The sequence below is a fragment of the Canis lupus genome, chromosome 4, assembly GCF_003254725.2.
Source record: "Canis lupus dingo isolate Sandy chromosome 4, ASM325472v2, whole genome shotgun sequence".
Lineage (NCBI taxonomy): Eukaryota > Metazoa > Chordata > Mammalia > Carnivora > Canidae > Canis > Canis lupus.
Window position 1 is genome coordinate 223391 of NC_064246.1, and position 72089 is coordinate 295479.

The following is a 72089-nucleotide window of genomic DNA, read 5'->3' on the forward strand; positions in this document are numbered from 1 at the left end:
AGACCTTGCTCTTCTAAGAAGACATCTCGGTTCCTCGTGGTCTGAAAGAGGAGCCTGGAGATGTGTAGAGTCTAAAAGGAGGAGCAGGTGGGGAAGAGAGAGGAGGCAGAAATTATGTAGTGTCCCACCACTGAGTGGCACGTCAAGATTCAGTGGAAATAAGGGAAATCAAAATAGCATAAGCCTTCCCCAGAAACACAGAGGTAGAAGGGGTAGGGCAAGCACAGCTACAGCTGCAATTTCCTGCAGGGAGCAGCAAGGTGGTTGAGGGCATGGGTTGGAACTTTCCAGAGGCTATGGCTCTACCTTTTCTTGCCAAGTATAAGGCTGGATATCAAGTGACAGGGCACACTGGGAAAGGGCGGGGGGCAAGTTTCACATAGAGAACCGTGGGCCCAATTCCCAAGACAGGTTCTAGGGAGTTTATCAGGAAACAATTTCCAGGCAGTGGAATGTAAATCACTTAGTCAATTCAGAAAGCCATACCTATGACCCAGTAATTCCTTTTCTGATTTTGCACTTGAGCATTGGTTTTTAAAATCTGGAAGATGACCCATTCACTGGCTGTGGCATCAGTTTGGTGTATGGGGGCAAACATTTCTCTTAACAGAATGTGGTACAATACAAAATAAAACGTCAAAGTGCAGGTAATTAGGGTGCTGTTTCAGAAGCAAAATCATAGGTACGTAAAACTGTTGGTTACACATCTACATGTATCACTCACACATGCACAATGCACTTACCAGATAACCAAATGGCTCCCTCCCACCATTCTATCCTTCCCCATGACGTCATTCCCTCTCTATGCTATGTAGAATCAGACTTTCTGACAACTGTTCCTATCTTTATTTTACTTTACAGCACTTATCCCCATTGTCTTCTCTGTTGCAGACATAATTTCTTGATAGGACTTCTGGCAGCAACAAGGACACAAACTATCTGGTCAGGATGACTTGTGAAAAATATTCTAGGATGGGTTCTCATTAGCCTATTTTGTAACAAATGATGACTCCTGGTTCAATACACATGTGGAGCCAGGAAGAGATGATATCATCTGGGATAAATGTCAACTCTTGTGTTCACAAGGACAGGTTATGCTACTGAAGAATATAGAAAATTTGCCTTGAGTAGATAAAAAGCAACAGCCACTACACATAATATTTAAGTACATGTTAAAAATGCCCTATTGAGCAGACAATGAAAAGGGTAAATTAATCAAACAATGCAGGGACAAATGGCTATTTATTTGGAAGAATACAGAACTGCTTACCTCACAACACATTTAACAAGAAACACCACAGAGGGATATATGAATAATATAATTTAACATAATATCTGCTTCATGCATGTCAACAGACATACCTGCCACAGTGCTCAATTTCAAAAGGAATTTACTTGTGACGATACAAAAGCACAATGAAGTAAAAAGACTTCACTTTCAACTAGCAGAATAAGTTTATTTCTAATACTGAGACTTTACATAGGAATTTACAGAAAACAAACACTGTGCTGCTTATTATCCATCGACTGCACCCAGACCTTCTCTCCACTTTCTGTATCCACCTGGGCTACTCTGGAAATAACATCTGGTTAGATTCTTCAAAGGGAGGCATCAGTAGTTCAGGGCCATGATTCTGGTAGGGAAAAGATCTCCTAGGAGATAGTCTCTCCTCCATGAGAGCAGCTCTTATTGGGCTCTGGTGACACTTGTTTCCATCCTTTGCCCCTTTATAACTTAGAATGCTCATGGCTTCTGGGTAATGCTAGTCTCTAGGTGCTTGAGCATCCCTTGTTTCTGGCCCACATCACTGTAGTAAGTCTACTGTGCACAATCCTCTTAGTTGGGGTAGAATTCTGTTTTTCATTAGAAGCAGGGCTGATACAAATAGTTATCTTTGTATTACCTTGTCAAAAGAAATCATTCTTCCTCCAAATCACTGTATAGAACATAAACACTTAGAACCTAAATACTCATCTATTGGAAGGCCTTCATCTAGAAGTAACAGACAGCCCTAAGTATAAAAAAGCAACCATTATTACCACAGTAATATGAAGTCCTAGCAGAGAACAGGCCCAGATGCAGTTATGTGGCTCAATGACATCCCCTCTGAGCCAGGCTTGTCCCATTTTATCTACTGCTATCTTCAGGCTATTGCCCTTCAAGGTCACCAGCTATAATTTGGTATATAACATACAAATATGAAAAAGTCCAGGGACATCTGGGTGGCTCAGTGGTTGAGAGTCTGCCTTTGGCTCAGGGCATGATCCTGGAGTCCTGGGATAGAGTCCCACGTCGGGCTCCCTGCATGGAGCCTGCTTCTCCTCTCTCTGCCTGTGTCTCTGCCTTTCTCTCTGTGTCTCTCATGAATAAATAAAATCTTAAAAAAAAAAATAAAAAGAATTTAAAAAAAAAAGAAAAAGTCCAGCATAAGAGAGACAATCTCCCCTTGTGTCTTCTCATGTCACAACAATAGTTTATCACTGAGGTCTTTCCCAGAAGAATCACAGAATATTTCCCAAACACTTCAACAGAATCATTAGACTAGTATCTCCACGATTAACTTAGATTAATCTGAATTTACTCCTAAATCATCTGGGGGAAGAATGGAGAGACAAAACAGAGCCCAGCAAGTAAAAAATAAGAGTATGGGTGCTAGGTGGGCAGTGTCTCTTGGAACTGATGATCAGTGTGTTCCAAGGAGGTGCAGGAAACAGTAGGACAAAGGAGGCAGAGACAGTATATGACACCCTATTATTTTAAATACAAATACATAGTTCCTGGGTCACATACAACATATCATGCCTAAATAGATACAATAATGAAATATCAAGAGTAAGAAAGTAGCATTCTAGAAATACCAGAAATTTTATTTGTGCTGTGCAGTGAGTATTCCTGTTCATAAATGATGTTAACCTTTGCAAAACTCACATAAATATCACGGTTATTAACAGCACATAACTATGGACTGACCCAGAGGCAGCTAAAAACCCTCAGTGGCTTCTTTAGGGAAGTAGTGGATTAGTAACAACGGCCATACTAATTCATATATGCTAGCAACATCAGAGGGAAGGTTGGTGATGTGGTTTTAAGAGAACATATACTGGCCAAACTATAAAGAGACTCAAGTAGTATTTACAATTAAGACTGATGCAGAGGTAGTCAAAAAAAAAAAAAAAACTCACAAAAACAAATTTGGGGTTCTTCACTGAAGAGGCAGTTCAGCAATAATGGCCATAACCATTTATTTATGTCAGGAAATGGGAAAGGGGGGTATGTAGTTTGTTCAAATTTTCCAGATATATTTTCATACACACACACACACACACACACACACACACACACACACACACACAGTGGTGTGCTGGTAAGTATTTGACAACAGGTTCTCTGAGGAAATTAAAACCCTGGTTTGTAGAGTTTGCCAATGTCCAGGGCCTAAGTCCTCCCACTAAAGCCGACCTACTCACAGGACAACACTGAGTGCAGAGGTGGGAAGAGATGTACAGTAGCATGTAATATGGTATTTTTACCATGCCATTTGATAATATAGGTGACCCACAGAACAAAGATAAGAGCAAAATGTTTTAAAATAATTAGGAAATGATGAGTGCTGAGTATTTACTACCCTTGGTTTTAATATAACTTAATTTTTAAATAATGACTGTTTAAGAACTGGCTCACAAAATTCCTGAAAATTTAACTTTCAGCAGTTGCAAGCCAGCATGAGCTTATTCCAACACACCACTGCATACGTGGGGGTATGTGTGTATAAATAGATTTACATATACATATATATACATATATAATTATATCAACCTATAAAGACACTGGTGGTGTTTAGTGTGGGAGATATTAATATAGACCATAACACTTATTTAAGTAAGGATGTTTTCTCTTCACAAGTATACAAATCAAGCATACCTCCAATTTCTGCTATATTACTATTACTATATCAGGCCTGCAAACATCAGGACTCTTCACGCTATTGTGATTCAACTTTTTTTAAACTTCAGATCCCACTGTAAATATAGGTATGAATGAACACCATCCACTATATTTACAATAAAATTTGGTATCACATCTGGAATATGACACGACATAAATCCTAGACAAAGATTTCTACAACATTCTTTAAGTGAATAAATTTCCCCTCAATATAAATTTTCTGATGAAAAGTTTCTTTTTTTTTTTTTTTTTGATGAAAAGTTTCAGTTTTTCTTGAGCACTTTCACATATTCAAAATATCAGTAACGTTTTATTCCAGTATTAATTACTTGAAGTACAACAAGACATCACTTTCTAGTAATGTAAGACATTCTTTGGGCTTCATTCATCTTGTTTTTAGAAATGGTGTAAGAATTTGAATGGGTGGGTGAAGGCTTCTGGGCATCAGGATGTGGAAAGAGCCTTCACCCTTGTGTGAATTCTCTGATGTTTTGTGAGTACTGACCTCTGACTGAATGTTTTCCCACATCCATCACACTCATAGGGTTTCTCCCCTGTGTGAGTTCTCTGATGTTTAGTGAGAGCAGATTTTTCACAAAAGGTTTTCCCACACTCGTTACACTTATAGGGTTTCTCCCCTGTGTGAGTTCTTTGATGTACGATGAGGTTTGACTTCACACAGAAGGACTTCCCACATTCATTACACATAAAGGGTTTCTCTCCTGTGTGTGTTCTCTGATGGACAGTTAGGGCTGACCTGTGGCAGAAGGATTTCCTACATGTATTACATTCATACGGTTTCTCCCCTGTATGCGTTCTCTGATGTTCTGTAAGATTTGACTTTACACAGAATGTTTTTCCACACTGCTTACATTCATAGGGTTTTTCTCCTGTATGTGTTCGCTGATGGTTGGTAAGGTGTGGTTTCTGACAAAAGGATTTCCCACATTCAGTACATTCATAGGGTTTCTCTCCTGTGTGTGTTCTTTGATGCTGGGTGAGGTTTGACTTCTCCCAGAATGTTTTCCCACATTCACCACATTCAAAAGTTTTTTCACCTGAGTGAGCTCTTCGAAGTTGGGTGAGATGTGACTTTTTGTTGAAGTTATTTCCATTTTCATTGTGCTCGTAAGGTTTTTTGCCCATGTGTACTATCTGATGTTTAAAGAGGGCTGATTTTTCCCATGTTTTATGATCTACTTTATATTCATGGGGAATCTTTCTTGCATAGGTTTCTTGATGGATAATGAAAGTTGAGTTATCACATAAGGTTTGCCCATATTCATTGTATTCATAAGGAGTCTCCCCTGTAAGAGTTCTCTGATGTCCCAATCTTAAATCTGTATAAAAGGACTTCCCACAAATATTGCATTCATATGGCTCCATCTCTAAATGAGTAGTCTGAGATAAACTGAGTTCTAAACTGTGGATGAGGGTTCTTCCACATGCATTATATTTACAGAGCGTCTCTCCAATCTGTATTTTCTTGTTTGTAAAAAAGGCCGCTTCCTCATGGAAGGCTTGTCCATTTTCATTATATTCAGAAGGCTGGTCAAAAATTGGCTGATTGAGATTGTGGCTATGATTGAGCACATTCCTTTTCTGATTGTATTTATAAGATTTCCCCCCAGGAGAAGTTTTCTCATGCCTAATATCCAGGAGCAATTTCTCATAGACATTAAACTCATCAGGCTTCTTTCCAGAATAGTTCTTCCTACTGATAATTAAGCCTGAAATATTTTTCAAACTCATTTCACACGAGTCACATATCTTATATGGAAAATTTCTTGAAGGAACAGAATCTGTGCCCAGATTGAAAGCTTTCCTGACTCTATCACCACTATCTATATTTACTGTTTTGTTGGCGGTGAAAGCAAGTTGCCAAAAATGTTCGTCTTCATTGTTCTGGCTGCTCTCTATCAGGTCAGCAACTTTCCAGTCTTCTAGAAATGAGAAAAATAACCACATTTTATGAATCCTAGTACACTTTCTAATGGGACTGAACTCACACAAATGACCCTTTCATGTAGTTGATTCTTTTGTTTTAGGCTCAGTTTTCTGGTGTAAACTAAATCCAAGCATACGTTTCCTTTATCCTCCTGGTTCAATGGAAAATAAATACATGCTGCAGTAGAAACAAGGAAAGGAAACTGGTGATGATATGTAACATTTTAAATATAAAACCTTAAAAACTGGACATAAAAGGGTGAAAATTCAAAGTACAGGGAGGTGGGAGTGGCTGATTCAGGGAAACTCAGAATGGGGTAAGCCCAAAAGAGACACTGCACACTGAATAAAGCGATGGTAGAGACTAGTGGACAAGGCTTACAGAGGAAGAACTATGTTTGCGGGAGACAGAACAGTTCAGTCCTTATCCCTTCATGTAAAGATTTCTAGGGAAGGATTCCTGCTGAAGCACATGCTTCTATTCTGTGCACCAAAACATCCTTGGGTTCAATCAAGAAGTCCTATAACCCAGAATCTAGTTTTTCTTTTAACTTATTTTATAAGAAATCACCATTTTAAAAAAGGCTATAAGGGGCAGGCTAGAGAAAATAAAATAAACTCAACACAATGAGTAGGGATCAGAGATTTTCTGAGAGACATCCACTCAGGAAGCAGGAAACTCAGAGAACTAAATAAATTCAAAAAGAGATTTTTTTCAAACAAAAAATAAACTACAAATAGACTGAGAAACACAGCAGAGGAAATATTCAGAGGCAGATCACAGTTCATGTCCTTATCTTCTCACAGCTTGGCTACTATGGTAGGATCCTCCCTAGTATGCATGCTGAGAAGCCATTACTATGTACCATGCACTGTTAAAACACTTTACGTGTATGATATTAATTTAAGTATCTGAAAAGCAAAGTAAACAAGAATGAAAGTTGTAGATAGAAGAGAAAGCATTTATAAGTGAAATTTAAGATACAAGACAGTATGGGGTCTAGTGTAAATTCTGGAGAGCAGACAAAAAAGAAGCAAGACAGATAGAACAAGAGGACCACAATTTAACAGTCAATGAAAGGAGACTTTAATTTTAGTTCTTAATAAGTAGCAACTCTGTCAGGCTAGTGAAAGATAAACTGGTAATATAGGTAACAAAATAAAAATCAGTTAGGAATTAGATCAAGCTAGGGATGAGGGAACATACAGTTCTGGTTTTGAGTGGGATCAGTGAGAAGTGAGAAAACAGAAAGATATGGAAGTTGGTTTTGAAAGGCATGCAACCCCACGAGGATGAGACTAGTAATAGGGAATAACAGGTTTAGCGTGCTGACCCTGGAGGCTGCCATTTAGGGTTAGTCATACGAGGACGGTAGGATGTTCCTTATTGGATGGATTCCTGGGAAACCAGGCTTCAGTTGTCACCTCACTCAGACTATTCCTCTGCAAGCTCCTCTCATGATGAGGTTGAATGGATTTTCACGCCTTGTCAAAGTAGAATTCCAGGACCACTAATCTTACATGCAAACAACCACTCTCTAAAAAGGAGTCTTCAAACTATGACTGCTGAGGAAGGGTCCTTCAACTATGAGTGTTTTTTACATTTTTAGAGGGGAAGATAAAAGACGCAGTGGGAAGGAGTGAGGAAGAAAAAAGAAAGAGGGGAGGAGAGGGAAAAGGAGAACCAGAAGAAGAGCAATAGCAGCAGCCACCACCACCCAGATCACACGTGACCCACCAAACCTAAAATATGGGCTATGGTCTTTACATAAAAGTCCACCAAGAGCAGCCCGGTGGCTCAGAGGTTTAGCGCCACCTTCGGCCCAGGGCGTGATCTCGGAGACCCGGGATCAAGTCTCACGTCAGGCTCCCAGGATGAAGCCTGTTTCTCCCTCTGCCTGTGTCTCTGCCTCTCCCTCTGCCTGTGTCTCTGCCTCTCTCTGTGTGTGTCTCTTATTAAATAAAATCTTAAAAAAAAAAAAAAAAAAAAAAAAAAGGCCACCAACCCCTGCACTAGAAGCTCTCACCTAGCCTGGTGCCTTTTCTACCACCCATAGATGACGCCTCTCACACAGGCACTTCTAGCTCTGGCCTCAGCCATGTGCACCATACTCACAGAGAACCAACATCTTATTCAACACACAGACTGAGTTCTAGTGGTTCTCTCCAGCTTCTTGTGCCCAAGTTTAAGTATGTCCTAATTCCCCTATAATCTCTCTAAATTTCCTCTCTATAAATGGCACCCTGATTTACCCAGTTGCTTGAGACAAATCAGTTGAGTCATGCTGGATTCCTGTCTCCCTTCCACACTATCAATCCTACAGAAAATCTTGCTGGCCTCATCCCCAACATATATGTACAAAACTACCACTCCTACATCGCCTAAGCCACTATCCTCTCTCCTCTGGAGTATAAAATACTCTACTAAATGGTATTCCTTCCTTGCTCATGCCTAAGCACCACCTAACCACCACACTATGTTTACTACAATATGTATGTATGTGTATATATATATGTGTATGTATGTGTGTGTGTGTGTATATATATATATATATCTCAAATCTGATGATTTAATCTGACTTGCATTTACTCAAAAAAACAAGGATTTCTCACATCACTCAAAATAAAATTACCATGATCCATACTACTTTTTATGACATCATCTATTAATCTCACCAACACCTACTCACCAGCTACAATGCCCCCCTTGCCATTCTTCAAACGCTCTAAGAACACAGCTAAGAAGTCTGGCATCTGTCTGGAACCACTCACACTTACACTTTACTAGGGTCTCATCTCTCCTGCAGACCTCATCAAACGGGTTTTCTTTGACTCCCTTGCCCACTGGCAAATGCCATCATTCTCCACTGCTTTAACTCTCTCCACAGTGCTTACCATCAAAACACTGTATATACACACTCACATGTATACACACACACACACAAACATATATGCTGCTTGTTCCTCACTGTAATACATGTTCCATGATAAAAGGAACGTTATTCTTTTTATTACCTAAAACTGGGTCGTAGTGAGTGCCCATCACATGTTTGTTAAATGACTACTGCAAGTATGAATAAATACATACCAGCTAATAAAAGGTGTCTAAGGGAAGGTGAACAATTTTAAGACAAACTAACCAGAAAAACTAAGGTGAAGCTGAGTCTGCGTTATGGGTATTGGTAAATCACCCTATCACAGGACAAAAGAAAGCATTTATGAGGGGAAGTGACACGTGGAGAAGTGTGATTAAGGTAATGGAGGGATCTGGGCCAACTGTCCTTAGTCACTTTCAAAGGTCTAAGACTAAAAAAAGAAATTTCTGGAGGAGGGGGCAAGATGGTGGAAGAGTAGGGTCCCCAAGTCACCTGTCCACATCAAATTACCTAGATAACTTTCAAATCATCCTGAAAACCTACAAATTCTGCCTGAGATTTAAAGAGAGACCAGCTGGAATGCTACAGTGAGAAGAGTTCGTGCTTCTATCAAGGTAGGAAGACGGAAAAAAAAAAAAAAAAAAGAAAAAGAAAAAGCATCCAAGGGGGAGGGGCCCCGCGAAGAGCCAGGCTAAGTCCGAGGGGCGAGTGCCCCCAGGACAGGAAAGGCCCGTCCAGGAGAATCAGGGGCTTCACCAATCTTCCCAGACGGAAAGGCGATTGCAGGGAGTTGGAGCAGGATCCCAGGAGGGACGGGGATGCCCTCAGGCTCCCAGGGGCACTAACAGAGGACCTGCACCTCTGACCCGGGGGGGAGAGCGCGCCACACACCCCGGGGCCGAGCTCCCTAAGGGCAGCAGCGCGCTCCCAGCTGGGCTGGGAGCAGCTTGGAAGCGGCTCCGCGTGGAGGGGGCTGTGCGGCCCGGGGGCAGGATTCCAGCAGCGCAGGCCTTGGAGCCCGAGGCGCCGGGGGACACAGCCCAGGATCTGGCACTCCCCTTGGGACAGGCAGAGGCCAGCAGTGCAGAGGATGGCCGGGACACTCCTGCCGCTGGGCGGCCTGAGCTGAGCAGATCAGGGCCCCGCCCCCGGAGCATCCAGACCCTGCGGACTGGGAGCTGCTGTAGTTACTCCACGAGCTGACTCTAGCGCTGGAGAGCTGGCTACCGCCACTGTTATTGTTCCTCCTGGGTCCTCACAGGATAAACAACTCCCACTGAGCCTCACAGTGGCCTCACAGGATAAACAGGATAAACAAATCCCACTGAGCCATGCACCAGGCAGGGGGCTGAGCAGCTCCCCCAGGGGCTCACATGTGAGAATCAGAACAGCAAGCCCCTCCCCCCAGAAGACCAGCTACACGGACAGGGGAAAAGCAAGTTGTTGACCAAGCAGCACTGGAAAGTTCCAGGGGAAGTCGAGGGATTTACAGTATATAGAATCAGACGATACTCCCCCTTGTTTTTTGTTTTGTTTGCTTCCCCCCATTTTTTTCTTTTCTTTTTTTCTTTCTTTTTTTTCTCTTTTCTTTTTTCTCTTCTCTTTTTCTCCTTTTCCCGGTAAACTTGTTTTTGGCCACTCTGCACTGAGCAAAATGACTAGAAGGAAAAAATAACCTCAAAAGAAAGAATCAGAAACAATCCTCTCTCCCACAGAGTTACAAAATTAGGATTACAATTCAATGTCAGAAAGCCAATTCAGAAGCACTATTTTAAAGCTACTGGTGGCTCTAGAAAAAAGGATTCAAGAGACTTCATGACTGCAGAATTTAGATCAAATCAAATCAGGCCATATTAAAAATCAATTAAATGAGATGCAATCCATATTTTATTTTTTTAGTTTTTATTTATTTATGATAGTCACACACACAGAGAGAGAGAGAGAGAGAGGCAGAGACATAGGCAGAGGGAGAAGCAGGCTCCATGCACCGGGAGCCCAACGTGGGACTCGATCCCGGGTCTCCAGGATCACGCCCTGGGCCAAAGGCAGGCGCTAAACTGCTGCGCCACCCAGGGATCCCAAGATGCAATCCAAACTAGAGGTCCTAACGATGAGGGTTAATGAGGTAGAAGGATGAGTGACATAGAAGACAAGTTGATGGCAAGAAGGGAAACTGAGGAAAAAAGAGAAAAACAATTAAAAGATCTTGAGGATAGGTTAAGGGAAATAAATGACAGCCTCAGAAGGAAAACTCTACGTTTAATTGGGGTTCCCGAGGGCGCCGAAAGGGCCAGAGGGCCAGAATATGTATTTGAACAAATCATAGCTGAGAACTTCCCTAATTTGGGGAGGGAAACAGGCATTCAGATCCAGGAAACAAAGAGATCCCCCCTAAAATCAATAAAAACCGCTCAACACCTCGACATTTAATAGTGAAACTTGCAAATTCCAAAGATAAAGAGAAGATCCTTAAAGCAGCAAGAGACAAGAAATCCCTAAACATTATGGGGAGAAGTATTAGGTTAACAGCAGACCTCTCTCCACAGAGCCCAGGAAGGCCAGAAAAGGCTGGCAGGATATATTCAGTCCTAATGAGAAGAACATGCAGCTAAGAATACTCTATCCAGCAAGGCTCTCATTCAGAATAGGAGGAGAGATAAAAAGCTTCCAAGATAGGGAGAAACTGAAAGAATATGTGACCACGAAGCCAGCTTTGCAAGAAATACTAAGGGGGATTCTGTAATAGAGGAAGTCCAGGGGAACAATCCACAAAAACAGGGACGGAATAGGTATCATGATAACACTAAATACATATCTTTCAATAGTAACTCTGAACATGAATGGGGTTAATGACCCCATCAAAAGGTGCAGGGTTTCAGACTGGATAAAAAAGCAAGACCAATCTATTTGCTGTCTACAAGACTCATTTTAAGCAGAAGGGCACCTACAGCCTGAAAATAAAAGGTTGGAGAACCATTTACCATTCAAATGGTCCTCAAAAGAAAGCAGGGGTAGCCATCCTTATACCAGATAAACAAAAGTTTATCCCAAAGACTGTAGTAAGAGATGAAGACGGACACTATATCATACTTAAAGGATCTATCCAACAAGAGGACTTAGCAATCATCAATATTTATGCCCCGAATGTGGGAGCTGCCAAATATATCAATCAATTAATAACCAAAGTTAAGACATACTTAGATAATAATATACATATACTTGGTGACCTGAATGTAGTGCTTTCTACAATCGACAGGTTTTCTAAGCACAAAATCTCCAAAGAAACAAGGGCTTTAAATGATACACTGGACCAGATGGATTTCACAGATATTTACAGAACTTTATATCCAAACTCAACTGAATACACATTCTTCTCAAGTGCACATGGAACATTCTCCAGAATAGACCACATACTGGGTCACAAATCAGGTCTTAACCAAAAACCAAAGGATTGGGATTGTCCCCTGCATATTTTCAGACCATAATGCTTTGAAATTAGAACTAAATCACAAGAACAACTCTGGAAGGATTTCAAACACATGGAGGTCAAGGACCATCCTGCTGAAAGATGAAAGGGTCAACCAGGAAATTAGAGAAGAATTAAAAAGATTCATGGAAACTAATGAGAATGAAGATACAACCGTTCAAAATCTTTGAGATACAGCAAAAGCAGTCCTGAGAGGGAAATACATTGCAATACAAGCATCCATCCAAAAACTAGAAAGAACTCAAATACAAAAGCTAACCTTGCACCTAAAGGAGCTGGAGAAAAAAACAGCAAATAGATCCTACACCCAGCAGAAGAAAAAAGTTAATAAAGATTCGAGCAGAACTCAATGAAACAGAGACCAGAAGAACTGTGGAACAGATTAACAAAACAAGGAGTTGGTTCTTTGAAAGAATTAATAAGATAGATAAACCATTAGCCACCCTTATTAAAAAGAAGAGAGAAAAGACTCAAATTAATAAAATCATGAATGAGAAAGAAGAGATCACCACCAACACCAAGGAAACACAAACGATTTTAAAAAATATATTATGAGCAGCTATACACCAATAAATTAGGCAATCTAGAAGAAATGGACGCATTCCTGGAAAGCCACAAAGTACCAAAACTGGAACAGGAAGAAATAGAAAACCTGAACAGGCCAATAACCAGGGAGGAAATTGAAGCAGTCATCAAAAACCTCCCAAGACACAGAAGTCCAGGGCCAGATGGCTTCCCAGGGGAATTTTATCAAACGTTTAAAGAAGAAACCATACCTATTCTACTAAAGCTGTTCGGAAAGATAGAAAGAGATGGAATACTTCCAAACTCATTCTATGAGCCAGTATCACCTTAATTCCAAAACCAGAAAAAGACCCCACCAAAAAGGAGAATTATAGACCAATATCCCTGATGAACATGGATGCAAAAATTCTCAACAAGATACTAGCCAATAGGATCTAACAACACATTAAGAAGATTATTCACCATGACCAAGTGGGATTTATCCCCAGGATGCAAGGCTGGTTCAACACTCATAAAGCAATCAATGTGATTCATCATATCAGCAAGAGAAAAAACAAGAACCATATGATCCTCTCAATAGATGCAGAGAAAGCATTTGACAAAATACAGCATACCTAGGAATAAATCTAACCAAAGAGGTAAAGGATCTATACCCTAACATCTACAGAACATTTCTGAAAGAAATTGAGGAAGACACAAAGTGATGGAAAAATATTCCATGCTCATGGATTGGAAGAATGAATATTGTGAAAATGTCAATGCTACCCAGGGCAATTTACACGTTCAATGCAATCCCTATCAAAATACCATGGACTTTCTTCAGAGAGTTGGAACAAATAATCTTAAGATTTGTGTGGAATCAGGGATCCCTGGGTGGTGCAGCGGTTTGGCGCCTGCCTTTGGCCCAGGGTGCGATCCTGGAGACCCGGGATCGAGTCCCACGTCGGGGTCCCGGTGCATGGAGCCTGCTTCTCCCTCTGCCTGTGTCTCTGCCTCTCTCTCTCTCTCTCTCTCTGTGACTATCATAAATAAATAAAAATTTAAAAAAAAGATTAAAAAAGATTTGTGTAGAATCAGGAAAGACCTCGAATAGCCAGGGGAATATTGAAAAAGAAAACCAGAGCTGGGGGCATCACAATGCCGGATTTCAAGTTGTCCTACAAAGCTGTGATCATCAAGACAGTGTGGTACTAGCACAAAAACAGACACATAGATCAATGAAACAGAACAGAAAAAAACAGAAATGGGCCCTCAACTCTATGGTCAACTAATATTCAACAAAGCAGGAAAGACTATCCACTGGAAAAAAAACAGTATCTTCAATAAATGGTGCTGGGAAAATTGGACATCCACATGTAGAAGAATGAAACTGGAACATTCTCTTACACCATACACAAAGATAAACTCAATATGGATGAAAGATCTAAATGTGAGACAAGATTCCATCAAAATCCTAGAGGAGAACACAGGCAACACCCTTGCTGAACTTGGCCATGGTAACTTCTTGCTAGATACATCCATGAACGTAAGGGAAACAAAAGGAAAAATGAACTATCGGAACTTAACCAAGATAGAAAGCTTCTGCACAGCAAAAGAAACAGTCAACAAAACTAAAAGACAACCTACAGAATGGGAGAAGATATTTGCAAGTTACCTATCAGACAAAGGGCTAGTATCCAAGATCTATAAAGAACTTCTTAAACTCAACATCAAAGAAACAAACAATCCAATCATGAAATGGGCAAAAGACATGAAGAGAAATCTCACAGAGGAAGACATCGACATGGCCAACATGCACATGAGAAAATGCTCTGCATCACTTGCCATCAGGGAAATACAACTCAAAACTGCAATGAGATACCACCTCACACCAGTGAGAATGGGGAAAATTTACAAGGCAGGAAACCACAAATGCTGGAAGGATGTGGAGGAAGGGGAACCCTGTTGCACTGTTGGTGGGAATGTGAACTGGTGCAGCCACTCTGGAAAACTGTGTGGAGGTTCCTCCAAGAGTTAAAAATAGATCTGCCCTACGACCCAGCAATTGCACTGCTGGGGATTTACCCCAAAGATACAGATGCAGTGAAACGCCGGGACACCTGTACCCTGATGTTTATAGCAGCAATGTCCACAATAGCCAAACTGTGGAAGGAGCCTCGGTGTCCATCGAAAGATGAATGGATAAAGAAGATGTGGTTTATGTATACAATGGAATATTACTCAGCCACTAGAAACGACAGATACCCACCATTTGCTTCCATGTGGATGGAACTGGAGGGTATTATGCTGAGTGAAATAAGTCAATCGGAGAAGGACAAACATTATATGTTCTCATTCATTTGGGGAATATAAAAAATAGTGAAAGGGAATAAAGGGGAAAGGAGAAAAAATGAGTGGGAAATATCAGAAAGGGAGTCAAAACATGAGAGACTCCTAACTCTGGGAAACGAACAAAGGGTGGTGGAAGGGGAGGTGGGCGGGCGGTGGGAGTGACTGGGTGACGGGCACTGAGGGGGGCACTTGATGGGGTGAGCACTGGGTGTTATGCTATATGTTGGCAAATTGAAGTCCAATAAAAAAAAAAAAAGGAAAAAAATTTCTGAAGAATATTTCACAAGTGAGAAACCCCAAACCAATGGCCTAAGATCTTATTCCCTTCTGGCATATGTCTGTGTACTAACTCACCTTGGTGGCAGTGGCTTGGGAATCCTGCCTCTAATATCCAGGGCTCTTCTCCTTGCTCAATCTTGAAGACCACTTCTGGCTTAGTAATGCAATATCCTGTTAAGAAAAGATAATACAAGATGATGGCTAAATAGCCTGGCTTCAGGGACTCTTAGAAAATGATGGAGAAGAAAGGTATAGCTTCAGAGACTGCCCAAGAGAGATGCCCAAATGAACCAACCCCTATGGAGATTAAGAACATAGCACTCTTTATGGTGGCCAGAGGGACTGGCCACCTCAGTGCCTTGAAAATCAAGCTTCAATCAAAATTCCACAGGCAGTTCCTATGTTTCAACAACTAAAAATGCACGCTACTGGTAGTTACAAGGAAATGAAATTCTTACCTACTGAGACAAAGTGGCTATAATTTTCTAGAATCACATCTCTGTATAGTATCTTCTGAGCAGGATCCAGTAGATACCACTCTTCCTGAGTGAAGTCCACACATACATCTTTGAATGACACTTGTTCCTGTAATAGTATATTCCTTTTCTATATGAAGCTGTCAGAACTAAATAATGTAGAAGAAATTTAAAAGAGCTTATCTCTTTAGAATTTGCTAAGAATTGACACACAGGATGCCTTCTTTTGTGCTACTTACTATGTAGGATGAAAGAAATATCTTGTACAAACTGAGTTTCCACTAAAGCCCTGAACTGTTCCCTTCGCTGCAAATACTACTGATGAAAACAAACACACCATTCCTTTTCTCAAAGTGCTTATGATCTGATGAGGAGACATATTCATTAACATTTATTAAATTATACATTGCAGGATCTAGCAGTATGCATACAGTAGACTGGGAAGGAAAGGAGACCAAGAAAAAATTAGTTCTTTAATATCATCAGTTATATGATAGAAAAAATAAAGAGACAAAACAGATCAGAAGGGGATCCAGACATTGGAATTAATAAGCAGGAATTTTAAAATGGATTATTATTAATATGCTCAATAAAACAGAGGAAAATCTGAACAAAATAAGAAGGAAAAGTACAATGGATATATAGTATGTGTACTGTGCAGCAAAGAATTATGAGAGCAAACCTGAGATTGCTATCCTTTGAAAGGTCTGCTGCTATAAGCGTGTCTGCTGGCTGGCTTCTGGAAACTTAAATTCCCTTAGAAGAAATCGTTCACTGAGTCTAAACTGTTTGTGTAAGTAATACGGCTTATTCAACACATGTATATTCCTTCTAAATCCAGAAGTTTCTGTGCCAAGCAGAGAGTACCAATGTGATCAGCTTCTATTAAAAACTCTGAGCACCGAGTATCTACTGAGATTCCCTGGCAAACATTTCATGTTTGTTGTCTATCTCATCACTAGATTTGGTAGAAAACTCTGAGAAGTTTGCTCCTGGCTTCCTCTCATCTTTCTCTGTGTGCCCTTTCCCCTGGTTGATTCCGCTTTATATCCTTGCACTGTAAACAAGTCATAGCCATAAGTAGAAGTATGTGCTGAATACCCTAGTAAGTCACTGAACCTGGGGATGGTCTTGGGGACTCCTGATAGATGTGAATACAGGCACATACATATACACATATGTACATAGATAAAATGGGTGTTCTAGAGCTGAAAAATATAACACTGGAATTAACTCATTAAACGGGTTCAAAATCCTATTAGAGAAAACATATATAAATCTAACAAGAGTATCAAAAGAATATATGCATCTAACAAAAGGGTACCAAAATACATAGCCCAAAACTGATAGAACTGACAGGAGAAATACACAAATTTATAATCATAGTTGGGAGACTTCAACACCCCTCTGTCAATACTGAGAGATCAAGGAGGCAGAAAATCAGTAAGTATACGGATGACCTGAACCGTACTATCCATCAACATGATCAAATTGACAGTTACAGAATACTCCATCCAAAAATAAAACCCATATTTTATCATTCTATTCTAGCTCATATGTAACATTTACCAAGAGAGACCATAGCCTTGGCCAGAAAACATACCTTAACAAATTTAAAACAACAGCTATCATATAAAATACGTTCTCCGACTACAATGGAATTAAATATAAATCAATAAACAAGAGATAGTTGGAAAATCCCTCAAACACTTGAAAATTAAACAATATACTTATAAATAATCTATATTTAAAGAGATCTCAAAAGAAATTTTTAAATATAACACATGAAATAAAAATATCACATATCAAAATTTGTGAGATACACTGAAAGCAATACATAGAGGGAAACTTATAGCATCAAGTGTATATATTAAAAAAGAAAAATTTTAAATCAGTAACCTATGTTTGCATCTTAGTATACTATAGAAGAAAAGCAAATTAAGCCCAAAGCAAACAAAATAAACATTAGAATAAATCAACAAAATTGAAACATGAAAAAAAGAAAATCAAAACCAATAGCTGCTTTTTTGGAAAGATCAATAAATTAATAAACTTGCAGAAAACTTAACCAAGAACAAAGAGAAAAGAAAAAAATTGTGAATCTCAGAAATGATGGGTCAACACTACTGATCCTAAGAACATTAAAATAATATGAGACTACTACAAACAATTCTATTCCTGAAAAATTAACTTAGAAGAAATGGACAAATTCCTTAAAAGACACAGCTACCAATTCACGCAAGGAGAAATAGAAAACCCGAACAGATCTATAGCTGTTAAAAAAAAAAAAAAAAGAATAAGTAATCAAATCACTCCCAAACAGAAAGTGCCAAGCTCAAACGGTGTCACTGGTAAATTCTACTAAACATTTAAGGAAAAAATACCAATTCTCCACAATCTCCTCCAGTAAAGAGCACTTCCAAATTGATATTATAAGATCGGCATTACCCTGATACCAAAACTAGATAAAGACATGGGAAACTAAAGGCTAATATCTCTCATTAATATAGAAACAAAAATTCTCAAATATTGGAAAATCAAATCTGACAATGTATAAAACGAATTATAAACCATAACCAAATGGAATTTATTCTAGGTATGGAAGGCTGGGCCAATGTTAAAAAAAAATCCAATCATTACAATCCAACAGATCAATAAGTCAAAGAAGAAAAATTACATGATCAAATCAATTGATGAAGAAAAAGCATCTGACAAAATCTAACACCCATTCATGATGAAAATTCTCAGCAAAGGGGAAACTTTTTCAGCTTGATAAAGACCATCTACAAAAACCTTACAGTTAACATCATATTTAATGTTAAGAGACTGGATACTTTTCCACTAAGGGAAGGGATAGGGCAAGGATGTTTTATCTAAGTACTCTCATTCAAATATGTATTAGAAGTCCTAGCTAGTGCAGTAAGTAAGACCAAAACCAAACCAAACCAAACCCAAAACCAGAAATAAAACATATATGATTTGGCTCTTTACCCTGTTTCATTTACCTACGTGTCTACTTTTGTGCTAGTACCATAATGTTTTGATTACTATAGCTTTGCAGTATATCTGGAAATCTGGGATTGTGATCAACTTGTGAAACAAATCTAGATTTGGGGCACCTGGGTGGCTCAGTCAGTTAAGCATATGCTTCTGGTTCAGGTCATGACCCCAGGGTCGTGGGATGGAGCCCCATGTCGGGCTCCCTGCTCAGTGGGGAGTCTGCTTCTCCCTCTCCCTCTACTCCTCCCCCCACTTGTGCTTGCTTGCTCTCTGTCAAATAAATAAAATCCTTTAAAAAAATTAAAAAAAAAAAAAAACAAATCTAGATTTGTTTTTCTTTCCAAAGATTGTTCTGGTTATTCAAAGTAGAACAGTAGAGAGCCCAGAAATAAACCCAGTTCAGTTATATGGTCAGTTAATCTTCAACAAAGGAGGACAAATATCCAATGGGAAAAAGACAGTTTCTTCAACAAATGGTGCTGGGAAAACTGGACAGCTACATGCAAAACAATGGAACTGGACCATTTTCTTACACCATACAGAAAAAAACACTCAAAATAGATTAAAGACCTACATGTGAGACCTGAAATCATAAAAATCCTAGATTAGAACACAGGTAGTAACTTCTTTGACAATGACCATAACAACTTTTTCTAGGTATGTGTCCTCAGACAAGGGAAACAAAAGCAAAAATAAATTATTGGGACTACACCAAAACAAAAAGCAAAGGTAACCATCAATAAAACAGAAAGACAACCTACTAATGGGAGAAGATATGTGCAAATGATATATCATTAAGGATTTGATATCCAGGGCAGCCCCGGTGGCGCAGCAGTTTAGCGCCGCCTGCAGCCCGGGGTGTGATCCTGGAGACCCGGGGTTGAGTCCCACATCAGGCTTCCTGCATGGAGCCTGCTTCTCCCTCTGCCTGTGTCTCTGCCTCTCTCTCTCTCTCTCTCTCTCTGTGTGACTATCATAAATAAATAAAAACTTAAAAAAAAAAAAGGATTTGATATCCAAAATATATAATTTCTACAACTCAACACCAAAAAAACCCCAAATAAGCTGATTAAAAACTGGGCAAAGGATCTCAATAAACATTTTTCCAAAGAAGATATACAGATGATCAAGAGACACATGAAGAGATGCTCAGTATCACTAATCATTAGGGAAACTTGAATCAAAACCACAAGATAATACCTCACACCAGTCAAAATGGTTAAAATCAAAAAGAGAAATTCCAAGAGTTGGTGATAATGTGAATAAGAAGGAATCCTTGTGTACTGATGGTAGGGATGAAAACTGATGCAGCCATTATGGAAAACAGTATGGAGCTTCCTCAAAAAACTAAAACAGAACCATCTTATAATCCAGTAATTCCACTACTGGGTATTTACCCAATGACAATGGAAACACTGATCGAAAAGATGTTATTTTGCAGCACTATTTACAGTAGGCAAGATATGGAAGCAACTCAAAAGTCCATCGATAAGATAAATGGATAAAGAAGATATGGTATATAGATATACACAGTGGAATATTACTCAGCCAGAAAAAAAGAACAAAATCTTGACATTTGCAATACATGAATGGATCTAGAGGGTATAATACCAAGTGAAATAAGTCAGACTAAGAAAGAAAGACAAATATCATATGATTTCACTCATATGTAGAATTTAAGGAAAAAAAAGTAAAAAAGAGATGAAAAAAAGAGACTGCTAAATATAGAGAACTGATGATTGCCAGAGGGTAGGTGGGAGGGAGGAGGAGATCAAAAAAGTGAGTATCACTGAAAAGGAAAAACAAAACTCCATTTATTTGAAGTCAATATTGTTGTCTATGTAGAAAATCTCAAGGAATCTACAAAAAGAAAGAAAAAAATCTACTGGAAGTAATAAGGAAATATTGCAATATCACATGATACAAAGTGATGATATAAAAAAGTTAACTGTTTTCCTATGTCTGAATAAAGAACTGGAATTCCAAATTTTCAACTGAAAAAAATATCATTTACGAAAGCACCTCAAAAAAAGGTACTCAAGTGTAAAATCTAACACAGTATGTATATGCAGAAAAAAGACAAGTGATGGAAGAAATCAAAGATCTAAATAAATAGAGACAGTCCATATTCATCAATAGGAAGACTCAATATGGCTAAAATGTCAATTCTCTCCAACTTAATCTATAAATTTAATGCAATATAAATAACCACCCCCCAGCTATTTTGCAGATATTGACAAAATGATTCTGAAGTTTATATAGAAAAGAAAAGATCTAGAATAGCCAACACATGGGAGAAAAATGAGAATTCACATTACCTGATCTTGAGATTTACAATAAAGCTACAAATAATCAAGACAGCATATTAGTGCTGAAAGAGACACACAGATCAAAAGAACAGAATAGAGGGTCCAGGAATAGATCTACCAAGATAAATTCAACAAAGGCAACAAAAGGAGAAAAGATGGTCTTTCAACCATGGTGCTTAAGCAATTAGATGTTCATGTAAAACAAATTAACCTAGAAACAGGCCTTACACAAATATTAACTAAAAGTGAAGCAGAGATCTAAGTGTAAAATGCAAACTATAAACCTTCTAGGGGAAAATACAGAACACAGAATATAGGAGAAAAATCCCTGTGACCCTGGACTTAGTGATGAATTTTTAGATACAATAAAGTATATTATTCCATGGCGGGAATGAATATTATTAAAAATAAAATCTTTTGCTCTGCAAAACACATTTCTAAGAAAATGAAAGGACAAGGCAGAGACTGAGAAAAGACATTTGCAATACATGTATCTAATAAAGGATTTACATCCAAAAAAATACAAAAAACCATTTTTAAAAAAAATTTTATTCAAAGACAGCCAGAGGGAGAAGCAGGTTCCTGCAGGGAGCCTGATATGGAACTCAGTCCCAGGGCCCCAGGATCATGCCCTGAGCAGATGCTCAACTGCTAAGCCACCCAGGGCCCCACAAAAGAACTCTTAAAGCTATTGAAAAAAAAAGCTGAAAATTGGGCAAGAGATCTGAACAAACAGGTCACCAAAGATATAAGGATATGAACATGAACAGATGCTCAACATCACCTGTTAGTGGGAAAATGCAAATTAAAACAAAAACGAGACAACATATTTATTAGAATAGTTAAATCTAAAATAATGACAATTTCAGTTCCAGAATCAGAACAAGGATTCTGATTTGTAGTTGGTAGGAATGCAAACTGATACTGGACTTTTGTAAAAATAGTTTGGCGGTTTCTTGCAAAGCTAAACATACATACATACATAACCACCCAGCAATTTCATACCCTATGTGCCTGAAAACTTACATCTGCTTAAAAACCTACACATGAAAATTTCTGCCCCTTAATTCATAATGACCCCAAGCTGGAAGAATAAAGAGTCCATGAGTTAACAACTCTGAAATCATGTGCATGTATGCTGGAATTGAACAATCAAATAAATGAAATCCAGGTGATGATAGGCAGATTCTCAATGTTAGAGCATGAGATTACACACAAGCAAGGAGAGGAGGTTAGAATGTTCCATGTGGTAATGATTACAACAAGAGATAAGAGTATAAACTAATATTTAGCTTAATATATAGATGGTTAATATTGAAATACTTATATGTATATATAAGTATATACATGATTGAATATATGCATATATTTCCTTGTTCAGTTAACTGAGAGGGCCTGCAAGCAATGACACACCAGGAGCAAAAGACACACCTAGTCCCCTAATCTTGGTTTCAACACTATGCTCCAATGAAAAGAACCAGAACAGGAGACCCAGGATTGAGTCCCACGTCGGGCTCCCTGCATGGAGCCTGCTTCTCCTTCTGCTTGTGTCTCTGCCTCTCTCTCTCTCTCTCTCTCTCTCTGTCATGAATAAATAAATAAATAAATAATCTTAAAAAAAAAAAAAAAAAAAAAAAAGAACCAGAGCTATTTAGGAGAAAAAAAAAGAAGCCTAATTCTAGAGCAAGAAATACATAAGATGAATCTGGAAAATCTACTAGTAGGAAGTAAGAAATATTCAAAAAATAATGGCAGATGTCAAAAGACAGAAACCAACAAAAAATGCTTTTTAAAAAAATTTATTGATTTAGAGAGAGAGAGAGAGCACACACATGAGCAGGGGGAGGAGCAGAGGGAGAAACGGAGAGAATCTCAAGCAGCCTCTACCTTCAGCAAAGAGCCTGACATGGGCCCCAATCTCAGGACCCTGAGATCATGACCTGAGCTGAAATAAAGAGTCAGATGCTCAGCCGACTGAGCCACCAAGGTGCCCCTAGAAGATGCTTTTTAATAACCAACCTGAGCAACAAATGAACAAGGTAGCATTGTACCATAACCAAATGTAAAATGTAAAATAACTAGCCATGAATTCATATTGATATAAATAAATGAATTAGTAAGTAGAAGAGAATAGAAAAATCTCCTAAACAGAATTCCTGATAATTTATGTAGCTACTCCAGCATGAAGGAGGTAGAGTTTAAGTTCTCAATTCCTTCCCAAGAGTACAGTATGAAAACAGACTAAATTGGGATGCCTGGGTGGTTCAGCGGTTGACTATCTGCCTTCGGCTCAGGGCATGATCCCGGGATCCAGGATCAAGTCCCACATTGGGTTTCTTGCAAGGAGCCTGCTTCTCCCTTTGCCTATGTCTTTGCCTCCCTCTCTTTCTCTGTATCTCTCATGAATAAATAAATAAATAAATAAATAAATAAATAAATAAATAAATAAATAAATAAATCTTTAAAAAAAAACACAAAAAGAACAGACAAAACAAAGAGTAGCTTTACTGCTACTTGTGACCACATTACTTCAGCCAAGTGATCAACAGTAATATATCACTGTAATGAATCATGTTGAAAGCACTCACCCTTGATATGATGTGACCAAATGACATTATATCTCTGTGTTCTTCCTCCAAGAAACCCATAACCTCAGTCGAATCACAAAAACAGCAGCAGACAATTCCCAATTGAGGGACATTCTACAAAACACCTGAATATACTCCTCAAAACTGCCAACGTTATCATAAACAAGAAAAGTCTGAACTGTCATAGCCAAGGGGAGCCTAAGGAAACGACTAAGTGAAATGTGGTATCCTGGAACAGAATACCTGCAAGGGGGGGGGGGGGGGGACACACAGATCAATTATCAAAAAATAAATTATATACCATAATAGTTTGCAACCATATAATAGGCAAGTATTAGTATCCCTAATATATAAAGAGCTAAATAAGAAGAGGAAGAAGGAGGAAGAAGAAGGAGGGAGGAGGGAAAGGAGGAAGAAGAAAGAAGAAAGAAGAGGAGGAAGGAGGAAGGAGCAAGAAGAAGAAGAAGGAGAAGGAGAAGAGGAGAAGGAGAAGAGGAGGAGGAGGAGGAGCAGCAGCCAGAAACCCAAGGGCAAAATGGGCAAAAGATATGAACAAATGGTTCACAGAAACGTAAATACATCTTTCAGATATGTGAAAAAATATTCAACCTCACTCATAGTTTAAAAAATTACAGATACAAACTTTATAAAATACCACTTTTTATCTATCAGTTGCCAAAGTTCCAAAAGTTGAACCATGTGTCCTATGGGAGACTCAGCTGTGGACAAACACACACTCATGCAGTATCAATGGGAATATAAAATGATACCATAATCCCAACTGATCACATTTATCAATTGTATTCACCCTTTGGCCTGGCATCACACTTCTGGGAATTTACCTGACAAATAACACTTATATGTACAAGGTCATTCGTTAGAATGTGGTTTGTAGTAGCAAAAGGTTTGAAATAGTTCAGAACTAATATCAGAACTGGTTATCAGTTTTAAAAACTATGGAACATCCATGCTTGAATTACTATGCAGTTATAAGAAAGAAAGAAGCAATCCACGTTCTGTTTACAGAAAGATGCCTGGGACAGGCTGAAAAAAGAGAATAAAAGCAAAGAAAGAATGGAAGATAGTGTTTAGACTCGCTACTCAAAGTGTGGTTCCCTGGGCAGCAGAGTCAGCTTCACCTAGGTTTTTAGAACTGTAAAACCCAGGGTCCCACAGATCCACTAAATCAAAATCTGCATTTAACAGGATACCAGTGATGTACGGGAGCACCTAAGTTTGAAGAGCCCTGAGTATGATGGGTTCCCTTCTAAATAAAAGTAGAAGGCATATAAGGATACATTTTAACTGAATAAAGAAACACTGGGAGGACAAACAAGAAAGGCTGACATCTACAGGAGGGTGACCATCCACTCAGGTTTGTCGCAATATATGCCAGCTGTCTCATCATCTCATCAGAACTGTAGAGAACCTCTTTCATTCTCAGTGAAAATGTCTCAGTGTAGATGAGAAATAAATGTCACCCTTCCTGGAGGGAATGTCACTTAATTTTAACCATGTTAACATATTACTAATTCAGAAGGATTTTATTTTAAAGATTTTATTTATTCATTCATGAGAGACTCACAGAGAGAGAGAGAGAGAGAGAGGCAGAGACACAAGCAGAGGGAGAAGCAGGCTCCCCATGAGGAGCCCGATGCAGGCCTTGATCCTGGGACTCCAGAATCATGACCTGAGCTGAAGGCAGACGCTCAACCACTGAGGCACCCAGGTGCTCCCAGAAGTATTTTATTAAAAAAAAAAAAAAAAAAAGGAGAGAGAGAGACAAAGCCAATCAGGAAAAAAAGACAGACTGGAAAAAAAAAAAAAAAAAAAAAAAAAAAAAAAAAGCAGTGAGCCAAGGATGGATCAGCAATAAACCCAAGGAGAGGCAAAGTCTGGGGCAAAAGGGAAAGACACCATTGTGAGGAACAGAAAGCTAGGAGAGCTAGGATGGGGGTGTCAGAGACAACAGAGACCGAGGATTATGCCTCAGGACAGTTAAGTAAGACCAAAACAAAAATTGGATTTGATGACAAGTTGGTGGCCTTTTCTAGAACTGATTCAGGTGAGCGGTGGTGGTTAAGGAACAAGAATGTGTTCCCGTGGTTGAAATGTAAAAGAAATGCAGAGACCAGGAACACCTGGGTGGCTCAGTGGTTGAGCCTTCTGCTTCAGGGCGTGATCCCAGGGTCCCAGGATTGAGTCCCACAGTGGGATCCCTGCAGGGAGCCTCTTCCTATGTCTCTGCCTTTCTCCATATCTCTAATGAAAATAAATAAAATCTTAAAAGAAAAAAGAAAGAAACACAGTGATCAAAGCCAGAACTCTGCCACTCAAGCTAGGACTACAAAGAAGCTGACACAAATACTATGGAGAGTTACTTGGAAGACGTGCAGTCCCCACCATTCTGCCAGATCTTCAAAGTTTTATTCTTGGATCAAACAGGACCCTGAGAGAGCGGTCTACTCAAATCTCATTGTTTGGTCCCCTGAAAAGCATCCACATGTCTTTGCACGCTGCTGTGTCTATCAGAAATGATCACAGGCAATTTTGTTATTAAAAAGATCAGAGAAAATTTTACAACTTGCACAACTCTGTAAATTTAAGAGTCCTGCATTTAATTCTGCCAGATGCTCTTTGATTTGCTACTCTCAACATTTTTCCCTTAAAGTAATTCTTGCCTATTCCTTCTTCTCCTTTTTAAAAACATGAATCCATACAAACTTTAGAAAACCCATCTTAAAGCAAAGCAGGAATAAACAAACAAAAAGCTTACCTGAGATCTGTTCATTTTCCACTCTTAGTGGAGGAGGGAGAGCTGAGGAAGAAGGAAGGAAGAAGGAAGTTAGGAGACACTTGGCCTGCCTTGCGGTTCCTGGATTTACCTGCCTTCACAGCATCACATACAAGATACTTACGTGTCCATGTGTGGCTCCGATATATGTTGAGCTTAGACATGATACTTTTCACTGAGTGAATGTAAACATTTGTTTCTTATTGATTTATTACCAATTTAGGTTCTGTGACACAGAAAAATTAAAAACATGAGAAGATGAGTTTAACATTTTACAGTAACCTAAAAGGAGGAAACACTATGGATTTGTCAGAACTGATGTGGTAGGGAAAAAAAATCAAAAACCCAAGCCACATTGTTAATCTGTTTTCCTTCTAATACCATTAATCCCTTGAGGTCAGAGAATCGAAGAAACCTCTGGAAAAAAAGAGATGGGAGTGTTCAAGGCAAGATAAAAAATTGTTCTAACCTGCTTACAACTTAGTAAGAAACTATCTTTGAGGGGCACCTGGGAGGCTCAGGCTGTGATCCCAGGGTCCTGGGATGGAGTCCCACATCCGGTTCCCCACGGGGAGCCTGCTTTTCCCTCTGCCTGTGTTTCTGTGTCTCTCCTGAATAAGTAAATAAAGTCCTAAAAAAGGAAAAGAAGAGAAACTATCTTTGACTTAACAGTGACAAGATGGGCAGTGGCCTGGGAATCTGCAGACTTGGCCTCTAACCATGGTTCTGCCCCTAACAAACTGCACCGCCTCACTTTGTCACCTTCTCAAACTCAACTGTTTCCCCCCGTTTTTCAATTAAGGTCAGAACAGATGACCTCCAAAAAGACTTGCCTGCACTACCATCCTGTGCGTCTATCAGGCCAGGAGAGCGGGACCCTCAGCATCTTTCTAGATGCCATCAACAACAGGGCGCTGTTTGAGGGCAGTTTGCTTCTGGAAATAGTGAACGGAAAATGAGGGGAGTCGGGGGTGCTCCCAGAGGAGTGATGACGGAGCTTCCTGGGCGCTGGCTGGTAAGCCTTTCATTCCCGACCATGCCCTCACCATGCCCTCACGAACTCTCCGAAGAGGTGCCATCTCCTGTGTGGCCTGTCTGTCCTCCCCTCTCAGCTCCGGCTCACCGCGCTCTTCTTAAATTTGTCCCAGACCTTCCACCGTCACTCAGCCTTCGATGGCTTCAGGATACCGTCATGCTCATACATAACAAATAACAAATGAATACGTAATACATGACCACTGGGGGCTGGGGAATGCCAGGGCCAGGAGAGGGCCGAGGGCCGTGGGGACTGCCTAGTCCAGCCTCTCCCCTCCTCCACTGCACAATGAGGGAATTGAGAAGCGAGGGCCCTAGAGACTGGCAGCCCCAGCCTCCTGAATCACGGAGGTAACAGATCAATGCAACAGCAGCTGACAAAACGGGAGTGCTCAGAACGACGCCGTGCGGCAGGGATGACTGACGTCCACACTTCACAGATGAGGACGCCGAGTCTGGCGTGACCATTCGGCCAGAGCGGTTCACCCCACCAGACGCCCGGCCCGGCCGGCTCCAGGCGGCCCGCAACCGCACCCCTCCGAGGAAGCAAGCCCGGCTCACCAGGGACGCAGGGACGCAGGGACGCAGGGACGCAGGGACGCAGGGACGCAGGGACGCAGGGACGCACGCGCGCACGTCACAACGTCAGGCGCGCACGCATATCGTGCACGCGCACTCGCGCCGCCCCGCGGCCCACCCCCTCTCCGTGGGCCCGGCGCGCACACGTCACACACGCGCACTCTCCACCCGCGGCCGCACGACGACGCAGCCCGCTGGTCGCTGGGGCTGGACTCCGCGGGCCCTGCGAGCCCGAGCGCCCTCGTTCCCACGCGGGACTCCGGTCTTCTAGTCCGAGACGGCCCCGCCCGCCGTCCCTTCAACTCCGCAGGCGCCGCAGACGCCGGGGTCCCTCCGGGCTCCGCGGGCTCCCACCCGCCACCCGGCACCGCCCCCCCGTCGGACCCCCGAGCCACGCGGGGCCCTCGCGGCCCGCGCCCCCACCCCCTGGGCCTCACCCGCAGCTCCCTCGCCGCGTGGACCCGGAAGCCGGGGCAGGTTTCCCACGAGGGGCTGGAGCCGGGGAAAGGCGAGCCGGCAGGAGAAGGCGGGGATGCACATGCGCAGAGGGACCCGAGCGGCGCGGCGGCGGGTAGCGGGATCTGCTCCTGGCCGCGGGCGCTGGGGACGTGCCGCGCGCGGGGAGGGATGCCTCGCTCCGGAGCCGTGGGACGCCAGCCCCTAGCAGGACCTCAGCGCGGATTAGGGGCGGGAGGACAGGACGTTCAGCGCCTTCCTCAAGATTCCCTTCCCCGGTGTGCTCCGTGCCCATCCTGAGCAGAGGGCTGGGGAGTCCCTGCCAGCTTGGCTCCTGCTTCCTGGAGCCGGGATTCTGTCCTTGCACCTAGGCGCGCGCCTCGCATCAGCCGGCCCCTAGCAGGGGGCTGTGCAGGAGTGTCCTGGAGTACGCGGTGTCTGCGATCAGCAGGCCCGTTCCCGAGTGGCGGACGCCGCAAGCTAGCCATTCGGTATCACACAAGACGAAAAGCCATTCTTCTGTAAGGGACCGTTGGTACACCAGACCTGAGGAAAGCACGCCCCCCCACCACCCCCGTACACGGCCTACACAGGCTTCCCCCAACAGTTGCCCGATGTTGACATGTTAGAGAACTGCGGTACTTTTGTCAACCAGTAAGGTAACTCGGGTGCGATTCTGTTGACTAGATTACAGGGTTTATTCACATTCCGTCAGTTTTCCCGCCGATGTCCTTTTACTGACCCAGGGATCCAATCCAGGAACCACAGTACATTGAATTATATCTGCTCCAATCTCTAAGAGATTTTTTTTTTTTTTTGCCTTTCCTGTCTTTCATAACCTTCACATGGTTGAAGAAGAGTAGTTAGGTATAGTGAAGAATATCCTTAAATTTACGTTTGTCTGACGTTTTCTCCTTATTGGACTGAGGTTATAAATTTTGAGGAAATAAATCCCAGAGAGGATGTGCTATAGATCAGGTGACATATCAACACGATTTGTCATACTAACTCTAATCACTTGGTTAAACTGGGGTCTGACAGGTTTCTCCACTATATAGTTAGGATTTTTCCCTTTCCGGTCTACACTAAAAAGTGGGTTGCTAAGTCTCATGCACACTCCAAGACACAGGCAATAAGCTCCATCTGGAATTTGTGGTCATATTTTAAAAGCGCCGCATGTATTAGTAAATTTGAGGAGAAACTCTGAGGCTACCCAAGAATACTGTTTCTATTTAGAGCTTTGGCCACTAATTTTATCATTCATTGCTGAATCTTGCCTGCAACTTTTACTGTGGTGTTCTAAAGGGCTATTTCTATTTTACTTCAATATTTATTGGGATTCTTCTGTAAAGGAAAGATTTTCATTTCCCCCATTTATTAATTCTGTCATTTATATCAGTACAGACATGTTTATTTTACTCTTCGCCATTGTTAACCCCACCTTTCTTACCCAACCCTTTCATCTGTTTTATGTCTTAAGGTTTTGACTTTTTCAGAATGTCAACAGAATTATATAATAAGTATCTCCTGGGACGCCTGGGTGGCTGAGCGGTTGAGCATCCCTTTAGCTCAGGGCATGATCCCAGGGTCCAGGATCGAGTCCCACATTGGGCTCCTTGCAGGGAGCCTGCTTCTCCCTTAGCCTGTCTCTCTGCCTCTCTCTCTGTGTACCTCTAATGAGGTTCATTCCTTTTTTATTACTGAATAGGATTCCATTTTAGATATTACATTTTATTCACCTGTTGAAGGATACTTGAGTTTTTACCTGTTTTGGTGATTATGAATAGATGTACTATATATATATATATATAGTACATTATACATTTTTTCTTTAAAAAGAAAAAAGTATTTCCTGAGTTTGGCTATTTTCACTTAGCAAAATTCATTTAAGATTCATCCCTATTGTTGCTCCTTTTCACAAATCAGCTCCTTTCTCCTCCCTCTTTTCATTTCATCTGATACTATTGTGTTATGTTGCTCATGTTGTTCCAGTTTGGGCATTAAGAGCTATCTCACAGGTTGGCCTCTGGGTCCTTTCTCCAAATTCTTATAATTGTTTTTTTTTTTTTAAGATTTTATTATTTATTCATGAGAGACACAGAGAGAGAGAGAGAGGCAGAGACAGAGGCAGAGAAGCAGGCTCCATGCAGGGAGCCCAATGTGGGACTCGATCCCAGATCCTGGAATCATGCCCTGAGCCAAAGGCAGATGCTCAACCACTGAGCCACCCAGGCGTCCCTCTTATAATTGTTTCTGAAGTACTTCTTACTTTTTGTCACACAGGATGCTTCAGGCTCCTTGTATTTTCTGTGCCCCAGCCCCAGGATCAGGCATTTTTTCAGAGTCCTGATTCCTTTTAATTGGAGAAATCAAAATCTGAGCTCTAGGTGTGCTGATCGGTCCTGGGTGAAACTTTCTAGACCCTCTCAGCTGACCCCAGCTAAGAAATATATGTATGTGTACCAATCCGTGCTAGTCATCTGCATCACACTATCCATACTTCTATACCTATCTGTATACACACACAGGACTACATATATGAAAATTAGTGAGCTAATACTAAAATATTTTAGTTTAACCCAAGGTTCATTCTAGCCTTCCCACCCACCCCTTGCTTATTTTTAACTTCATAGACACCAAGATACCTGGTTACCATTATCTACAATATATATATATTCTTCTTGCCCTTGCATACACGTAGTTTCAGAATTGCTAACTCCTGGAGAATTTACCAACTAGAGTGTTTATGTACAGTTCTGTTTGTTTTCAGTCTCAACACATCCAGTCAAAGTATTGGTTTACGGAATTATTTAGGTTAGCTCTTTTACTCCCATTTTAAAACAATTAAGATTATGTGATACATTTGTAAAAATTGTAAACACAGAATGGCTTGTCACAGTCTGCATTGTATTTGTACCCTGTTTGATTTTTTTTCTTTATTTGAATAGAGTTACATTCTCTCTTCGTGGTGTACAGCTCTGAGTTTTGATGAATGCATCCCCATGGTACCATGTGCCATAATCCTAATTACTAGGTTCCCCTCAGGTGACCTGTTCTTACTCAGCTGCCCCTTTCGCCCCAAACCCCTGGCATCCACTGATTTGTTCTCTGTCCTATAATTTAACCTTTTCAAAAATGTCAAAATAGATTGAATGATATAAAATGCAGTTTTTAGGTTTAACTTCTTTCACTTAAGCAAAAATCATTTAAGATTTTTTTTTTCCTGGGATGCCTGGGTGGCTCAGTGGTTGAGCATCTGCCTTTGGCTCAAGTCTTGATCCCAGGGCCCTGGGATCGAGTCCCACATCGGACTCCTTGCATGGAGCCTGCTTCCCCCTCTGCCTATGTCTCTGCCTCTCTCTGTGTGTCTCTCATGAATAAATAAGTAAAATCTTTAAAAAAAAGATTTTTCCTATGATAGTGTGAGGCATTAGTTCATTCCTTCATTCCTTTTTTATTACTGAATAGTATTCTATTTTAAATATTACGGTTTATTCACCTGTTGAAGGATACTTGAGTTTTTACCTGTTTTCGTGATTATGAATAGATATACTATACATTTTATATATATATATAATTATACTATATATTATACATTGTGTTGAGGATTTTGTGTTGACTTAGTTTTCATTTCACTTGAGTAAATACACAGGAGTAGGATTTATGGTAATTTATGGTAAGTATATGTTTAAATTTATAAGAAACTTTAAAACTGTTTTCCAAAATGTTTATATATTTTTGCATTCCCATCAACAATGAATAAGAGGTTTGTGTGTGTATGTGTGTGTGTGTGTGTGTGTGTGTGAGTGTGTAAGATTTCATTTATTTCAGAGAAATCATGAGCACAAGCAGTGGGGAGAGGCAGAGGGAGAAGCAGCTTTTCTGCTGACCAGGGAGCCCAACAACGCAGAGTGGTATCCCAGGACTCTGGGATCACTACCTGAGCCACCCAGGTGGGCTCCAGTGAATGAGAGTTCTTATTTCTCAAAATCCACAGCGGCATTTTGTATGTTTAATGTTTGTCTGTTTTTTGTTTTGTTTCGTTTTTCTATTCTAATAGGCGTGTAATAGCCTTATGGCAGTTTAAATCTGCATTTCCTTATAAACTGATGTTGTACATGTTTTTCACATGCTTATGTGCTAGGTCTGAATCTTCTTTAGTAACATTTCACACCTTTTGTCTGTTTTAAAGTTCAATCATTTATTTTATTTTTGTTTTTAATAACTATATATTCTAATACAAATACTTTGTCAGAGATGTGATTGGTATTTTATTTTATTTTATTATTTTATTTTATTTATTTTTTATTTTATTTTATTTTATTCTATTTTAATTTTTTTATTATTTTATTTTATTATTACCAGTGTGTGGCTTGTCTTGTCATTTTAACAGTTTCTGAACGGAGCAAGAGGTTTCCATTTTCATAAAGTCTACTTTATCAGTTTTTCCTTTCATGGATTGCAATTTTGGTGTAAAACTCAAAAATACTTTTTGCATAACCCAAGGTCACAGAAATTTTCTCCTACCCATTCATCTTGAAGTTTTAGAATTATAAGTTTATTTAAGTCTAAAATCCAGTTTGAGTTAACTTTTGGAGGAGGTATGAAGTATAGATTGGTGTTTTTATTTTGTTTTCATGTTTTGCATTTGGATGTTTAAATGTTCCAGCACCATTTGCTGAAAAGACTGTCTTTTCTCACTGAACTGGCTCTGTACCTATGTCAGCAGCCAAGTGGACATATTTGTGTGGGTTTATTTTTGTTCCCTCTATTCTGTTCCATCACTGATTTCTGTATTCATCCTTTCACCAATATAACAGTCTTTTTTTTTTTTTTTAAGATTTTATTTATTCAGGAGAGACACACACAGAGAGAGAGAGAGAGGCAGAGACACAGGCCAAGGGATAAGCAGGCTCCCTACAAGGAGCCTGATGTGGGACTCGATCCCAATCCCAGATCCCAGGACCATGTCCTGGGGCAAAGGGAGATGCTCAACCACTGAACCACCCAGGCATCCCCAATATCACAATCTTTAATATTACTGGTTTAGAGTAAGTCTTGAGATTGGGTAGCGTGAGACCATCAACTTTATTTTTCTGCAAAATTGTTTTGACTATTCTAGATCTTTTGCATTTCCACATTAATTTTATAATAAGCTTGTCATAACAATACATAGGTTTGCTTGGATTTTTACTGGAACTACACTGGATCTATAGATTAAGTTGGGAGGGATTAACGCATAATATTGAGGGTTACACTTTGGGTTCCCTGCTCAGTTGGGGAGCCTACTTCTTTCCCTCTCCCTCTGTCCCTCCCCCCAACTCATGCTCTCTCTTGCTATCTCTCTCTCAAATAAATAAAATCTTAAAAAAAGAAAAAAATATTGAGGGTTACAAGCAAGGAACACTGTATATCTTTCCTTTTTTTTTTTTTTTTTTTGGATTTTCCTTAATTTCTTTCATCAGTGCTTATAGAGTTAAGCATATAGATCTTGTATATATTTGTTAAGTTTTTACATAAATATTCTGGGTTTTGGTACTTTTAAAAATTATACACAGGGCACCTGGGTGGCTCAATTGGTTAAGTGTCAGACTCTTGGTTTCAGCTCAGGTCATGATCTCAGGGTCATGAGATCAAGCTCCGCATCAGGCTCTGTTCCCAGCATGAGCTTAAGTTTCTTTCTCTCCCTCCCCCTGCTCACCTGCTTTCTAAATAAATAAACAAAATCTTTTTAAAAATGTATTTGGCCACTGTTAGGTGAAATGTTCTATCAATGTCAATTGGGTATTTGGATGGTAGTGCTATTTATGTTGAAATCCTGACTGATTTTCTTTCCGCTGGAAAAAATGCCAATGTCTTCAATTAGGATTTTTCTATTTTTTTTCTTTCAATTCTATCAGTTTTTGCCTCCTGTATTTTGAAGCTCTGTTGTTAGATGCATACACATTTAGAATTGTTATGCTTTCTTGGTAATTGGTCTCATTTACCCTGTGTAATGTTGCTCCTCATCTTGGATAATATTCCTTGTGACATGAGTTTATCTAGTATTTATATAGGTTTTTTCAGGTTTTTCTGGTTAGCAATTGCATGGTATATTTCCGTTCTTTTCTCTAAACCTGTATGTATATTCAGATGTAATTTGGGTTTCTTAAGAGAATAGTTAGATATTTCTTTAAGCACTTTATATATGCCATTCTATTGCTGTCTGCTTAGTTTCTAGTGAAAAAGCTTCTGAAAGCTGCTGAAAGTGTTTGCATATTATTTGCTTTTGTGTGAACATCTCTTTTTGTGAGCATTTATTCATGGTAATCTTTTTTTTTTTTAAGATTTTATTTATTTGCTCATGAGAGACACAGAGGGGGGGGGGGGCAGAGACACAAGCAGAGGGAGAAGCAGCCTCCTCGCAGGAAGCCCAATGTGGAACTTGATCTCAGGACCCCAGGATCACACCCTGAGTCAAAGGCAGACCACTGAACCACCCAGGCCTCCAATGGTAATCTTTTTGATAACTATTGTACATGATGTGAGTGTACATTCATAATATTGCATGAACAACCATCACAACTATTTTCAACATGAACCAAGACCTAAATAAAAAACATTGTTGAGAATGGTATTTGCAAATATTTGCCTATGAATCAAGAACAACATTACCTTGGTCCTACTGTTCCTACTACATTTGCATTAAAGGAGAAAACGTGTGTGGGCTCTGAGGCCTATAAAGTCTTCTCGGGGTTAAGGAGTCTCTGAGTCTAAGACCCTTGAAGACCTGAAATCTTGGGGTGGTGAGAGTATACAAAAAATCCTCCCATTGATTTGGTAGGGTCAATAATGCTCTGTTGGTGCCAGGAGCCTAGCAGCCACTGGGAAAGTGGCAGTAACTTTGCTCACTTGAAAGTATGTATTACATTCCTAAAGACCGCATCTATTTTCTGAGGATGTTATCTTCCAATTGGCAACATAACTGAATCTCCAGTAAGCCATTCTACTTTTCAGTTAGGCTAGCTGTTTCAGTGTAATAAAGTATTTGGTAAGACCAGTTAATTCAATGGGCATGAACTTAATGGTGCACTTCCTTTGCTATGAAATGAATTTCTTGACCAAAGGAATACTATGATGGTGAATAAGGCATTCTTTGAGACCATGACTAGTGGTGCTGATAGGAGCAATGCAGATAAGAAAGACAAATCCATATCCAGAATATGTATCTGTTCCAAAAAGAATAAATCTCTGTCCTTTCCATGATGGAAGAGGTCAAATATAAATCAGCCTGCCAGGAGGTAGCTTACTAGTTCTCCCAGATAATGTTGCCGTATCAGAACTTGGTGTTAATCTCTGTTCTTGATGACTGACTTGGCACTTAGCAGTAGCATTATCTAAGTCAGTCTTGGTAAGGGGAAGTCCCTATTGTTGTCCATGTATAATGTCTATCCCTATCTATTCTTGATGACTAATTTGGCACTAAGCAGTAGCATTAACTAAGTCAGCCTTGGTAAGGGGAGGTCCATATTGTTGCCCATATATAATGTCTATCCCTGCTAACATGGGTACTTTATTCATGGATTTATTGAGACCATGATCACTGTAGTAGATGAGGAAAGAGGCTTGCTGACATTCATAGACCATACTACTTTGTGCACTTGATCAAGAGTACCTTTTGTGGACATTAGCTATTAAGTCATAAATAGTGAAGGTATGAAATTTTCATCTTAACTTGCAAGCTAACAAGTTAGCTTGCCATATAGATAAATTATTAGCTGTCAGAAAGATAAAATCACTAATGTACACTTGCACACAAATACAGAACACACAGGGCAGCCCTGGTGGCTCAGTGGTTTAGCGCCGCCTTCAGCCCAGGGCGTGATCCTGGAGACCAGGGATCGAGTCCCACGTCGGGCTCCCTGCATGAAGCCTGCTTCTCCCTCTGCCTGTGTCTGCCTCTCTTTCTCTCTGTGTCTCTCATGAATAAATAAATAAAATCTTTTTAAAAAATACAGAAAACACAAAGTCTTTAGGTCAGAGTAACTTCATAGCACTGATTCTCCAATCTCCTAACCATGGGGCATCACAGTGAAGGCCAGTTGGTGCCTATATGGGTAATGGAGAAATCCTGAAAGTAAAAACTGATTTTATGTAGAATTGCTGGTAACTTTTAGCCTGTAGATATAGTGGATTACATGATTTATTTTTGATGTTAAACTAGCTTTGTCTACCAGGAATAAATTCTACTTGGTCAAGGTGTATTTTATAGATAGATGATAGATAGATAGATAGATAGATAGATAGATAGATAGATAGATAGATAATAGATCTATCTGTACAGCTGGATTCAATTTGCTGGTATTTTTTTGAGGATTGTTGCATCTAAGTTCATGAGGACATTGGTCTGTAGGTTTATTTTTGTACTTCTTGGTTGATATTGGTATCAGGATAACATACATCTCATAAAATTAGATGGGGAGTGTTTCCTTCTCTTCTATTTTCTGAACAATATTGTGTAAAATGGAATGAATTCTTCTTTAAATGGGGCAATTCTCCAGTGAAATAATCTGGGTCCTGAATTTTCTTTTTTAGGAGATTTTTAAGTACAAATCCAGTTTTTAAATGGTAGTAGGACTATTCAGATTGCCAATTTCACTTTGGTTGAGTTTTGGAAGTTTGTGATTTTCAAGAAATCCATTTCTTCTACGCTGTTGAATTTGTACATAGAAAGTTGTTCACAGTATTGCTGCAATATTCTGTAATGAAATTCCCCTGTTTGTTTAATCACATTGATGATTTATATCTATTTTTATCTTCATCTTGACAATTATTTTATTAGCATTGTACCAAACGTAGGATTACTAGATAAGGAGCATGTTCATTTTGAAGTATGATATAAAGAAGCTTCTAGAAAGTTTGTTATTGCTTACACAAAAATTTGGTGGGCGTAAACAGTTGCACAGATCCACATCAAACCTGGATATCTCCTACTATTTCTTTTATGTAGCTGTGTGGTAAGTTTAGAAATCATGAGGTGTGCATCATTCAACTTTGTTCATTTTAAACATTGCTTTGGCTGAGATGCTTCATACTCTTTAGGAATTTGAGGATTAGCTTTTTCATTTCTGCAAAACAGCTGTAAAATTTTGATAGATATTGCATTCAATCTGTAGATGCTTTGAGTAATATTGCCATCTTAACATTATGTCTTCCATAGGATGAAAATGGAATGTCTTTCCATTTATTTCAGTCTACTTCAATTCTTTTAGTAATGTTGTACAGATTTCAGTGTACAATTTCTTTATCTCCTTAAGATTATTCCTAGATATTTTATTCTTTAGCATACATACTATTAGAAATGGAATTTAATTTCCTTTTCAGATTATCCATTGCTGCTATATAGAAACACAAGTGATTTTTCAGTATTGATCTTGTATCTTAAAACTAACCTAATTCATATATCAGGGCCAGTAGAGTATGTATATGAGTGTGTGTGTGTGTGTGTGTGTGTGTGTGTGTGTGATTGTTAGTACTTTTTTGAGGGTTTTTATAACTATACTGATAATTTTCATCTATAGTTTTTCTTGGTGAGGGCTTTGTCATTTGGTTTTTAATAAGGAGAATGTTGGCATCATAGAATGAGTGAAGTGTTCTCTCCTCCATTATTTTATGTGAGAGTTTGGAAAGTATTGATGCTAATTACTCTTTTAAATATTTGGTTGAATTCACCAGTAAAGCCATCTGATCCTAGGCTCTTTGTTGTTGAGGGGTTTTTCATTACTGATTCAATCTCTATTTGTTATGTATCTGTTGAGATATTCTATTTCTTCTTGAGTTCTGCTAATTTATGTGTTTCTTGGTATTAACATTGTTTTATATTTATCGTTGGTGCATTTATCTTTTACCTTATATTAGAAAAAGGTAGAGGAGTTACTAATAAAAAATAAAGTGATACTGGTTTTTATATTTACTTATGTAGCTATCTTTACTGGTATTCTTTATTTCTTAACGTGACTTCATGTTAAAAGAAACCAAAACTAGTGGCATCATAATCCCAGACTTCAAGCTATATTACACAGCTGTAATCATCAAGACAGTATGGAACTGGCACAAAAACAGACACATAGATCAATGGAACTTAATAGAAAACCCAGAATTGGACCCTCAACTCTATGGTCAACTAATTTTTGACAAAGCAGGAAAGACTGTCCAACAGAAAAAAGACAGTCTCTTCAACAGTTTGGGAAAATTGGACAGCCACATGCAGAAGAATGAAACTGGACTATTTCCTCACACCATATACAAAAATGGACTCAAAGTGGATGAAAGACCTAAATGTGAGACAGGAATCCACCCTAGAGGAGAACATAGGCAGCAACCTCTGTGACTTCAGCTTCAGCAACTTCTTGCTAGACACATTTCCAAACATAAGGGAAACAAAGGCAAAAATGAACTATTGGGACTTCATCAAGATAAAGGCTTTTGCACAGCAAAGGAACCATTCGACAAAATCAAGACAACCAACAGAATGGCAGAAGATATTTGCAAATGTCTTATCAGATAAAGGGCTAGTATTCATCATCTATAAAGAGCTCATCAAACTCAACACCCAAAGAACAAATAATCCAATCAAGAAATGGGCAGTAGGCATGAATAGGCATTTCTCCAAAGGAGACATGCAAATGGCCAACAGATACATGAAAAAATGCTCAACATCACCTAGCATCAGGGAAATACAAATCAAAATCTCAAGAGAATGGCTAAAATTAACAATTCAGGAAACAGCAGATGTTGGCAAGGATGTGGTGTTGGTGGGAATGCAAGTTGGTGTAGCTACTCTGGAAAACAGTATGGAGGCTCCTCAAAAAGTAAAAAATAGAACTAGCCCAGAGACATAAATGCAGTATTCTGAAGGGCACCTGCAACCCAATGTTTATACAGCAATGTCCACAACAGATGAATGGATAAAGAAAATGTGGTCTATATATACAATGGAATACTACTAAGCCATCCAAAAAAAATGAAATCTTGCCATTTGCAAAGACATGCTGGAACTAGAAGGTATTATGCCAAGTGAAGTAAGTCAATCAAAGACAATTATATGATTTCATTCATGTGTGGAATTTAAGAAACAAAACAGAGGATCATAGGGGAAGAGAAGAAAAAATAAAACAATGAACTGAGAGAGGGAGACAAACCATAAGAAACTCTTAATCATAGGAAAAAAACAGGATTGTTGGAGGGAAGGGGGGTGGGGAGATGGGTAACTGGGTGATGCCCTTGTGACTTAAACAGCACTGGGTATTATGAATGAATCACTGACTTCTACCTCTGAAATAAATACATTATATGTTAATTTAAATTAAAAATATGGCTTCAAGTTACTACATAATGTCTAGTGCTCTCTTTATGCTTAAAGGACAGCTTTTAGAATTTTTTTATACGTCAAATCCACACTGACTTAGCTTGACTAAACTTTGGTCTGGCTTCACTTCCCTTCACAAGCCCCTGCATTTGTTTCATCCCCAGGTCTGAGCAAACACCCTGAACAGCTCTACCCGTGGTTGGCTGACCACAGCTGGAACATTTCATATCAGACTATCCCATCATGCTTTTAGTTCATTTTCCGCACTCACTTGCCCAGTTTCCTCTCAAAAGTTCCTGCTTATTTGTAAATGTCTTATCATGTACTCCTATCAGACTTCTTACTCCTCCTTCTAAAAGAAATGCCTTTTTCTAAAGTTTACTTACGTAAGTAATCTCTACACCCAAGTGGGGCTCAAACTCACAATCTAAGATCAAGAGTCACACACTCCCCCCAACTGAGCCAGTGAGGTGCCCCAGAGAAGCTTTCTTCTATTGAATTTTGAGATGCTTTTAGTTCCTGAAGTCAGAGCATTGTTCTTATTGAAATAGTCTTTTTGAAATAAGGTTCCCTTTACTGAAGTCTGGATTTATTTTTATTTGATATTTGAAGGTCCCAGTTGCTTACCCTTCTTCACAGCTGAAATGTTATTTTATCTGTTGTTTACTTTGAAACAGTTATTTTTATTTTATGGCTAGTATTTCCTATTTAATTCGATTTCTAGTATTTACAGTACCCTTGAATATACCCTACCTGTATTCAAAATGCACACTGATTTACATTTAGCTTGGTTCAAAAGGCACACTGATTGTGAGACATTTCGTTGAGGTACTGAAAAAATCAGGGCTGCGTACAGAAGCAACCGACCCAAGCCACAATCTCTGAATTGCTGAAGAAGCGATGTTTCAGCTATTCTCCGAAGCCCTGGGCGAGCGGGCTCACGGGGACTGCGGCGCGGACGGCTGGGGGGGCGCCGCCCGAGGTCCCGGGACCCGGCCTTCCGCCGCTCCTTTCGCGCCTGTGCGTCACCTCGCGGGCTCGCTCAGGCCCCGCCGCCGACGGCGAGGCACGGGTCGGAGTTTCCAGGAGCCTGCGGGTTGGAGCCCGCGGGTCCGCCCGCCGCCCTGGGAGCCGGTGCGCCCGAGTGGGGAGATCTGGGCGGCCCCTGCGTGGCCCCAGGAAGCGGGCGCAGGCGGCAGTGCCCGGCAGCGGGAACCGACCGACCCGCGGGCCTCGGCGGGACTCGGCTGTTCCACCGAGAGGCGGTACGAGGAGGCGCCGGCTGCGCGGAGGGACCACGGGGCGGCGGGGGGCGGCGGGGGGCGGCCGTGGGAGCAGCGCCCGGTGGAGCGGGGCGGGCTTGGGCAGGTGCCTCGGCTCGTGCTGGGCAAGAAAGAATCCTCTGCGGTGGTGACCCGCGCCGACGCCGAGACTTCACGTCTGTAAAACTGAAGATTGTTCGGAGGATTAAATACTGCAGCTCAGAGCCTAGCAGTAGATACCAACTGCTGTTGTCAATAGACTTACTCCTAGCGCTCATCACTTTACGCTCACTTAGGTCGGTGCAGCTCTCCTTGTAACGAAAAAGAACACGGAGACGGCGAGGAATGTTACATACTCCTGGGTCACAACGCTAGCAAACTAGAAGACAATTTTAGTTGTTTCTCAAATATCGTAGTCTCTGCAATTTAGTTTCTTGGTTATAAAAAGCAAACATTGCATCCTGCATAGCACTTAAAAGAAATAATTTGACATGTGAAAAAACAATTTTGAATGCTGGAATCTTACCATGTAGTAGTTCAGTTTCGGGGATTCCTAGGTGTCTTCAGAGCTTTTGATAGGGATAGCATAACTGTTTCCAAATTAGGTCTGTAACAGTGTTTGCAGCAGCCTTGATTTGAGTTTATTGATAGTCTGACCTCAGATTCTATATAATAACAAATACGTTTGAACTGTGGGCCTGCGTGACAATTGCAGTTAAAATGAATTTGCCCTTCAGGCTCATTTCTCATCTACCTTAGAACAAGGAGGTGAAGTAAGGAGGAGTCTCTAAGAACAGAATGTTAGGTGGAGAGAACCTTCCCACTATTTGAGTTTGTTTTTAAATAGGGTCAGTGTGGGACTCAGCTCATGACCCTGAGATCAAGACTTCAGCTGAGACCCAGTCAGTTGCTTAACCCACCCAGCCACCCAAGATGCCTCTTAAACTATGCTGCCTCTGTGTTCCTGGAGACGAGGAGACCCTAGATTTTCACAGCCTGTTCAGAATGAGTGAGATTTGAGAGTGTTGCCACATTCAGAGGCTTTCCCAGGCTGCCCAATGATGGGAGGCCTGGAGGAGGGCAACCAGGGTGAAAGGAGTGAAGGGCAGTTTTCCAACACAGGAAATAAAACTTCAGTGGAGGCCTTCCAGGGATATGTGGGGAAGGGCCTTAACACTAGATGTGAGTCAGTTTTGTCTCACCAATCCCAGTTCAATCCCCACTGTCTTTATTTTTCCCTCTTTCCCAATTCTGAGCTCTTCCCATACAATGAATCTAGCATTTAAAGATGTGTTGATGAGTTCTTTATAGGACAACAGTACAAGAAGAGTTATGTTTCTTCTTAAAAGTTGAGGAGAAATAGATGCCAAGAGTATACGTGAGTTTCCCTGGCATTGTGTTAGGGGTGGAACCCAGAAGAGATGTTGAGCCTCTCCAATTCAATGGTACATCATCACTGGTAACATACATTCCTTAAAAGACAGCCATTGGAGAATCTGCACGTCCTTTAGAAAAACAATTAAAAAGTACCCTTACCTGAAAGTACCTCCCTCCTTTTTTTCATAGCTTTGGTTGGGTTCTCTAACTGGAGGAGTAAACAAGGAAATGTACATGTAACAACTTTTGTTATACAACCTTTGCTGAAGGTTTAGTGTTGCTTCATTTAACATAGTGCAATTTGTCTAACCAATTTTCTCATTTTAAAAATTTCTTTGAAACAGAAGAAAGGGGTATACACATTGTTTTAAAAGTGTCCTACACAAGGGACACCCTGGGTGGCTCAGCGGTTGAGCATCTGCCTTCAGCTCAGCATGTTCCCGCGGTCCTGGGATGGAGTTCCGCATTGGGCTCCCTACAGGGAGCTTGCTTCTCCCTCTGCCTGTCTCTCTCTCTGTGTGTCTCTCATGAATAAATAAAATCTTTTTTAAAATGTCCTCGACAATACTTCCATTCATCCCATGAAAAGTTGCACACCCAAGCTCTGCATGGCCAAATCACAGTCACATGTGGATGTGTGGGTGCTTTATCCTATGTCCTTTCCTGCCCGATCTGTAAGGTGAAAAGGATACTCTCCCACAGAGAGGCATTTCACCCTGGTGATGTTTGCAGATTTTTATGAAGACAAGTCCAAGGGGATTGCTGGGTGGGTCAGTGGTTTAGCGCTTGCCTTTGGCTCAGGGCGTGAACCTGGCTGGAGTCCTGGGATCTAGTCCCAGGATCAAGTCCCGCATCAGATTCCCTGTGTGGAGTCTGCTTCTCCCTATGCTTGTGTTTCTGCCCCTCTCTCTCTGTGTCTCATAAATAAATAAAATCTTAAAAACAAAAAAAGACAAGTCCAAGAACTGTAAGGCAATCTGTACCTCTAATGACTTCATTCCTCTTTTTCTATCCCAGCTCTACCTTCAGAGACCTCTATATTTTTCCAAGAGAGATCAGCAAAATATGAAGAAATCCTGTGTGAGTTGTTGAAGTCATTTTCTGGTTTGTTTTATAATGGATTTTATAAGGTTAATGATGCCTATATTTAAAATGGAAAAGTAGAACTATAATGAACCTGAAGAAAACAGCATAGCACAGTAGTTCTCAAACTTTAGTGTGCATCAGATCAAAACTGGGAAGTTTTTTCAACCATAGAGTGGGGCCTGAGGATTTTCATTTTTGAATAGAATTTTAGGTGATGAGGTGTATGACCAGTAGCATTGGATTTGCAGATCAATAAGGCAAAGTTGGCAGGAGATAGATGCACACACACATCATATGAAGTTAGATGGTTATCAAACTTAACTTGCAAATATTTCTGGCCTTTTAGCCTTGATTTCCTCCCCCCACCTCTAAAAAAAAAAAAGACATGCATAGAGCAGCCCGCTTTTTTTTTTGGAACCTAAAGACTTTCTGGTTTTGAAAGCTGAATAAAAAAATTTTGTTTCTGTTTATATAAATGATGAACAACCTTCTGTTGGCAACCATGAACTAAATGCCTGTAATTATTCTTTAATGGAAGCAAGAAACAGTACCAAGAGGAACCTAGTTAAGTGAGGTTTCTTAGGAGGATGTATGACTGAAGCCCATGTAGACAGCTTTCCATTGGTCTTAGTTTGTTTTGTTTTCCTTTGATAACCTAGAATTTCTTTGGAATAATTTGACTACATGTTCTTTTTTTTTTAATTTTTTATTTATTTATGATAGTCACAGAGAGAGAGAGAGGCAGAGACATAGGCAGAGGGAGAAGCAGGCTCCATGCACCGGGAGCCCGACATGGGATTCGATCCCAGGTCTCCAGGATCACACCCTGGGCCAAAGGCAGGCGCTAAACTGCTGCGCCACCCAGGGATCCCTGACTACATGTTCTTAAAACAACTTCAGAATTCCCAGTCCCTGGGAATTCATCTCCTTTCCCTCAGTATGGACTTTTGTCTTCTGGGTCTTTTATATAAATGCAGTCATACAATATGTATTGTTTTATGTGTCTTCCTTCACTTAGTATAATGTTTTAAAAATGCGTCCATATTGGGCATGTTACAGATGTCATTCTTTTTCTTTTCCATCTTTACTAAGGTATATTTGACAAAACTGTAAGATACTTTGCAAACATCGTGATTTTGATTTTTGTATACATTGTCAGAGGATTCTTCCCATCTAATCTGCTAACACATCTATCACCTCATATATTTCTTTTTTTGTATGTTTTTTGTTTTTGTTTTTGTTTTTTTGGTGAGAAACTTTTAAGTTCTCTCTTAGAAAATTTTAGTGGTACAATGCAGTGGTATCAACTATAGTCCCCATGTTATACATTAGATCCTCAGACCTTCTTCATTTTATAGCTGAATGTTTGTACCTTTTTACCAAGACTTTGTTCCTTTTTTTTTTACTTTGTTCCTTTTTATTGCTGAATAATATTCCATTGTATAAATGGACTATATTCTGTTTACTTATCAGTTAACAGACATTTGGCTTATTTCTGCCTTCCCACTATTGTGAATTGTGCTGCTTTGAACATTCATGTGCAAGTTTTCTTGAATATGTCTTTAGTTCTTCTGGGTATTTACTGAGAAGTGAAATGCTGGATTGTACTTTTTGTTGTAGTTTTAACTTTTTTTAAGATTTTTTATTTATTCATGGGAGACACAGAGAGAGAGGGAGAGACATAGGCAGAGGGAGAAGCAGGCTCCCTGCAGGGAGCCCAATGCAGGACTTGATCCCAAGACACTGGGATCATGACCTGAGCCAAAGGCAGATGCTCAGTCACTGAGCCACCCAGATGCCCCAGTTGTAGTTTTAATTTTTTGAGGAACAGCCAAACTGTTTTTCACAATGCCAAACTGTTTTTCACAATGCCTGCACAATTTTATATTTCCACCAACAATGTATAAGAGTTCGTTTTTCCTCATTATTGACAAAGCTTATTGTCTTTATTATAGCCACCCTGGTGGGTATGAAGTATTATTTCATTGTGGTTTTGATTCGCTTTTTTCCTAATGACTAATGAGTATCTTTTCATATGCTTATTGGATATTTGTGTATCTGCTTTGCAGATATGTCCATTTAAATCCTTGGCTCATTTTTATTTTTTATTTTATTTTTTTTTAAATTTTTATTTATTTATGATAGTCACAGAGAGAGAGAGAGAGAGAGAGAGAGAGAGGCAGAGACATAGGCAGAGGGAGAAGCAGGCTCCATGCACCGGAAGCCCGACGTGGGATTCGATCCCAGGTCTCCGGGATCGCGCCCTGGGCCAAAGACAGGCGCCAAACCGCTGCGCCACCCAGGGATCCCCTTGGCTCATTTTTAAATTCGATTTATTGTAAGGGTATTTTGGAGACTAGACTTTTATCAGATATATTTTCAAATATATTTTCAAATATTCTTCCCATTTTGTGAGTTATCTTTTCATTCTCTTGAAAGTATGTCCTTTGATTCACAAAAGGTTTTAATTTGGTAAAGTCTGGCTTATCTCTTTTACTTTGTTGCATTTGCTTTTGATGTCATATCTAAGAATCCACTGTCAATCTAAGATCATGAAGATTCACTCCTGTTTTCTTCTAAGAGTGTTAATACTCTTAAATGTAATAACTCTTACATTTAGGTCTTTGATCTATTGAGACTATTTTTTCTCCCATTGAATGACCTTGGCACCTTTGTTGAGAATCAGTTGACCATAGATGTGTGGGTTTATTTCTGGACTGTCAATTCTGTTCATTTGCTCTATGTGTATATTATTATGCCAGTTCTATCCCGTTTTGATACTGTAGCTTTGTAGCATGTTTGAAGTCAAGAAGTGTGAGTTCTCTAATTTGTTTTCCTGAACAAATTTGCCAGTATTATTTTGGCTATTTTTGTTAAAAGACTTATTTATTTTAGAGAGAGAGAGTGCATACAAGCAGGAGAGGCAGTGAGAGGGAGAGAGAATCTCAAGTAGACTCCACACTGAGTACAGAGCCTGACATGGGGCTCGATCTCATGACTCTGAGATCACTACCTGAGTTGAAACCAAGAATCAGGTGCTTAACCGACTGCAACATGCAGGTACCCCTGTTTTGGCTATTTGATGTCCTCTGCAATTACATATGAATTTGAAGATCCTGTCCATTTCTGCAAAAAAAATGGCTGCTGGATTTTTCATTGAATGTGTAGAACACTGGAGGAGCATCACCGTGTTATCTATATTAAATATTCCATTTCAAGAAAAAAGAGTGTCCATTTATTTAATCTTTTAAAATTTCTTTCAGGGGGATCCCTGGGTGGCTCAGCAGTTTGGCACCTGCCTTTGGCCCAGGGCGCAATCCTGGGTCCCGGGATCAAGCCCCGCGTCAGGCTCCCGGCATGGAGTCTACTTCTCCCTCTGCCTGTGTCTCTGCCTCTCTTTCTCTCTCTCTATGTCTATCATGAATAAATAAATAAATAAATAAATAAATAAATAAATAAATAAATCTTTTATTTTTTATTTTTTAAATAAATCTTTTAAAAAAATAAAATTTTGGGACGCCTGGGTGGCTCAGCAGTTGAGTGTCTGCCTTCAGCCCAGGGCATGATCCTGGGGACCTGGGATCGAGTCCTGCATTGGGCTCCCTGTGTGGGGCCTGCTTCTCCCTCTGCCTCTGCCTGAGTCTCTGCCTGTCTCTGTATGTCTCTCGTGAATAAATAAATAAAATCTTAAAAAAATAAAAATAAAAATAAAAAAATAAAATTTCTTTCAGCACAGTTTTGTGGTTTTCAGTGTGCAAGTCTTGGACCACTTTGATTAAATCTGTTCCTAAGTATTTTATTTTTTTATGATATTGTAAATAGAATTGTTTTCTTAATTTACTTTTGGATTGTTCATTATTAGTGTATTGAAAAACAACTGCTTTTTGTGTATTCATCTAGTGTTCTACAATTCTGCTGAATTCGCTTATTAGCTCTAATAGGGTTCTTTGTGGATTCTTTAGGATTTTCTATTTAAAAGATCATGTCTTCTATAAATAGGGAAAGTTTTACTTCACTCTTTCTAATTTGTGCATCTTTATTTCTTTATCATACCTAATTGCTCTGGCTGGGATTTCTCTAACAGTGATGACTTGGAGTGGTCTAAGTGGGTATTCTTGTCTTGTTCCTGATCTCACTGGAAAGCATTGGGTCTTTCACTATTAATAAATATATTAGCTGTTTTTCATAAATATCTTTTCTCATGTGGTGGAGTTCGCTTTTACTCCTAATTTATTGAGTGATTTGTATTCTGAAAAAGTTTTTATATGTAGTTATTTTTTCTGCTTCAATTGAGAACTGTATGTGTATATGTTCTTTATTGGTGTGATATATTAATGTTCTTATGTTAAACTGCTCTTGCATTCCCCATGTAAATTCCACTTTGTCATGATTCATGATCCTTTTAGTATGTCATTTGCCTCAAATTCATAGTATTTGGTTGAGAATTTTACATCTGTATCCATAAGATGCATTGTTCTATCATTTTCTTTTATTGTTATGCCTTCATCTGGCTTTACTATAAGGGTAATTAATACCAGTTTCATAGTGTTAAGAAGTATTTATTTATCTTCTTTTTTGATGAGGAGTTTGGGAAAGATTATTGTTGTTTCTTCTTTATCTTTGTTAAAATTCACCAGTGAGGTCATCTGGTTCTGTACATTTCTTTGTTGGGAGGTTTTTGATTACTAATTCTATCTCTTTGCTTACTATTCACATTTTGTATTTTTTTTCTTGAGTCTGTGGTAATTTGTGTGTTCCTAGGAATTTATTCATTTCATCTAAGTTACCTAGTTTTTTGGTATATAATTAATTGTTCATAGTATTTTTTAACAACCCTTTTTATTTCTGTTAGGTTGGTAGTAGTGTCTCAATTTCTGATTTGAATATTTTGAGCTTTCTCTAATTTTTACTTGTCAATCTAGATAAAGGTGTTTCAATTTTGTTGATTTTTTTCCCAAAGAAGCAACTTTCAGTTTTGTTAATTATGATTTTTATTATTCTTTGTCCTTCCTGAGACAAAGACAAAAACACATATTTCTTACTCTATCACAAGGAGAGAGACAAACAGGGAAGACACCATGTGATAAGAGATTGGAATAATGCAGCTGCAAACCAAGGAATGTCAACTGTTGCTGGTCATTATTGGAAGCTAGAAAGAGGCAAGGAGAGAGTCTACCCAGAGTCCCAGATGGGAGCATGGCCTTGGTGATGCCTTGCTTTTGGACTTCCAGCTTCCAGAACTGTGAGAGAATATATTTCTCATTACAAAACTACCAATTTGTGGGAATTTGTTGTAGCAGCTCTGGGAATCTCATATGTGTGCCCATTAACAGATTTGTAGTTATTATTTAATGCTTTTATCTTTTAAATCAGAGGAAAAAAACGAAGCTTATTAACTAAAAATACAATACTGTTGGCTTTTATGTTTACCTTTGTAGTTTAGTTTAATGGTGTTCCTTATTTCTTCTAATGGCTTTGAGTTAATGTCTTCCATTCATCAAGGACTCCTTTTAGCATTTCTTGTAGGATAGGTGTATTAACAACAAACTCTCTCAGCCTTTGTCTGAGAATGGCTTAATTTTTTCTTTTTTTTAAGTAGGCTCCACACCTAGTGTGGAGCCCAACATGGAGCTCTAACTCATGACCCCAAGATCAAGACCTAAGCTGAAATCAAGAGTTGGATGCTCAACTAACTGAGCCACCCTGGTGCCCCTACTTTTGTCATTTTGAAGAATAGTTTTGCTGAATATAGAATTCTTCATTGAATTTTCTTCTTTTAGCACCTTTTCTGATGAGAAATTGGCTATTAATTTTTCTAACATTGTCTTGTACATGATGAGTCTTCCCTGTTCTCTCAAGATTCTTTTTGTTGTCTTGACAGTTGGTATGCTGTATCTCAGTGTTTATCCTATTTGTAGTTCCTTGAGCTTCTTGGATGTATAGATTAATCTTTTTCATCAACTTTGGGAGGTTTCAGCTATTATTTTTTTTAAATTTTTTTTTTGCTCATCCCTCTGGGATCCCATTATGTAGCTGCTGGTATGCTTGTTGCTGTCCCACAGATCTCTTAGGCTGTCTGTATTCTTCTTCAGTCTTTTTTCTTTCCACCCTTTAGACTGTATAATTTCAGTTTACCGATCTTAGAGTTTGTTGATTTCCTTTCCTACCTTCTTGTATCTGCAGCAGAAACCTCTAGTGAATCTTTCATTTTAATTATTTTTTCAACTTGGGAGTTTCTGTTTGGTTCCCTTTTATACTTCCTATCTCTCTGTTGATGCTTGCTTTGGTGGAACATCATTCTTCTGTTTTTCTTTAGTTTTTTTTTTTCATGGTTCCCTTTATCTCTTTAAACCTATTTAAGACAGTTGACTTATAATCTTTGTTTTGTAAGTCCATAGCCTAGCACTTCTCAGAGAAAGCATCTATTAATTTTTATGAATGGAGTATATTTTCCCATTTAAGTGCCCTGATATTTTTTGGTGAAGACCAGACATTTTGAATATTATGTTAACTCAGAAATCAAGTCATCCCTTATGCTATACCCCAGACTTGTTACTGTTGTGTGAAGCATAGTTTTGTGGTTGTGTAATGAGTTTCTAAACTATTTCTATAAAGACTGATTGTTCCATGTCTTTACCAAAGTCTCTATTTCATCTGCCAGTGTTGAACTAGTGATTTAACAGAGATTTAAATGCCTAGGGCCAACAAAACCAAAAATCTCTTGAGTCCTTGCTGCTGGGGTCTAGGTGCATTGGGGTACACCTCCAATAACAAGCTGGGTCATTTACAACTCTTCCTTCACCCTCACTTTTTGCTTACCCACAGCTGGTGGCCATTAGAAGTGAGCTTGGGGCTTTTTTGAACATGTGCCTCATTCTGAATATGTGTGGTGTCTTCCAGATTTCCAGGAGTATACAGATGTTTTTCAAAATCTCAAACCATTTCACTCCCCAGCTTTTCTTCCCAGACTTTTTTGTCATATCTTGTTTGCCCCAGCTGATATCTTTTGCCCCTGGTGGCAACAGCTGGCTCATTTGCCTTTAACTGTTTTAGATGCTTTCCCCATAGTCATTTCTCCAATGTGAGAGAGTTATTAGCATTCTGCATTAGTCTTGCAGATCACCACTAGACAGGTCAAAACAAACAATCCCAATTGTTTGAGAACAAGCTCTGTTTTACTCTCTCTAGCACCAGGAATCCACACCAAGAATATGGGATTTCATCTTCTAAGACTGTTGCTGAGCTAGTGTCATGGATTAAATTTTGTTTGCTGAAGAGTCATATGTACAAGTCCTAACCCCCTACCCAGTACCTTAGAGTATGACCTCATTTGGAGACAGGGTTTTTACAGAGGCAATCAAGTTAAACTGAGGTCATTAAGCTGGAGTCCCCATTAAAGGGAGATTTGGGCACAGAATTGCATACATAGGGAAGATGATGTGTCATAGGGAGAAAATGGCCTTCTGCAAGCCCTTGAGAGAGGCCTCAAACACCTCCTTCCCTCACAGTGCTCAGAAGAAACCACTGTGCCAACACCAAACTCTTGGACTCCAGTCTTCTGAACTGCAACTGCAAACAGTAAATTTATGTCATGTAAGCCACTCAGTTTTTATAGTTGTTTGTTCTGGTAGCCCTAGCAGTTGTGTGCGGCCTGAGAGGGTGTGGTGGAGCAAGATGGAGTTAAAATGAAACGGATCTCTCCCACCAGGTTTCACTTGCCGCCTTCTCGGTCAGTCATTTGCTTGATGGTTGTCAGCCTTTGCCTCTTTTCCAGGGTTCTGATAAAATTCATTCTGATAGTTGTGGGTTTTTTTTTGATATTTCTGGGGAGGGCTGGCACTCTGGGAGTTTCCTGTCATACCTCTTTTCCTGAACAAGGTTTGCTTCAGTGATATTTTGCAGTGTTTGAGTTCCTTGACTTCTGTAGCATTTGACTTCATTGCCTGTGCTCCTCTGCAGTCTACTGTAGGCTCCTGTGACTCCACGTAGCCCCTTCCTACCTGTCTAATGATAGTGATAGCTCCTTTATGGAGTCTTGACTTGGTAGAAACGTATAACTGCATTAAAAGCTATAACAAATGACCACAAATGTAGTGGCTTAAGCCAACACAGATTTATCCTCTTAGAGTTCTTGGAAGTCAGAAGTCTGAGATTAACCTTATGGGTCTAAAACCAAGGCAGTGGCAGGGTTGGTATCTTCTGGAGGCTCTGAGGTGGAGAGTCTCTGGCTTTTTTTTTTTTTTTAAAGCTATCTGGCAACTTCCTTCGTTTTCAAAGTGCATTACTTCAGTCTCCACTTTGTCTTTACATTGCCTTCTCTTCTGTAGTCCAGGCTCTGTCTGAGGGCTTGTTAGGATGCTTGTGATTAAGCTCCAGGCCTGATCTGGATCATCCAGGAACATTTCCTCTTTTCGATTCTTAGCTTAATCTTATCTGTAAAGTCTCTCTGGCCATATATGGTAATGTTCACAGGTTCCAGGGATTAGGCCATGAATATTTCTGGGGCCATTAAATCAGTCCACTACTGCGTTTTCATCCCTGACTCACTGTTCCTTTCTATTTGTATATGTACATTGATTTGTTGTTCTATTTGTGTAGGTAGACAGAACTGTATGTATATATCGTAAAATAATAATGTATTTTTGTTTTATATGATTTTTAGAATTATGAAGGCTCTCTTATTTGCTATGTATGTTCCTGCAGCTCTGTTTAAAATTTATTTTTAATTTCTTTTAAAAGATTTTATTTCAGAGAGAGAGAACAAACAGCGGGGGGGGGGGGGCGGGGAGGAGAGGGAGGGGAAAGAATCTTAAGCACACTGTGCTGAGCAGAGCCCAATGCGGAGTTCAATCCTTTGACCCCGAAATCATAACCTGAACCAAAATCAAGACCAGATGCTTAACTGACTGAGCCACCCTGGCACCCCTGTATTTAAAATTTAATATTTCATTTAAGATCTGTCCAGATTGGTTAATACTTGATCTTTTTAATATCCTGTTATACAAGTGTAATTTTTCCTGTCCATTTCTTCATTTGAAAGACATTTATGTCATTTCCATTTATCATTATTATGTATAATTCTTCAGTGACTGTCTTTTACATTTTCTCTCCCTGTATAAAAGGAAGCATTTCAAGCATTCCATAGTACACACATGATTAATATTGTTGGGTCATAAGGACAAGACTCCCAATGTCACTTGTCTCCTGCCAAGTTGGTCTAAGTGACCAGATGACTCATACCAGCTCTTATATGATAGGACATCTTTCTTTGCCTCCTTGTTGATAGTTGATACTGTTATTCAAAAATTATGGCCAGTCTGATGGATAATGAAAACCTTATTGTTTTGATTTGTATTTCTCTGATTATGGATAAGATTGGGCCTTTCGGTTTTCTTCTGTAAATGTTGGTTTATATATTTTGTATATTTTTACATTTTTTCTATTGATTTTGTTCTTAATAACTCATATTTATGAGTTTTGTATAGTAATCTTTGTTTTAAATAGATTCACTGTAAATATCTTTCCCAGGATTTGTCTTCTCTGTTCACTTTATGATAGCATTGGTCATATGAAAGTTTTACAGTTTGATGTAGTCAGATTTATGAAATTTTTTTATTATTTTTGTTTTTTACTGTATTTTTTCTTTTTGTTTTGTTCTTTTTTCTTTCTTTCTTTTTTTTCTGGTTTGTTGAGTTTGTTTGGGTTTTTTACAGTTCTTTTATCCTTAGGTATATTCCCATTGTGATACATAGTCACATTCCTGTCTTAAATTTAGCAGGTATTTTCTCTCTGAGGTATACCATCAAATTGAGACACAATTCGATTCATTTGTTTCATTTGTTCCTTTTGTTTAAGGTTTTGCTTTTATTTTCATAATTATTTTTATATAAGTATAAAAAATATTTAAATTTTTCTGAAGACAGACTGTGAATATAAAGCAAAGTGTATTCAGAGATAAGTCTGGCTTCTATCTCCATCCCCTCCATCCTATTCCTTCCCTTACCATGAGGGTGACCTTTTTTTTAAGTTTTTCTTTTAATTTCCCTATGTAAAGAGTTTCTAAAAAGGGAAAAACCAATAACATTCTAAATATGGGCAAGAACTGTGAAGAGAAAACTCACAGAAAGAGAAATGCAAATGGCACTAAAACTTATAAAATCAAGCTTACTCTTTAAAAAAGAAGAATGTAAGTAAAAATTAGACTGAACCATTTCACTCCTGTTGGACTGACAGAAATCCAAAAGATCTAACAACACATACACTTAATTTAATTTGCTACAGGCAAAAAAAAAAAAAAATAATTTGCTACAGGCATAAAAGCATCCTCATATCCTGTTCAGAATGCAAAGATTATGCCCTTGTATTCTTTCATATTATGGACTTTTTAAAGTCCTGGTCATGTCTTGTTGAATAGTTATTCTTGAACTTAATTATACTTTAGAATCATCTGGAACTCTTTGAATATTCCTATACCTGGACTGCACTCCATACCAGTTAAGTCAGAAACTCTGGGGAGTGACACCTGGCAGTGTGCAGCCATGTTAAGAAGCATGATTATAGAATGCCCCCACATTTGTGTTGACTGATCTGTTTTTCCTCATGATTAGATTCAGAATATATATTTTTATTAGGCTCATTTATTGTATATTTCTTATGTCGTCTGACTGTACCATTATCTAAATACCACCAAATAATCTCCACTTGAAAAGTAGTCTTCTTTTTTCCTTTTGTAAACTAATAATCTGTCAGGTGACATTTGGAGACTGTGAATGTTCTTATTCCCTATGACCTTTCATCCAGTGGTTGACTGTTTAGGTTGAGCACCTTTTACCGTGTTTATTTTTTTTATTATTTTTTTAAAGATATATTTTTTTTATTTATCTATGATAGTCACAGAGAGAGAGAGAGGGGGGCAGAGACATAGGCAGAGGGAGAAGCAGGCTCCATGCACCGGGAGCCCGATGTGGGATTCGATCCCGGGTCTCCAGGATCGCGCTCTGGGCCAAAGGCAGGCACCAAACCACTGCGCCACCCAGGGATCCCTCTTTTACCGTGTTTATTGGTCACTGATCTTTTGTAAAGTTATTGTTAGATCCTTTTCCCATTTTTCCATTAGATTGCGTTGTTCATACTGATTTTAGAAATACATTCTGGGTATATAATCCCTTTATCATTTAAATGTGTTGCCAACATTTCTTGCTCTCTGATTTGCTTTTAATTAATGGTTTCCTTTAGATTAATAGAAGTTCTTAATTTTAATGTCATCCAACTTATTTCAGTCTTTTTCTTTATGGTTAGTGTTTTTGGTTTCTTGCTTAAATTTTTTTTGATTGTCTACAGATTGTGAAGATAAGTTTATCATGTTATCTTTTGGAAGTTTTACTGATCACATTTTGATCTATAATCCATCTCTGGAATTGATTTCCACATATTATTTGAGATTGAAATCAAATTTGTTTTTTTTTTTCATGTCCTTTCTCACTGCCCTGCTGTAACACATTATTTTATAAACCAGGTGTCCATGTTTGTGAGTCAGTTTCTATACTATAAATTTAGTTCCAATGATCTTTCAGTTTATTCTTTTACTGATAGCACACTGTTAAATTACTCTAACTTCAGAATAAGTTTTTATATTCACTAGTACATCAGTTTTCTACTTTGTAGTAAGTCGCCTCAAATTTTACAGGTAAGAACAACACAAATTTGTCATCTCACAGTTTTTGTGAATCAGGAGTCTAAGCATAAGTTAGCAGGTTCTCTTAGGCACAATACTGCAGTCAGGGTGTCACCTGGGACTCCTTAACTGAGGCTTGGTTGGATTCCCTTCTGTAGATATGTGGTAGAATTTATTTCTGCAAGCCTTAAAACTCCCAGTAGCTTCCTTCTTTGAGGTCAGTAGAAGAGTGTTTCTGATATTGTACCTTCTTTAAAAAGACTCACATGATTAGGTCAGGCCCACCTAAGTCAATCTCCCTTTTAGACCAAAGTCAACTGATTAATTGCAAAATCTGCTTTGCCATAGAATGTAACATAATCACAGGGACATAAGTCTTTTCCACTAAAGATGAGTTTATATCAGGGTGTTGGATCCACTGGAAGTCAGCTTAGATTCTGCCTAACACACATAGTGTGAGTTTATCCTTTCGTTCTCCAAGATAGCTTTGGTTGTTCTTGGCCATTTGAATATCTTTATAAGTTTGAGAATCAGCTTACCAGTTTCCATAAAATATCTGCTAAGATTTTAATTCTGCTTTGTCTTGAATTTATAGGCCAATTTGTAGAGAAATGAGACTTCTGTAATATTGAATTGTTTAAACCATGAATATAATGTATTCCTTCATTTGTTTAGGTATTCTTTGTTTTTTCTCAATAATACTTTATACATTTCTGAAAAATAGGATTTTTTCTGTTAACTAATTTTTAGTATATGGCATGAGTATTGATTAGCTATTTGTTTTGATAACCTGGGAATGATACATCTCTGTCTCTGCTTGCTTATGTCTGTTGCAGTATTTTTCACAGTGGTCATCTGTGGATAGTATATAACTTAGGAACTGTGCAAGACAGTCTCTTTAGTTATGGGAAGAAAATATTCAGATGACTCCCTAGGTTTATTTTAATCCATAAAAATAAGAATGAAGAAATCTAATATACAGTGAAATGAATATAGGCTGTAGTATTGTACTATAATTATGTAATATGATAAATACAATTACATTGGCAACCATTACAATATATAAATGTATCAAAGTTACACAATGTTACATGCCAAATTTATTCAGTTGAAAAAAATTAAAGTGATTTAGGAAAAAAAAGACAATTTAATATAGATTGACATTATAAGTTTACTATTTATATAAAAAAAAGTTTTCCTTGATGGAAGAGTAATCAAATGTTTTGGACTCCCCTATTCTACAGGAATTATGTCTAGAATTACTCAATAAAGTATTCCCTGAAGACCATTATAGCTCTTTATGTGATCATAGTCCAAATAGTACTTTCTTGTGTGTTCACTCACCTCTCTAACTACATATTTTAGATTACACATGGTTATTCTGTTGCTCCAGGTGTCATGATTATCATGATTATCTGTTATCAATGAAACCCACCCCAATAGCAGTAATAGAACTTTTCTCCCCTCTGTAACCTAGGTCTCCTTTGCACATCTGTTTACTGTAGTAACATGGTATGCTACATGGTAGTTGGATACTTAATGTTTGTGTCTGTTTATCAGATTATATGCTCCTTAAGAACAGTGATACGATTTTAATCAGTTTTCAGATTTTTAAAATTTTATTTATTTGACAGAGAGGGCAAAAGCAAACAGGGGGAGCATCAGGCAGAGGGAGAGAGAAGCAGGCTGAGCAGGGAGCCTGATGTGGGGCTGGAACCCAGGACCCTGGGATCATGACCTGAGCTGAAGGCAGCCACTTAACTGAGCTACCCACATGCCCCTGGTTTTTGGATTCTCTAAGTAGGAGAGTTCTTATGGCATACAGGCACATAATGGGACACCAGTAACTTATCACAGCAGTGAGGAATGTCTATCATGATTTCTTCTCTGACCAAGTACAAAAGTAGACATGCCAGAGGACACTTTCTAATTAACTGAATAGTGAGCTACATGACAGTTCTCTGACAGCTTTTCCATGTCTTCCCATTCTGATTACTTACATTTGAACACAAATACGCTGTTTCAGGGATCCTTATCATTTGAGGATGTGACTGTGGGCTTCACTCAGGAGGAGTGGCAGCACCTGGACCATGCTCAGAGGACCCTGTACAGGGATGAGATGCTGGAGAACTATAGCCATCTCATCTCAGTGGGTAGGGATTGTTTTCCATGTGGACTTTTAGTATGCACTTCCTTTCTTGGTTTCACATCTGTAGCAGCTTTGTTGAGTTTAATGATATTTAGGCTTTAGATTCAAGCTTCTGCTTAAGCAGGATTGTTGAAACACCATAAAGATTGTTTTCTTCTTCAAAGAAAGATTGTAACTGGCCCCTGAAGCTTCATTTTCTGTCTTATTTAAGGGCCCTGAAGCCAGTGAGCCAAGCCCAATTCCCATGTCATTTCCCAATTACAGGGTGTTGCATCCCTAAACCAGAAGTGATCTTGAAGTTGGAAGAAGTAGACCAGCCATGGATATTAGAGGAAGAATCACCAAGTCAGAGCTACCCAGGTGAGTTAGTACATATTAAATAGGTGGACAGCAGATGACATCATATGAATTGTTTTTATTCTTATGTGTTTGCCTATATGTTCATTTTCACATTTAACAAATACTGGGGACCTCCTCTGCTTCACTCAAGTTTTAGGTGCCAAAACACATCAGCAAACTAAGTTTGTTCCTGACCTCATGGAGCTTACATTCTGATAGGGAAAGATAAGAAACAAACAACAGTACATATGTACACACAAACACATGATGTGTCCATAAAATAGCAAGGAAGTTATAGGTTGAAAATAATGAAGTGTAATACTTGAGAAAGGAGGTTCAAGAAGGCATTTTTGATGAGATATCAGTTTGAATTAAATGAGGGTGAACATCATGGGGAATCTTGATAGCAGAGGTGACACTAAATGTCAGTCTACCAAGGCAGGAATGTATTTGGTGTTTTTGAGGACACACAAGTATCAATGTGCATTGGGGGTGATAAATGAGCAGAGACTGGTAAGATTTGGCATTGTTGAGGCAATGGAGCTCAAATTATGTAGAGCCATTTTGACTGTGATAAAGACTTTGATTTTATTCTGAGTGAATTGAGAAACCCTTGGGGCAATTTTACCTAATATAAGTGACATATGCTTAGTTATGTTTAAACTTTTCTCTCTGGCTGCCGGGCAAAGAAAATACTAATAGAGGCATGGGGATGAAAGTGAGACCATCAAGACAGTATTTCAATCTATGAAAAGGTGATGATCACTTCCCTTGGTTGGGATTGGTGAAAAAGATTAAAAGTGGTTGGCTTCTGGATGTGTTTTAAAGGTGGGACCTCTTAAGATTTTCTGTGGGTTGGATAAGGACTGTTAGAGAAAGAAAGGAGTCAAAAATAACTTGAAGGAGTTCATTAGAGCAATGGGATGAGTGAGTGCCAGTTCCCAAGATTGAGGATACTGGAGAGGAACAAATTTGGAGGGGTTACTAGGAGTTTAGATTGCACACATCAAATTTCAGGTAATTATAAAATACACAGGTTTACATAGGAATAAGCATTTGGCTGTGTAAATAGAGGTAGTTTAGGGGAGACCCCAAGTTGAAGGTATTTGTTTGGAAATGATCAACTTATGGTAATATTTAAAGTTTTTAAATTTAGTGTTTGAAGCTAAGGGATTGGGTAACTACCTCTCCCTTAGATGTAAGGATGAACAGATTTGAGAGGTCTGAAGGCTGTCCCCTGGGACACTAACTTTCAGAAGTCCTGGAAATGAGAAAGCTCAGCAAGGAAGAAAGAAGAACTGTGTGGGGATAAGGTGGAAACAGAGAATGTGGTATCCTGTAGCCAAGTTAAGACAGTTTGCAGACAAAATGAACTTCTTGAAGAAGAATATATAAAGTCAGCATTTCCTGTCTCTGCCTGCAAATCATCCAGAAGCATTAAGGAAAATGAGCAACACAAACTTCATTATATGACACTAGTGGATATCTGAAATCCCAAATAAATGTAGCAAAATTGATTAATCAAGGAGTATGTGTATCAGCAGATGAGTAGAAAACAAAAGGATTTCTGATGCTCACGGGGACTGGCAGAGTGTTTCCATGAACAGAGCACATATTCTTAGGTGTGAAATCTTAAAATTTATATTAACAACAGTGGTGCACACAACATAGCTGAGCTTCTTTGGACACAGTTTGGTTTTGCAAGAAGACATAGTAAAGTATAGCACAAACCATATTTTCAGTAGCTCTCTGTTTCTGTGACAGTGCAAGAGACACTTTACATTTGGGAAAACCACCTCACAGACACCAAATATAGAGATAGAATCTTAAGTGCTATCTTAGTGGCTACTCCTAGGACACAGAATTTGAAGCCAAACCTTACTTGATAAAAGTTGGTCAGGATGTTCAGACATCCTGCAAAAATGAGGGAAGCTGGGGAGTAATGCTGGTTCAGAGGAAGGGAAAGTTCATGGGGTGATTACATTGTTAGCTGTAACTCTGTAATTAGCACATCTGATTGCTCAGACCACCAGGATATTTTTGGAATCTTGATGTGAACCACTGTGTGCCAGAGAAGCTAGTCAGAATAGTGGAAGGAAAAATGATACATCTTTTTCTTTTGTTTTTATTATTTTTTTATTTTTTATTTATTTATGATAGTCACAGAGAGAGAGAGAGAGAGAGAGGCAGAGGGAGAAGCAGGCTCCATGCACCGGGAGACCGACATGGGGATTCGATCCCGGGTCTCCAGAATCCCGCCCTGGGCCAAAGGCAGGCGCCAAACTGCTGCGCCACCCAGGGATCCCTGTTTTTATTATTTTTTAATAATAAATTTATTTTTTATTGGTGTTCAATTTACCAACATACAGAATAACACCCACTGCTCATCCCATCAAGTGCCACCCTCAGTGCCCGTCACCCATTCAATGCCATCCCCCGCCCTCCTCCCCTTCCACCACCCCTAGTTCGTTTCCCAGAGTTAGGAGTCTTTATGTTCTGTCTCCTTTTCTGATATTTCCCACACACTTCTTCTCCCTTCCCTTATATTCCCTTTCACTATTATTTATATTCCCCAAATGAATGAGAACATATGTTTGTCCTTCTCCGATTGACTTACTTCACTCAGCATAATACCCTCCAGTCCCATCCACGTTGAAGCAGATGGTGGGTATTTGTTGTTTCTAATGGCTGAGGAATATTCCATTGTATACATAAACCACATCTTCTTTATCCATTCATCTTTCGATGGACACCGAGGCTCCTTCCACAGCTTGGCTATTGTGGCCATTGCTGCTAGAAACATCGGGGTGCAGGTGTCCCGGCGTTTCATTGCATCTGTATCTTTGGGGTAAATCCCCAACAGTGCAATTGCTGGGTCGTAGGGCATTCCCTCACATTCCCACCAACAGTGTAAGAGGGTTCCCTTTTCTCTGCATCCTCTCCAACATGTGTGGTTTCCTGCCTTGTTAATTTTCTCCATTCTCACTGGCGTGAGGTGGTATCTCATTGTGGTTTTGATTTGTATTTCCTGATGGCAAGTGATGCAGAGCATTTTCCCATGTCTCTGTCTTCCTCTGTGAGATTTCTCTTCATGTCTTTTGCCCATTTCATGATTGGATTGTTTGTTTCTTTGGTGTTGAGTTTAATAAGTTCTTTATAGATCTTGGAAACTAGCCCTTTATCTGATAACGTCATTTGCAAATATCTTCTCCCATTCTGTAGGTTGTCTTTGAGTTTTGAGACTGTATCCTTTGCTGTGCAAAAGCTTCTTATCTTGATGAAGTACCAATAGTTCATTTTTGCTTTTGTTTCTTTTGGCTTCATGGATGTATCTTGCAAGAAGTGACTGTGGCTGAGTTCAAAAAGGGTGTGGCCTGTGTTCTCCTCTAGGATTTTGATGGACTCTTGTCTCACATTTAGATCTTTCATCCATTTTGAGTTAATCTTTGTGTATGGTGCAAGAGAGTGGTCTAGTTTCATTCTTCTGCATGTGGATGTCCAATTTTCCCAGCACCTTTTATTGAAGAGACTGTCTTTCTTCCAATGGATAGTCTTTCCTCCTTTATCGAATATTAGTTGACCATAAAGTTCAGGGTCCACTTCTGGGTTCTCTATTCTGTTCCATTGATCTATGTGTCTGTTTTTGTGCCAGTACCACACTGTCTTGATGACCACAGCTTTGTAGTACAACCTGGAATCTGGCATTGTGATGCCCACAGATATGGTTTACTTTTTTAAAATTACCCTGGCTATTCGGGGTCTTTTCTGATGCCACACAAATCTTAAAATAATTTGTTCTAACTCTCTGAAGAAAGTCCATGGTATTTTGATAGGGATTGCATTAACGTGTAAATTTCCCTGAGTAACATTGACATTTTCACAATATTAATTCTGCCAATTGATGAGCATGGAGTATTTTTCCAACTCTTTGTGTCTTCCTCAATTTCTTTCAGAAGTGTTCTATAGTTTTTAGGGTATAGATCCTTTACCTCTTTGGTTAGGTTTATTCCTAGGTATCTTATGCTTTTGGGTGCAATTGTAAATGGGATTGACTCCTTAATTTCTCTTTTTTCAGTCTCATTGTTAGTGTATAGAAATGCCAGTGATTTCTAGGCATTGATTTTGTATCCTGCCACGCTGCCAAATTGCTGTATGAGTTCTAGCAATCTTGGCGTGGAGGCTTTTGGGTTTTCTATATAGAGTATCATGTCATCGGCAAAGAGGGAGAGTTTGACTTCTTCTTTGCCAATTTGAATGCCTTTAATGTCTTTTTGTTGTCTGATTGCTGAGGCTAGGACTTCCAGTACTATGTTGAATAGCTGTGGTGAGAGTGGACATCCCTGTCTTGTTCCTGATCTTAGGGGAAAGGCTCCCAGTGCTTTCCCATTGAGAATGATATTTGCTGTGGGCTTTTCATAGATGGCTTTTAAGATGCTGAGGAATGTTCCCTCTATCCCTACACTCTGAAGAGTTTTGATCAGGAATGGATGCTGTATTTTGTCAAATGCTTTCTCTGCATCTAATGAGAGGATCATATGGTTCTTGGTTTTTCTCTTGCTGATATGATGAATCACATTGATTGTTTTATGAGTGTTGAACCAGCCTTGTGTCCCGGGGATAAATCCTAATTGGTCATGGTGAATAATTTTCTTAATGTGCTGTTGGATCCTATTGGCTAGTATCTTGTTGAGAATTTTTGCATCCATGTTGGTCAGGGATATTGGTCTGTAATTCTCCTTTTTGGTGGGGTCCTTTTCTGGTTTTGGAATCTAGGTAATGCTGGCCTCATAGAACGAATTTGGAAGTACCCCATCTCTTTCTATCTTTCCAAACAGCTTTAGTAGAATAGGTATGATTTCTTCTTTAAACGTTTGATAGAATTCCCCTGGGACGTCATCTGGCCCTGGATTTTAGGTCTTGGGAGGAATTTGATGACTGCTTCGATTTCCTCCCTGGTTATTGGCCTGTTAAGGTTTTCTATTTCTTCTTGTTGCAGTTTTGGTAGTTTGTGGCTTTCCAGGAATGTGTCCATATCTTCTAGATTGCCTAATTTATTGGCATATAGCTGTTCATAATATGTTTTTAGAAGTGATTGTATTTCCTTGGTGTTGGTAGTGATCTCTCCTTTCTCATTCATGATTTTATTAATTTGAGTCTCTTCTCTCTTCTTTTTAATAAGGCTGGCTAATGGTTTATCTATCTTATTAATTCTTTCAAAGAACCAACTCCTGGTTCTGTTGATCTGTTCCACAGTTCTTCTGGTTTCGATTTCGTTGCCTTCTGCTTGAATCTTTATTAACTCTCTTCTTCTGCTGGGTGTAGGATCTATTTGCTATTTTTTCTCTAGCTCCTTTATGTGTAAGGTTAGCTTTTGTATTTGAGTTCTTTCCAGTTTTTGGATGGATGCTTGTATTGCGATGTATTTCCCCCTTAGGACTGCTTTTGCTGAATCCCAAAGATTTTGAATGGTTGTATCTTCATTCTCATTAGTTTCCATGAATCTTTTTAATTCTTCCTTAATTTCCTTGTTGACCCTTTCATCTTTAAGCAGGATCGTCCTTAACTGCCACGTGTTTGAAGTCCTTCCAAACTTCTTGTTGTGATTTAGTTCTAATTTCAAGGCATTATGGTCTGAGAATATGCAGGGGACGATCCCAATCTTTTGGTATCGGTTCAGACCCGATTTGTGACCCAGTACATGGTCTATTCTGGAGAAAGTTCCATGTGCACTTGAGAAGAATGTGTATTCAGTTGAGTTTGGATGTAAAGTTCTGTAGATATCTGTGAAATCCATCTGGTCCAGTGTATCATTTAAAGCTCTCGTTTCTTTGGAGATGTTTTGCATTGAAAACCTATCGAGTATAGAAAGTGCTAGATTGAAGTCACCGAGTATAAGTGTATTATTATCTAAGTATATCTTAACTTTGGTTATTAATTTATTTAAATATTTGGCAGCTCCCACATTCAGGGCATATATATTGAGGATTGTTAAGTCCTCTTATTGGATAGATCCTTTAAGTATGATATAGTGTCCCTCTTCATCTCTCAATAGTCTTCGGGGTAAATTTTAGTTTATCTGATATAAGGATGGCTACCCCTGCTTTCTTTTGAGGACCATTTGAATGGTAAATGGTTCTCCAACTTTTTATTTTCAGGCTATAGGTGTCCATCTGTCTAAAATGAGTCTCTTGTAGACAGCAAATAGATGGGTCCTGCTTTTTTATCCAGTCTGAAACCCTGCGCCCTTTGATGGGGTCATTAAGCCCGTTCATGTTCAGAGTTACTATTGAAAGATATGAGTTTTGTGTCATCATGATATCTATTCAGTCCTTGTTTTTGTGGACTGTTCCACTGAACTTCTTCTTTTTTTTTTTTCACTGAACTTCTTCTTAAAGGGGAATTTTAAGAGTCCCCCTTAAAATTTCTTGCAGAGCTGGTTTGGAGGTCACATATTCTTTCAGTTGCTGCCTGTCTTGGAAGTTGTTAATCTCTCTATTCTGAATGAGAGCCTTGCTGGATAAAGTATTCTTGGTTGCATGTTCTTCTCATTTAGGACCCTGAATATATCCTGCCAGCCCTTTCTGGCCTGCCAGGTCTCTGTGGAGAGGTCTGCTGTTACCCTAATATTCCTCCCCATAAAAGTCAGGGATTTCTTGTCTCTTGCTGCTTTAAGGATCTTCTCTTTATCTTTGGAATTTGCAAGCTTCACTATTAAATGTCGAGGTGTTGAACGGTTTTTATTGATTTTAGGGGGTATCTCTCTATTTCCTGGATCTGAATGCCTTTTTCCCTTCCCAGATTAGGAAAGTTTTCAGGTATGATTTGTTCAAATACGTATTCTGGCCCTTTGGCCCTTTCGGCGCCCTCGGGAACCCCAATTAAACGTAGGTTTTTCTTCCTCAAGCCATCGTTCATTTCCCTTAATCTGTCTTCATGGTCTTTTAATTGTCTGTCTCTTTTTTCCTCAGTTTCCCTCTTTGCCATCAACTTGTCTTCTATGTCACTCACTCGTTCTTCTATCTCGTTAAACCTTGTCGTTAGGACTTCTAGTTTGGATTGCATCCCATTCAATTGATTTTTAATTTCTGCCTGATTAGATCTAAATTCTGCAGTCATGAAGTCTCTGGAGTCCTTTATGCTTTTTTCTAGAGCCACCAGTAGCTGTATAATAGTGCTTCTGAATTGGCTTTCTGACACTTAATTATAATCCAGATTTTGTAACTCTGTGGGAGAGAGGACTGTTTCTGATTCTTTCTTTTGAGGTGAGGTTTTCCTTCTAGTCATTTTGCTCAGTGCAGAGTGGCCAAAAACAAGTTGTATTGGGAAAAGGAGAAAAACTGAGAGAAAGAAGGAAAGAAAAGAGAAAAAGAAAAAAGAAAAAAGAAAGAAAAAAAAGAGAAGAGAAAGAGAAAGAAAAAGAAAGAAAGGAAATAAAAGGGAGTGGGGGAAGCAAACAAATCAAAAAGAAAAAAAAAACACGGGGGAGTATCTTCTGATTCTGTGTACTTAAGTCCCTTGACTTCCCCTGGAACTTGTCCGTCTAGCTGGTCTTCTGGGGGAGGGGCCTGCTGTGCTGATTTTCAGGTGTTAGCACTTGGGGGAGCTGCTCTGCCCCTCCTGGTGCAGGGCTCAGTGGGGGTTGTTTACCCCGTGAGGCCCCAGAAGGAACAACCGCAGTGGCGGGGCCAGCTCTGCAGCCCTGGAGTCAGCTCCCGCAGTAGCTCCAGAGCTCTCCGTCTGCAGGGCCTGGAGGCTCCGGGGCGGGGCCGCTGATCTGCTCAGCTGGGGCAGGAGCGTCCTCGCTGTCCTGGGCCCTCCCGGCCTCTGCCTGTCCCGGGGGAGGCCGGATCCTGGGCTGTGTCCCGGCGCCCTGTGCTCCGGCGCCTGCGCTGTTGGATTCGCTCCCGCCCCGCAGCCCCCTCCGCGGAGCCGCCCCCGAGCCCCCCGAGCTGCTCCGGGTCCCGCGTGCGCGCTGCAGCCCTTAGGGAGCTCGGCGCACTCTCCCGGGGCGCAGGTGTCTGTTAGTGTCCCCGGGGAGCCCGAGGGCATCCCCGCCCTCCTGGGTCCTGCTCCAACTCCCTGCGAGCCCCTTTCCCCCGGGGAGGTTGGTGCAGCTCCTGCGTCTCCGGGAGGGGGCTCTCCTGTCCTGGGGACACTCCCCCCGGCCTCAGCCCGGCTCCTGGTGGGGCCCCTCCCCCTTGGAGGCCTTTTGTTTCTTTATTTCTTTTTCCCCATCTTCCTACCTTGATAGAAGCCTGAACTCTTCTCATTGTAGCGTTCCAGCTGTTCTCTCTTTAAATCTCAGGCCGAATTCGTAGATTTACAGGATGGTTTGAAGGTTATCTAGGTAATTTGGTGGGGACAGGTGATTTGGGGACCCTACTCTTCTGCCATCTTGCCCCTCCTCCTCTACATCTTTTATCTTCATGTTTCTGTCTCTCATTAGATGAAACTGGTCCATAGAGTCTACCTTTCTTTTCTGGATTGCATCAGACTGTTTGTCTCGGCAGATGCTAGGGAAGTCAGAACCTCCATGGGCCCAATTCAGCCTCTTGGGCTTGTAGTTTTTGGGAAGTCAGCTTAGCACTTGTGTTCCTTACTTTGGAGCTGCAGAAGTGCCAACCCCAGCGACCTGACTGTGATGACCAAAAGAGCCAGCCATTGCTAAGGCTACTCTGGCTAGGAAGAAAGGCACATTTTGATTGATTTATAAACTGAGTCCAGTACATATGCAAAACATTTGTTCATAATGAATTACCATATTAGCCTAAGACTCTATGACTCTATTCCCTCTTCCAGATAAACCTTTTGCAGTGTGCTGTTCCTTAAAAAGCTGACATCCTTTCAGTCTGAGTAATTGAAAAGGAACCAGCACAAAATGCATACAAAACTGTTACAAGAAAAAAGGGGTGAAAAAAATTGGGAAGAAAGCTAGTTGGTGATTGAATTGTCATCTGATCAAAGCAGTAATAAAGTAGATAAATAATGTGACCAAATATTAAACCATGAATTTCAAAAAGGTGAACTAATTGAATTATTAATTAATTGTCTCTTTGATAATAATTGTGAGGTGTCATACTCAGACAAGAATTGGAACAGAAAATAAAATCACAGTAAGGAAAGCAAATTAGGGGAATCCCAGGGAAGAATAGGTACTGTCAAAATTCTGTACAGAAAGACATGAGAAATGTGAGCAAGAAGAAAATGAAATAAATTTTGAAGATTACATTAAAAAAAAGAGTTCACATAAATATATACATACAATTCATTCTCCAAAATAGAAAGGAAAAGAAATAGAACAAGTATTTGAAATATTTCAGTAATGCTTTTTGTCGGGGAAGAGTTGTATAATTGAATCTACATATCCCTAAAAGAGCCAATCCTCATCAACATTAGTATATATTCTAATAAAGGGACTAGGTTTCAAAAACAAAGTCATTTTGACAACCAGCCAATATAAGAGGAAGTCCTAACTAGCCTCATACTTTTCCATAGTAAAATCTATAGCTAAGGGTCAGTGGAACAGTTTCTACAAAATCCTCAAGGTGTCACATTGAGAATATTATGCCCAGTTAAGATATTTTTTAACAAAAACAGGAAATATTTTTTGAATAGACAAGAACTGTAGGATCTTTGTGCCTAGAAGTCTCTATTAGAGTAGTGAATATCAGGTAACCAAGGAAGGACATAAAAAAGCATGGTTAGAAGACTGATGGTGGGCTCTGAATTTAACTGAAGATCCAATTTTATTTTATAATGTTTTTTAAAGATTTATTTGTTTGAGAAAGAGAGCGAGCAAGCATGGTGGAGAGAGGCAGAGGGAGAGGGAGAGAAAAGCAAGCAGATGCTGAGCATGGAGCCTGATGGGGGGCTTGATCTCGCAATCCTGAGATCATGACCCAAGCTGAAACCAAGAGTCCACCTTGGTGCCCCCAAAGAATTAATTTTAAAGCAAATGTGGGAGCTAGATGACAGAAAAGATTGTACCAGTTATAAATCTGGGCAACACAGAAAGGCTGTGTATCTATGTATTTAAGAAGAGGCTAAAAACAAATTGAGAGGAAAGAAGGTATATGAATGCAGTATTCTGTTATAAAATAACATGTGTATTCCTACAAAAAAAATCTGCTGCTCCCTATAAATTAGTGTACTGAAAATGACAGGGTTAATGGAAAAATGGGGTTGGAGATACAATGCTCAAAAGCTTTGTCAGTGATACAATGAAAGGCAGCATTGAAGTCTCCAGGTATAACTTTGTATTTATTTCTCCTTTCATTCCTATAGGTTTTTGCTTTATCAATTTAAAGAATTTTTGAGTGTATAAGTATTAGAATCTTTATGTCCTCTTGATGAGTTTACTCCTTTATGATGATGTCTCTATTGCTGGTAGAACTTTTTGTTCTGAACCCTACTTTGATATTAATACAGCCACTCTGCAAATCCTAGCTAAGCCATTTATTAGCTTAGACAAGTCACTTAACCTCTATGAGCCTCTGTTTCCTCACTATAAATTTAGATAATAAGGCCTTTGTCACAGTATTTGTGAGCATCAGATGAGGCAATATACAAATACACAGTGCCTTGCTAAAATAGGCAGTCAGGAAGTTTATACTTATAATTAATATTTAACAGATGCCCTCCTAAAAGCTCAGGATACCTCAATGAATAAGAAAGCCAAGGATTTTGCTTTTGTGGAGCTTAGATTCAGGAGGGAGGTATAGAGGTAAGGACCACAGAGGAAGAAGTAGACAATAAACAAGGATGCAAATAAATTAATTGTATAATTTCAAATCATGCTGAATGCTATGAAGGATTTTAAAGACAAGAAAATAAGATGATGTGATAGAGGGTATTGAGGATAAGTAGACTGTTTCAGCCAAGGGTAGCCTCTTCAGAATTGTATTTGAAAAGGTGCTAAATTATATGAAAAATATTGATAGCAAAGATCCATGAGAAGAGCATTCCTGAGACAGGAAGGAATGCTCTGGGCTGGTGCACACTTAATTAGTTCAATCAATAGCAAGATGGCTAGTGTATTTCTACAAGAACAGTGAGCAAGTTTGAAATAAGGTTGGAGGAATCGTCATAAACTTATTCTTACAGTTCTAGGCCATTCTGAAAAATCTGAATTTCATTAAAAAAAAATAGGGGTCCATTGTAGTTTTTAGTAATGAGAATATAATAAAGCAAAGAAAAAACAAATCTTTCATCTTTGCCCGCAATTCCACTTACACAGCTCCTAAGACCCTTGGAGTTTCTAGTGTGAAGAGTGTCTTTTGTACTGACATGACACTAGATCACTTCAGTATTGGGGGTTGCCATCACCAAGGCCAGTGATTTAATCAAGCCTAGGTAATGAAACCTCTATAAGAGCCTCTAAGCAACAGAGTTTGGGGAGCTTCGAGTGGTGTGCCCCAGAGATGGTATGGCAATTCCACATACCACACACATCCCCAAACCTTACTCATATGCCTCTTCTGTTTGGCTACTCCAGAGTTGAATCCTTTAGAGCAAACTATATAAGTAAATTGTTTTTCTAAGTTCTGTGAGCTGTTCTAGTGAATTATCAAATCTGAGGTAGGATGAATAGTTACAGGAACCCGCAGTGTAGTCAGAAGTACTAGAGGCAAAAGAAGAAAAAACGTATATAGTACCTGTAGCTAGCTAGCTTGCTTGCTTTCTAAAGATTTTATTTATTTATTCATGAGAGACACACAGAGAAAGGCAGAGACAAAGGGAGAAGCAGACTCCTCATGGGGGACTTGATCCCCAGACCCAAGATCATACCCTGACCCGAAGGCAGACACTCAACTGCTGAGCCATGCAGGTGTCCCAGTACCTTTAGCTTTCTTGTAATGTTTACATGGTATATCTTCTTCCATCTCTTTATTTTTAACCTACATATATTTAGAATGGATTTCCTATAGATAGCACATAGTTGGGTCTTTTTTAAACTAATGTGAAAACCTCTACTTTTTAATGGGAATATTTTAGCCACTATATAGGTTGCCTTATGGCCTACAGTATCTTCAGTTTATCACAGTCTGATTTCAAATGATGTCGTACTATTTAATATGCAGCTGTGCAATGTTTTAGCAATATACCTCTGTTCCTCTCTCCCTTTCTGTGATATTTTACATCAAACCCCACAAAGTAGGGCAGCCCTGGTGGTGCAGTGGTTTAGTGCTGCCTGCAGCCCAGGGCGTGATCCTGGAGATCCGGGATCAAGTCCCACGTTGGGCTTCCTGCATGGAGCTTGCTTCTCCCTCTGCCTGTGTCTCTGCCTCTCTCTCTGTGTGTCTCTATAATAAGTAAATAAAATCTTTAAAAAAAACCCCACAAAGTAGCAGCTGTTTCTGCCCACAGGTCTTCATTTGTGCAACATATTTTCTCCTGTTACAAAAATCTGAATTGACACTCTTTTTTCTGTCCATCCTTGATTTACCTCAGTGTTTTCTGGCTTACATACCTACTTCCTTTTATGATTTTTAAATCTTTGTTCTTCTGTGTTTAATATTCTATTTTTTCTTGTTACCTTCAAAATTTTCTTTTCATCTCTGGTTTTTGGCGATTCAACTCTGATGTTTCCATGTTTACCTTTGATTTATTTTAGGGGGTGTCCTAGGTATTTTTCTTGTTGTTTTCTCAGTTTCCTAAATGCGTGGTTTGATATATTTCATCCTTTATTTTTTCCTGAGACTACAGTTACTTATGTGTGGCTATGTTTGGCACTGTTCCTAGGTTTTGGCTCTATCATGTCAGGAGAATTTCCTCAGTGTCTGTGCTCCATATTCAGCTTTTGGCTCCCCATCCAAGCCTGTGTCACAGACAGTTTATCTCTCTGCTCCTATTTCTCTTCCAGCAATCACTGAGCTCATGCTGAATCACTGAGAAATAAAACCAGACACCAGCTAACAGTGATAGATACACATTTTATTCAGTAGCTATTGGAATAGAAGGCAAGACATTTCAGAAAGACTAAGCTCAACTCCAAATACAGCTAAGACAGCCAGGGATTTACAGCCAGCGGGTAAGATGGGGGCATCACTGGATAGAAGATCACTAAGAAAAATATCAACAATAGGGACCAGGCACTCATACATTAGGGGTGGGGTGTAAGGAACCTGATCAGATATCAAGGGTGAGGGGATTGTCACTAGACTGACTTAAATGGATTCCTGCTAAAACTGAGCTCAGCCTGGACAGACCTAGAAGGCTTCATCAAGGCCTGGTTGAGAATAGGGTTCAGAGGAGCCTACCAAGGGTTAATCAGTGGGAGAGGTCTTGTCAGACTGTATGATAAAATTTGGGTTGATAATGAAATAAATTATAGAATCCATACCTTTTATTGTATAATTTCGTTGTAAAATTCTTTTTTTTTTTCATTGTAAAATTCTAATGGAGATACTATAAGAAAAGAGAAAAATGAAATCCCAGAGAGTGCTTGAGATGAGAGAAGGAGCAGTAAGTGATAAGAAATGAAAAAACTTACATTTAAATCTGAAACAATAGATGTATAAAATGATTATGATACCTAATATGTAGGGCTAAAAAAAACCCCATGAGACACAAAGCAATAACTGCATATAAATGAGGTGAGAGGTGATCAAATTGAGTTTGATACTTCTGTTATTCAGAAAAAGAGGTTTAAGACACTGAATTACTTCAGATTTTAAGTTAAAAATTCATGATATGATATAATAGCCATCTAAAGCTGAGAAACAGGTATGCATGACTCCTAAAACAAGAACAAATGGGAAAGATATGAAGTTATTTCAAAAGGTAGGAAGAAAAGTACAATATAATTGATAGTAAAACTGACAAATATAAAGTACCAAGTGAAATGTAAGAGATGACTTGATATATTTCAGTAATCCCCATAAATGGAAACAGACTAAATTTGCCTGTTAAAATACAAATTGTCAAATCAGATATTGAAAATACAATAATACCTTGCTATATCTGAGATAATAGGTTTTCATTTATTCTGATAACTACATATTTATATTTTCAGCATCGTTTCTCTACTTAACATTCAGTGTTATACCTGTTATATACAGAATATACAGTATATCCTGATCCCATCAGAGTGTATGTAGTAAGCAGTAATATCAAAATGAGCACTCACAAATCATAAATTTATTGTTTCATTTGTTACCTTCTATGAGTCTTCTTTGTATTTTAATTTTTAATTTTTTTAATTTTTATTGGTGTTCAATTTACCAAC

At 39.4% G+C, this 72089-nt stretch overlaps 1 protein-coding gene across 6 annotated transcripts; it reads right to left on the reverse strand.

Annotated features, from left to right (window-relative positions):
• Nucleotides 1-1223: 1223 nt before the first annotated feature.
• Nucleotides 1224-28716, reverse strand: LOC112660875 (zinc finger protein 248). Of its 6 annotated transcripts, none has more exons than XM_025448609.3 (6): nt 28610-28708; nt 26683-26784; nt 26541-26582; nt 15850-15976; nt 15467-15562; nt 1224-5889 (listed from the first exon to the last, which is right to left on the reverse strand). In XM_025448609.3, exons 3-6 carry the CDS (start codon nt 26553-26555, stop codon nt 4391-4393), a joined length of 1737 nt encoding a protein of 578 aa, XP_025304394.1. In that variant the 5' UTR covers nt 26556-26582; nt 26683-26784; nt 28610-28708; the 3' UTR covers nt 1224-4390. The 6 variants fall into 6 exon arrangements, with proteins under 6 accessions (XP_025304394.1, XP_025304393.1, XP_048964842.1 ...); XM_025448608.3 differs by lacking the exon at nt 28610-28708 and adding an exon at nt 27605-28142; XM_049108885.1 differs by lacking the exon at nt 28610-28708 and adding an exon at nt 27392-28121.
• Between the last annotated feature and the right edge of the window lie 43373 nt (nt 28717-72089).

What these genes read in the sequence shown, in the direction of transcription:
- LOC112660875 (XM_049108884.1), bottom strand. Translation starts at nt 23,824, where the DNA reads ATGGGTTTCTTGGAGGAAGAACACAGAGATATAATGTCATTTGGTCAC. An exon ending in TAGCCACTTTGTCTCAGTAG is followed by an intron (nt 15,563 to 15,849) that starts GTAAGAATTTCA and finishes TTTTCTTAACAG; the next exon opens with GATATTGCATTACTAAGCCA. An exon ending in CCCAAGCCACTGCCACCAAG is followed by an intron (nt 5,890 to 15,466) that starts GTGAGTTAGTAC and finishes TCTCATTTCTAG; the next exon opens with AAGACTGGAAAGTTGCTGAC.